The following is a 72,089-nucleotide window of genomic DNA, read 5'->3' on the forward strand; positions in this document are numbered from 1 at the left end:
GAACACTCTTAACTCTTAGGTATGAGTGTGAGTGTGAATAGTTGTCCGTCTCCTTGTGCCCTTGTCCCCTTGGCTGACCACTAATTCAGGGTGTCACCCGCCTCTGACCCGAAGTCAGCTGGGATAGGCTCCAACACTAACCGAGTGAGGATAAGCAGTTCAGAAAATGAATGAATCAATTATTATTTTACCTTTGCAGGTTTGGCCCATTGAGACAAAACGAGTAAAATCCATGCATTTTTAACCGAAAATGCAAATATTATTTATTTTTTTGGTTGGTGTTGGGCTCACTAAAGAGGCATTACTTAATACATAAAAACGATGATAATCATGAAGCTTTTCAAGAGAGCCTGCTGCTCTGGTCTCAACTGACAGTTAAACGCCCGACCCCCTCAAAAAATCCAATATGAACATAAATCATTCTTATTTTTAATTACTACATTCCCTTCTGAAGTTGTCCTTAAACTGATTCCGTTCTGAGTTCAGTAACAGTTCAGTGACCAAAAGGTCACAGAACAAGAGATAACACTTAATAAAACAGCTAATTATATTTAATGGACTGTGGCAAATACTCATTTAATAGGTGGTGACTAATTTGGAGGGGGAAAAAAAATTCTACTTCCAAATTATTCCAATAATTAATATACAGTGTTAATGAAACTTTTAACTTGGAAGGTTATTATCAGTAATTAGGTGAAGTCATTGCCTGGAGATGACCATAACGATTTGAAAACTGATTACATGGATGTCTAAATGGACAGACTAGCAAACGGATAAAAAGCTTGGATATTCAATTTAATTATTTGACTCCGAAGACACAATTTTCTAATTAGGGTTGCAGGTAAACACTATGGACTGTAAATATTTAAACTCAACTATCCTTTTGTGAGGAGGGTAGTAGAAGCACATGGAGTTTCATGTAATACTAATTCCTCAGCAATTTGTTTCAGGCAAATGACAAAACACTTGATAGATCTGACTTACATTCATATTTAAATCAAGGTTTGATGTCTAGTACAAGCTGACAGTCAAATGTGAAACGGTCCACTAGAGAGTAAGAAAATCCCTTTGTCTTGTCTCTCTGCCTAAGTTCATAAAAGAACAGAAAATGCTATTGATCTGTAGCGCTCTGGTGAAAAATCCTTTGTCACGTAGAGTACTTTTCTCCAACAAAGACGACATTTCCTTCAACCTGGAGACAATAAATTGTCTTTTTAGGTGCGGAAATGGACCTGAATTGCAAATCAAATTGCCTTTTGAGAATATTTGTAGCATATCTTTGACACAGGCTGTAAATAGAATACTAATGCTTTGGTACCTTGCACCATTCAACGTAGTGTTTCTGTGAATGCAAATTGGGGACTCCTAAAATAAATACCTGGGGTTGTCTCAGCTGCACAATGATTAATATGTTGCTTTAAATAATGCACCTGCATTTCCATCCCAGGGCAATTTAATATTAATAGCAAAAGACAGGAAAGAAGTATAGTGAAAAACATGAAGTCTTAATTAGGACTCTGTTGCATTGTAGAGAATGAGTGAGACAATGCAGACTAAACAATAAAAAACAAGCCTTCCGCAAACAATCAGCAAGCTCCCCTTAAATAGTGAGCATGCAATGATTGTGTTTACAGATAGTAAAGCATTGTTTGCAAAAGAAAAACAAAAGTGGTGTATACACAGGCTGCAATGGAAAACATGAAAGACAAGAAGAAAAGACAATGGGCACTATATTAGATTAAACTAGGAGTGCAAGTCTTGGGCAATCTAAGATTAGCTTTTTAACCATTGTTATAATGAGCATCATATCACTCAGTTGTGCACAGACCTCCGACCAGACATGGCTGACATGAATACTATGGTTTGACTGTTATGGAAAACATCATTAACTAATAAAAGCTAGAGTGACTTTTGTGCAGTACATAAGTTGACAGTCATGTGTTGGCCCAACGCGCAGAAAGTGATATTGTTTTTCCGTGATATAAACTAAATCCCATTGCTGAAAATGTGTTTATCAAATATGATTCATTGGCCAAATTGGGCTAAAGCTACCAGTGATGTTAAAGAAAAACATTGTATTCAGAGACCGGGAACAAAAAGACGAGCAAAATGGAAAGTGCAAAGGTTACCTAAATAATCTCTTCGAGCTGCACAACCAATTAGTTAACAACATTAGTTTAGGTCAGCTATATTATCCTTCCAATTTAGAGAAAAGAAAATGCCTGTTAGCGCTTGATTTTACCAATGACTGCTTCATTGGACAAGTTTAAAGAATTTCCCCTCTCTCTCTCTCATTTTTGAACCGCTTTAATCCTCATTAGGGTCGCGAGGGGTGCTGGGGCCAATCCCAGCTGTCTCCAGGCCAGAGGCGGAGGACACCCTGAACCGGTGGCCAGCCGATCGCAGGGCACAAGGAGACGGACAACCATGCACACTCGCGCTCATACCTAGGCTCAATTTAGGATGTCCAATCTGCCTACCATGCATGTTTTTGGAATGTGGGAGGAAACCAGAGTACCCGGAGGAAACCCACGCAGGCCCGGAGAGAACATGCAAACTCCACACAGGTGGATGAGACCTGGATTTGAACCCAGGACCCCAGACCACAATGTGATTTATAGCAAATACTTTGCTACCTCTAAATTTTACCATTTTAGTTGAATTGTATAGAGACATTTAATGTCTTATAGGGGGAAAAAGGAGTGTGTTTGGCATTACTACATTTCATGCTAAGATAACTTAATTTGAATTCAATGTAGAAGAATTTGAAGGAACCCCCAAATGAGCCCTGTTCCTGTGAACTGATTAGAAAGCTACAAATGACCTGTCTGTTGGAAATTATGTTCACAGTAAATGCGAAAAGTACTTTTACTGTTTTCTATATAATCACAAACGCTCATTTCAGCATCACATCTATTACGGTTTATTACAAACTACGGTGGTGCCAAATTAAATGTTGCCAACTTAAATGAAACAGCACAGTGCAATAAAAAGTACATAGACTATTTAATGATCTTTTTTTTAAGCGCCCTCCTTTTTGACATACATATAAAACATAGGTTTCCGACCAAGCTCTTTTTGTGCTTCTTCTCCATAAGGCAAATTACAAATCATTCTTTCTACCACCACTCGAGCATTTTAATCTACTCACAGAAGACAAGATGAACCCATAAGCCTTTCATTCCTAGTGTGTTGAATATCTGAAAATTTCACCTTCACAATATCAGACAACAACTAAGGATATGTAGAACGTGACTGCCCTGCAAATTAATTTATTGAATTGTTTGCATGTTCTCCCAGGGCCTGTGTGGCTCTCCTCCAGGTACTCTTGTTTCTTCCCACATTCCAAAAACATGCATGGTAGGCTGATTGGACACTCTAAATTGCCCCTTGTGAGTGTCCATGGTTATCCGTCTCCGTGTCCCCCACTTCTGGCCCGAAGACAGCTGGGAATGGCAGGACCCGTCGTGACCCTAATAAGGAAAAAGCGTTTCAGAATATGAGATCATGTAAAATAGGTTACCAGTGGGTGTAGTACATTCTCAAAAAAACTGACAAGATCCAGCATTCATGCTCTAACACTCTTAATTGGCCAATTTGCTCAACGGGGTGTGTAAAAAAAAGTGGGTGTGACATTCAATCAGTGAGTTCAGCAATTTTGTAAAAAACAGGTGTCACTCAGGTGCCCCTTATTAAAGGCTGAATCCATGCATTTGTTCTAGAAAGCCTGAGGAAAAAGGGTTGTTCAACACATTTTTCAGAAGAATGTGACTCTTTGATTAAAAGGTTGATGGGAGAAGGGGGAAGCTTATAAAGAGGTGAAAAAATTAAAGGCTGTTCAAGTAAAATGCCTTAAAATAACTTGCAAAACAAGAGACACCTGGCAGAAAACCCCTTCAAAATGGATTGCAAGGTTACCAGAATGGCAAAGGGGAAGTCAATGATCAGCTATTTGTAAGTTAATTTTGAAATGTTGTTAATGAATCTTAGAGATAAATAATAGTTCAAAAATGCCACAAGTCAGTTGACTCGATGTAATACTGATGCGAAGCAGTTGTTGTTTGGACATCAATAATTTTGATTTTGTAGAGAGAGAGACAACAGCACACTGTTATTTCTTTGAACCCACCCATTTCCAAAGAGCTTATACAATGAAGAATGGTATTTTTGGTTTTCTGAGACTCCACTGCAAAGCAATAAAAGCAAACAACAAATGTTTTTGATATATAGCAAGAAATATACTGAAAACATGATTTCATTTGTTTAGTCACAATAGATGATACACAATAGTTTTGAACACCACTGTACATGCTGGTGTTTTTTTTATGTAAGCACTCTAGCTGTAAGAGCTGCAATCCTTGGCTTTCACACTAGTGGTTAGAGTGCTCTAATATTGTAAATTGTGTGTATTTAATGGCCCAATACAGTACTGTAGTCAGTTATACTCTAACGATAACATTATTTAGATGACACTTATGAGAAAATGATATCAAGCAAAGCATGTTAAACATTTTTTAATGGTTCATTCATTATCTGTTACGTTCATCCTCAAGTCGCAGGGTTACTGTAGACTATCCCACCCAACTTTGAACAGTATAAATGTTCTCCTTATTTTTTATATTTTCTCTATTGAATAAAAAAATAGAGCACTGTTCAGCCGAGTTGCTATGTAGTCTAAAAACTTTTTCAACCATAATTAAAAATCCCTGTTGGTGTAACATTTGACTTTCTCGCAGAGGAATACTTTTACCACTCCTCAATCTAGCAATGCTCAATGGGAACCATATTAAAAGGTCATGAGAGACGTGCGTGACCGTTTTAGACCTGGCTTTGATTACAACCTGCACAATAAAATAGAAGGCAGCTGAGGGCCGAGCTGGAGCTGCTTAGGGGCTGTCGACAAATTAAGAAAGACTGGAAAGATCTTTATCAAGTGCACATGGGCTTTTAGGTGGGGCACAATATAAAGAACAAAAGACATAAGGGGAAAATGTGTTGGAAGGAAGAATTCAAGAAGGTAGAGTATGCTGAAGGCCAGCTAGGTTTGGCAAAATCCAAAGATGAAGCTATAAAACTGCAGTAAAACTCACCGCAATCAGCAACATCTGCCATCGTAGTGTTTAGCCAGTAGTAATATGTCACAGCTTCATTGGGACCCTAATCGGATAACTCTTTCTGGTCGCGTTTGCTATTAGTGTCATCTATTGTCATTTGAGGTGGCGTGATGGCAGCCTGTGGCACTGACCTCAACCGAAGACGCCCGATTGAGTTAGGCACCCCCGCCTCGTTCTGTCATCACAATCTATCTGAGAGGACGCAGGAAGTGCGGAGGGAAGCAGAATTTAGATGAAATTGATGTCTTCCACTTAAATCATTTTGAGAAGCATCACTGACAGAAATTGGTTTTAAGGAATGGCGCCTCTATTAGATTGTTTTGATGGTTTTTGTTGGCACAAAAAAATTTAATGCTCTTGGAATTCTTTTCAGAATGTGGCCTAACTGTAAGTGTAAATCCTTTACGAGAAAAAAAATGCCTCCATTTTAAAAATAATCCAAATTCTCAGTCACTGTGCCTTGCGGTTATCTAAGCTAAATGTAGTTGTTGTTTTTTTTTTACACACAATTTGTCTTAAAACAATGTTCAGCTTGTACAAGGCTGTGGGAGAGGATGATATGAAGTCATGCTTGTGTCTCCCCCGTGAGGTAGAAGGGATCTATTTTCTTAGTTGTTTCAGTGAGCCTTTCTCTCTCCTGCTTCAATACAAGTCAAAGCAACAAGCATCCAACTTTGTCTCCTCAGAGTTTTTCCCCTTCAGTTCAGCATTATTGATGTCCTAAATAAAACATTAGATTTTCTACGCAAGTTTGACATAGCTTGTGTGAAAATCTGCTGAAATCTGCTTTGATTGACATCTACAGTAAAGTTATGAAATTTCTGAATTGCCATATCCCCGTGGTCAATAAAGAATTGTGAAATGGAAAAATGAATGATAACATCTCACGAGCTGTGATGAGATGCTCGTTTCCTGTATTTCCACGGGAAAATGAAGATGATTGTTATTCTCTTGCAGTATTTATTTGATCTGGTTTCTTCTCTAAATGTCTGGTCCTCTGAACTCAAAACTCTCACGACCACTTTTTCAACCTTTATTTTCACCTTCCTGGCTTGATTTAACTGGAAACATGCTTCCACGCTGTGATAAGTATCAAAGAGGATGGGCTGCAAGATTACTCTGCACTTCAAAAATGCCTCAATTTTTTTAGCATTATTTTTAATCTTGGCTAAAAAGATAAGAATGGTTTGAACAAACACGCCATGCAAGTAGCAGCTGGAAGATGACATGTATTTTCAGTACCCCACTAAGAAAAGTAAAATGTTCCAATTAATTTAATAGTTTTGTACATCAGTTAATTGAGTCAAAAACTACAGTTTGTTTTTGACAGTTTTTTTTTTTTAAAAACAACCCCACCCTGCGACTCTGGTGAGGATAAGCAGTTCAGAAAATGAATGAATGAGTCACAAAGGAATTTGGTTTTTCTTCAGTAGCATAAATGCAAGGTAGCAAGCATCTCTATACCGAGTGGAGGGACATAACCCCACAGATCTGCTATTGCTGCACCACTATGGGAGTGTTCACTGCTGTCTTAAATCACCTCCAATTATGGTAGCTCCACTGACTTTTAAATGTGGCGTACTCCGTCTCACAAGGAGACATTTGCTGTGGCTGTAATGATGTGCCTGATTGCAACAATCTGTGGGTGACTGGAACATTTTCATTGCCCTAGCCTTGGTGTAGCGGCAGACAATTTTAGTTGGTATACGCCGGTCATAACCGCTGGGGATTCACATTTTTCTGGGGAGCTCAGGATGTGTCCTTCACTGTTGATTAAAAAAAAAAGATTAAAATCTGTGTTGAGTTCAGTTAAGATATCTAATAATAATTAGTATTATTATTTAATAAGAGAAATAAGTGCAGTTCACAGTTAATTCATTAATTCCCTGTACTGCTTGTTCTCACAGGATTTACAGATGTACAAGAGCTCAGCCAACCCGACTGGTGGGGCAAATTGAATTGGTTGCTAACCATGTGCAGTTTTTGGGGATGTGGGAGGAAACAGGAGTACCTAGAGAAAACCCGTGCAGGCAAGGTAAGAACGTGCAAACTCCACGCAAGAATGTTAAAAAACACAAGGGATTGAACCCTCCATTAATCTCAGAACTGTGAGGCCAGCAAATAGTTCAACTAACTATATTAACTATATTGTCGAATTACAAATAGCACGGTATATCATCTAAGGGATGGAATTGTCTTGTCTTTTTTTTTCTATCATGGTGGTCTTGCAGGTAAGGGAGCAGTTATGTCTCGCGCATAAAGAGGTTCCCCTCAAGTGACTGCCCGTCACTTTAGGTCTAAACATGATCAATGGCCCCCCCATTCTCCTCTCTGACCCTTAACCGATGGTCAGTCTCTGCATCTGGAATAGACATTAGATCATTTTCAGTCAGTTATGGTTGGGAACGTGACCAGACTCCGATTGGCATGTTACTTTCAAGACATCAGATTTGTTCACTTCCTCTGCGAGTTTTTCTATCCTGGAAAAAGTCAGCCTCCCAGGTCTGACAGGTCATGGTTATGTGATGTATGAGGCAAGAGAGGAGGACCAAATAAGAATGTCATGTATGATTTTTTTTTTCTTTCCTATGGAATGTTTATTGGAACCATTTGCTTGCACTAAAGTCTTATGATTTTTATGCCTTTGCTAGATTGTGAATGGCTTTACTGGTAGTTTGCATTTATGACTGTTAAGTCATTATGTAGTATATAGCTATCAGATTAAATTTTGGTGGAAAATCATGTTCAAAATATTTATCTTCATTTCTAATTTGTTACAGATCTTATAGAAGTATTATGCTATATGGTTTTACTCGAGACTAAGAAGTTGTAGGCTTGGAATGGTAGCTATATTGCAAACATACTGACAGTGAGAGCTAACCCGAAAATGATCTCTTACCTTTACAACGATTGATTCATATCCCACACCTTTGATTTCCCCCTCGACAGTACACATGCACACTCTCCTTCAGCCATTTAAGTGTCACACTCCTCTCCATTGTTGATGGCTAAGCTTCCAACTGGCAAACTTTGTCGATACAGTTTTAGGATTAGTACCATGATATTGTAATTCGACAATAAAACCACTCTGTGCATTACAAGAAATGAACAGAAAACGACTTGTACACCTTGAAAGGATGTCTTAAAAATAAAATAAGGTGCTTGCTCAGAAAAAAAACTGGATAAGTTTTCTGTCAAATTAATCCCAATGATTTGAGGGTTGTAATAAACACTAATAGCTGCACTTTTCAGAGTATTCACTTCCCAAAGGCCGTCAGGCTAAATGAATCAATGCATTTTCCAAAGTTCTTTAATAAGTGTTCTGGTAATAAAAACGTATTGTTTGTTGTCTTGGCCTATAGCGAGCCTAATAAACAAACGTTTTCTTGGTGAAATAAAGGTGTTTGCTGTCTAGGGTTAATATATTGTTACTTGTATTCTAAAGCAGTGCAAGTGATTAAGGGGTTTAATATAAATGGCATTTTGAGAATGCTGTTAAGGCACTAATTCTGATTGTGTGCCATTTTATGTGATCTTGCAAATACTGATAAAAATAGAACTATTCTTTTATTGCTGTAAGAAAAAAAATCTCACATTAACAGCACCACAGAATAGAGTATACTATATACCAACAGTGGAAGTGAAACTTCACCATTTCAATTAGAATTTAGTTTTAAGTGACTTTTGCTGGAAATTTAATTGAATATGGTGTAAGGTGGGGGACATGGGGGATATACAAAAGGAGAGCTACCCACATGATTAAAGTTACTGCAGTGATTACGTCTCCACCCTAATGGTTTTTAAGTGTGTTTGCCAATTTAGTAATTATTATTTAACCAACGCCTCCAAAATTCACTAAGCATTCTTACAGCTGTAGATTAAACCCTGGCACAGAGGTTTAGTATTTCACGTCTACTGGGTTGAAAAAGTTAAACAAGAATGGTAAAGTCTGAGGATCAACCATGTTGTCACATATGCAATCAGGATTAGTCTTCATTCCAGCCCACACATACTCTTTAAAGTTGCTAATTCGGTCTTCGTGTATTAGGGTTAGGGTGTTATATTCAGTGTGGAAAAAATGTGAAAAAATGTGTTACCGAACAGAAAATAATCAACCTTCAATCTTGTTTGAATTTGAATTCTACTCCGCAATTGTGCCTTGTTCTCTCTTAAAACTGCATAGTTATGGGATTGCATAGAGTCCTCTATATTTCTTGAAGAAAAAGGTTGCTTTAAAAGTAGCCCAAATTCCAAAACGATCGTCAATTGAGGAAAATGTTTTTGATTCAGAAAAATGCTGTGAACAAAGAGGGCCCTTGGGTCTTAGGATGGTTTTATCTGTGACATCAGCAGGTAATACAGGTAATGTGTGGAGACCTCATTAAGCCTTATTAGAAGTTAGACTTCTTTGAATGCCAGAAAGCTTGCTTGTTTGTAGGTGACTAAATACTTATTTTCCACTCTTATTTGGAAATAAATTCTTTAAAAATCAATGTGATTTTCAGTTTTTTTCCCACATTCTATCTCTCATGGTTGAGGTTTACTCATGTTAACAATTACAGGCCTCTGTAATATTTCCAAGTAGGAAACCTTGCACAATTGGTGGTTGACGAAATACTCATTTGCCCCACTGTATATTGCAACGTTGCTAAATTGACTGCAGGAAAGGAGAGAATGACGGTTTCAGCACTGCTGACTACATACTTTCTCTGCAAGCCACATTTTGAGGAGAAACTTTTAACCATTCCATAAAACAATTGCTCAAATCTTTTGAGGAGGAAAATAAATTGCAAAAAATTTTAGTTGCATAAAGGAATGTTGAGACATAACATGTTAAATTTGGGAAAGCGGTTCTATCAAACTCAATGAATCATCTTGATCTTTTATTGCGGAAACCCAAGGGAGTCCCCATCGCGTCTCCGTGTGAAAATCATAAACACTGCTCGGAAACCGCAACAAAATCAGTTCCATGCGTCTCACTCTTGCATTCATTGTTTCCTTGGTTATGGCTACATGGATGCTTTATTCCCAATTAAGCCCACATTGAGAGGTGGTGTTTAATATTTATAGCCACTGCGAATGACAGGGAAGGGATGATGATCATCATCGTGTGAGGGAGGAAAAGCAATTACAGTCACCGCTACCGGAAAGAGTAATTGCAGAAATCCCAACCACAGTCACTCTATTCTGGGTTTGTGACTACAACAAAGGGTGTGTCAGATGCGGGTGGGTGGTGCAGATGCTCCCTTTTTTGTTATTAATGAAAGTACTTTTTTGGCCAGGTTTTTCAAGCTGTTCAATAAGCACTTCAACTAAGTGGGTGTGCATGTTATTGATTCTGATCAGTGATCATTCCATTGGCAGTTTCTCTGAAATTGACTGCTGCTTTCCAGTTTCCAGTCTGAAAAGTTAACAGGAAAACAGAGTCAATTACAAAAGTCGCTACATGTTAATGACTTTGCTCTGACGTTAATTAAACGAAGGCAACACAGAAAATGTGTGACCATTGAGGCGTTTAAGCTCACCCTCCAACATCTTGTGGGATTTTCTATTTAAGTATAACAGTTCCCTGCATATTCACTGTTAAATAGTCACAAAATATTCATGTCTTTTTTCATGTAGAACTAAAAGTGCTCCCAATGATACTTTGTTTTGGAGTGATATAGTTAAACAAAGAAAAAGCCTACCAAACAAGGCACCGCAATAACTAACATTTATATATAAACATTCATTAATGTTGAATGAAAATGCCTATTTAGAATCCACCATCCGATTTGTGTGATGTGTCAACAATACAAGGAAAATAAGAGAATTTAATGAGCAGTATAGTTGCTTTTACATAATTGCAATTAATTACTTGATAAATAAGGTACATTTTAATAGATAAACACCATTATAAGATAGTTTACTGATTAACAAACATCGAAACCCTGACCAAAAATGTTATCTGACAAAAAATAAATAAAATATGTGGTTAGCAAGTCTGGACTTCCATGGTGCGGTTGGTATGTAAAATGCAATAAAAGATACAAAAGTAAGCCTAATCTCACAAAACAATTGGCAAATGGATTATGTTTTAATACAAGATAATATTTTATCATCACCTGGTTTGTTTGTGAATTGAGCCTCAGTAGTTTTTGGAGTTGAGAAGACATGTTATTGTTATAATTCAGCAGTTGGATCGTAATAGCGCTTAACTTTAAATTCCCTTGAGAACATGTTTCTCTGTGTGTGTGTCCGCTTGAATGGAAGAGGAGTGGACTTTAGGGGCCATGATTTATAGCATTCTGCAGGTTATTACTCATTTCAAACTGAATTTCCTGCTTCTGTGATTGCACCCTTCTGAAATGCCCTTGACAGAATGGAAAGCACAATCGATGTTCCATGTCTCAAGACAGACTTTTTTTTCCCAGTAGAGACCACGTTGGATTTTGTGGCAATGAATTATCCCCCTTATGAGGCAAGTTAATTGGAACGTGAAATGATAACCATTCCAATTCTTACATTAGAAAAAAAACTTCTGCAAATGATTTGAGGCCATCTCCGATGCCTCACAATTTTTTTTAAAATAAAATTTAAGGGTCAAAATTTAGATAACTGATGGTCCAGTGATTTAGCGTGTTGTGACAGCCAGTAGTTTGGACCTGACAACCTTTCCATTACTGATCATATTTCATGGGGGAAAGTTGAAAGAACGAGTAATGAATATGGTAATTAGGCTACTTATGGACCAAGTAAAGTCATGTATGCCATATATATATATAGATAAAGATATAGATCTTTATATAGATATAGATATATATATATAAAGGTATAGATATAGATATCAATATAGATATAAAAGCCTCTGCACACATGTTTGGGACAAGTCAAAATATCAAACATATCAAAACACAAGGCTTGTATGTCACCCACCTGTTTATAGTGAAGGAATGTCATTTCATTATCAGCCGTCCATCTAATTTCTCAACACATTACAGATAGAATGGCCTTGTCTGACCCCAAGTAAGAGCCTAATGTCCAATATTGATTTTCCCTCCTTCAAATTATGCTTCAATACTAGATACATGTCTCTGAAAACAGAAGGAACAAGTAGCAAAAAGTCCATGTGGGGAAGAAAACAACGGAGAGAAAGGGGGAAAAACATGATGCGATATGTTCCCTTTTTGACATTCATCGAAAAGCTTGTTGAACAAATAAGTCTAAAGGCCTTAGACAGCAGCATGTGCAATTCTTGCAAGATAATAAAAGTATGGTATATCAAATATCTTGAAGTAATAAGACTGTGATTATGGTGTTTTCTTCAGGCGTTATTGAAGAGAAAATATCAGTGGCTCTTCATCAGCATCTGTACCAAAGGGTGCTCTATCACCAGTATCTTCCTTTTATTGAAGCAGTCTGCTTTTATCAGGTCCACAGAAAGCAGCCTCAGCATGCATGGTCTTTTGAAGCCTCACCTTACATCATTAAGCCTCATATACTTGTGCAATTGTATTCATCTCACATTGGGAAATGTGCCACGGCAACAGACTGAAAGCCAGTAGCATCTCCTTTGCTGCAATAGGACTCTAAGCGAACATATGGAAAAGGTAGCTAATGTGTGTGTTGGATTTCGGAAGACACATTTTCACACAAGCACACACAGGGTAGGCTGGTTGAACACTCTAAATTGCCCATAGGTATAGTGTGAGCATGAATGGTTGTCCATCTCCTTTGGTGCCCTGCGATTGTCTGGCCACCAATTTGGTTGTCCGCTACATGCTGCCCATAGTTGGCTGGTATAGGCTCCAGCAACCCCTGTGATCTTTGTGAGGATAGGCGGTACTGAAAGAGTGAACAAATTAAATATACTTGGATATTGTGGCTGTTCTATTCTGGTTGGTGCGTGCTAAACAGCAAGACTTGATTGAGCTGGATGTTGACGAAGCATAAACTATACCCGTTGTGTCGTAGATAATAAAAATAAACCTCTAGGCAATGCACTCTCAAGGTCACTGTTATTTCTAGCTATGCTGGCCTATGGAAGTTGAGTTCGAATACTTTTTATTAGGTGAACTTAATTTCGGGCTTCAATGGCAAAAATTTTGCACGTTGAGGAGGGCTGGAGAACGCTAACCCAGTTGGCTGTACTGTGTGACCATTTATGGTAGTTTTTGAGCAAAGTTGGATGAATTACATCTTTAGATAGCCAGGTACTCGGCGCCATTTTCATGGCCACCTGAGACTATCTTCAGCCCCAAGCGTGCAGATGATCAGTGAGAAATCTCCATTTTTACAGCACGCTTTGTCGTTTCTTGTTTTATTACAGGTGGAATTTGTCTGTTCAATTCTGCAGAGAACCATTTAACATTTCTCATTATTAAGTAGTTCTATGTTCCCAGAGTCTGGTTCAAATAAATTCACAATAATATTCTTAAAGCTATAATCTTTAAGGTATATAAAATAAAATGCAAGGTTCTGAGGATAATGTGAAATGATTGTGTCAAATTGCACAAACTGGGCAAGTTTTCCTAAGATTAAGTCTTAATATCCAAACAGATTCTATTTCTCTGTTTAGTTGACAATATTAAACATTGTAGGCTAAGCTGACTCGGGCAAAATGTAATTTTGTGTTCCTGATAGAGTTTTTGATAGCCAGCATGGCTGACCTTTGCCTTCAGATGGCATCAGAAATATGAAAGTGGAGCTTGGCTGAATAGAATTTTACTGTGGCTCAAGAGGGATACAGCGCTGTAAAAAACAAACAAGATGTGGTGCCACACCACATCTTGTTTGTTTTTTCTGGGACACTAACTAGGCTGCAATGTGTACAAGTGCACCCAGTAAATGTTGTCTGTTTGTATGAACTTCTCCAATTGAGGAGGGGTATGAAGTGCAAAGCTGCCAATAATAAGATTTAGCAGAAGTCCCAATGACCCCTAAAAGCTTGTTTAAGGTCGTAATATTTGGACAGCCAAGTCCAATTTAAGCACTCGTATCTCCATCTGTTTGGCCGGTGTATTTACCTCATGCTGGAATTGAAAATTGAGACAAGCCAGCTGAATGCATTTAGAAGAACTCTAGCTTCCTCGGCATCGCTGGCTTGCCAGTTTGATTGTTTTATGCACCAAATATTGTGCCTCCATTGCTGTAAATATGTGCAAAACTGTGCGGGTCAACACATTACCTAATGCTAAACCCTTTTCTACAAGCTCTGTAGAATGCTTGCAAAGTGACATTTGATTGTGATCGGTTTTAAAATGATATCTAAAGCAAAACAGATTAGTATAATATCGGGTCATGAATTTGTTTACATTTTAGGGGCCAATCAATGCATTCCATGGTTACTATTAAGATATTTGAATATAAAAAAGGTGAATTGAAAAATCCAATCAAAATTAAAATTGTTACATTTAGTTTCAACTAAAATTGAATATATTTTTTAAACAAATTCAGTACATTTATTTAAAAAAACAACACAATTTGCATCAGCTACAGTTTTTGTTACACCTTTTCAAGCAAATATTTCCAATTTAAGTATAGCAATTGATGGCACAAATATCAGCTCATACACTTCTCTCTAAACTGCCAATTTTACACTTTTCACACAGTAAAAGAAGATTATTATGTCTAACTGGCAAAAAAAGTAATTACATCTGCACAAGAACCACTAACTCACCAGTCCATCGCACCAATGCTCTCATAAGGCTGCTACACACTAGTTTATGTCAGGGATGAGAGGCTGAAAGTAGTACTTCAAGATCTCTCTTCTCTCACTATACGGTCTAAAAATGGCACTGTAGTAGCAAGAAGTCATGTGAAACATTCGAACAATAAAAATGTGGTATTCAATCTTTGTATTTGTGTGTGGACATGAATACTATTTGGCTGATGAACAAACTTGTGATGAGTGATGTATAACTTTGGCTACAAAGTCAGTTCTTTAAATTAAAACTATGTGGCATAATAAAAGTAAGTTGAATCTGCTGCTGTTGCATTTTGTCACGAGCAGCAATTACATAGTCGTACCTGTCATTGGTACAACCAATAAAACCCACATAATCGCACCACTCGGGTGGAAAGAAACATAACTGTTTTTTTTTTTTTGTTTTTTTTAGGGGTGGAGAATGGGGTTTTGGCAGGTAAGCTAACAATTGAATGTTTTTATGCTTCTCTCAGCTTTCTTCTTACGACACTCCAAGTCACAGCTCTAGTATTTTTCTCGGCATAATTGCTTGTTATTGGTGCATCATACAGCAGATAACATCCTTTTAGAGTTAATTATTTGGTGGAGCAATGTTGTGATTGCATCCTATTTTGTGCACACTGTATGTTTTACTTTGTTTTGAATTTTCGGGGGGGTTTTACTCCATTGGGAGCCCAGAAGGTCAACCCCTCAAAATGATTACAGAACAGAGCTGGCAGAGGTGGCGTCAAATCCCTTAGAAAGGTGTGCTTACACAGTCCTGAAATATGTGACATATTTCGAGCTGCTATGAGCACACAAGTGTCACACACAATATAAAGCGTGTTAGGAGTCACAACAACACCCTGTAAGCCTGTTGACGCCAATGTTGCCAACACAAGTATTTTACCCCAAAGCATAACTATGTGCCTCAGCTGATGTCAGTGTCTCCGCATTTGTGTGTGATCGAAAGAAAAGAAATAGAGTACATGATGGAAAATATGTGGAAAAAAATTCAAAGTGACTGCTGTGCCATTTTCCCAGGGCCATATGACATTTCTGCTGAGTGCTGGTCACAAATGGCGTTCGCCAGCGATGCACGTATGAAAGCCCCATTGACCCTGTCCGTCAATCTATCCGCCATCTGTGCTGACGCCTCAGTTCATAAGCAGTTTACCTTGCAAATTCAAGGCAAACGTCAAAAAATACATCATCCCGCCCACCATGTTTCATCAGGCTGAAAACATAAGGCATAAAGCAATGTTGCTTCTCTTGGCTATGATTTGAATTATAATGCAAATACAGTAATAACATGACATATGAGTGCCCTGAAATACGAGGAATGAGATATAGGTAAAATTCAGAGAAAATATTTGCCTTGAGACACAAGACAAATTTTCAGATATGAGACACCCAAGTGGCTGAGATGCAAGAGAATGCTTATGATTTCAGTATTTTTCGCCGCTTCTCCCTCATATATGGATCTCTACGAGTACTGTAGGCACTTTTTTGGCAGATGAGAACAAATTGATTTGTATTTAATTCCTTTCTATGAGAAACATTGATTTGAGATACGGGTAAATGGACATTTTGGAAATAGCATCGTTTTTAGACCAGAGAAAAACATTTACACAAATTGTGGACATCAAGGCACTTGAAGGTTTTATTCACAAAGTCAACTAAAGGGGGAAATGTGAAATCCTGTATAGCTTCCACCCACTGCTGAATATTAATCAGTTGATGTCCTCAGTAACAAGCTGGCATCGAAGCTAAACAGATGATGGATGAAGGACCAACTGGCTATTGCTCTCTCCTCATCCCTCCTTTTCAACGACGTACACTATTCTATTTATTAACGTTTTGGGTTATACTTCACTCCCACTATTTCTTACACTGTGGTTTGTATTAAATATGTCTAATATCGCTTTAGAAATATTATCTCTCTTTTCTGTGCTGCATTTTTCTTCTCCTGACTCTATCAAATTTGTGCTTAATTAGAAATGGCATTCTAATTGAAGAGGAAAGATCCACAAGTTAAGCCAATAATATAAAGTTGGCATTACGTTCCAATATTTACAGGAATACTTGTCGCCCACATCACGATTTGACCTCTACAGCCAATCGAAAGGCTTGACAGCATTTCACGTAGAAGAATTGAAGGCAACATTAAAAAAAATATCTGCCTTAAAATTCCCAACGACAGCAGTATATTACTTTAAAGACGTTTCCATCATGTTTTAGTTGCCTCACCCAGGGCCACAGATGACTCCCTGTGCCAAAGACAGAATTAAATCCCTTAAATCTATTCCCCCCTTGAGTACTTCTGCTCGAAATAACACTTTTTTGCTGTAATCCAATTCTAGCAAAGTAATATCTCATATTTCTTACTCACACAGACAATCAAGAAGTAGGCAGATGCCTTTGGGGCAAACTTGACGTAAAGAAATTAAAGTGAAGAGATTTTTTAAAAAAATGCTTAAGATGGACTTCACTGAGTTGACTGCATACCTGGAAAAAAATATTTGAATACTAAGGGGGTGCAGTCAGTTTTCTAAGAAAGCTTTTCTGCCTTAGCAAAATATATTTTTTGTAGAGAAACAAAATATACATGTTTTCAATATTGAATTAAAAACGATAGTTTAGTTATCACTGTTAATAGTTTTCTTCCATGCACTGCTCCCGTAAACATGGTGACCACAAGTGACCCCTTGGCTTATAGAATGGAAGAAACCAAAGAATAAAAAGGGCAAAATGATACTCATTGGAGCCGTTAAGGGTCTGACCTTTCATTGCAAAGACTGCCTATTTTATTATTCCTTTTTGCGAGTGATGACTCATTAGAGATGAGAGTTTACTGTGGCATGTGGAATTCTTGAGAGTGATCCCTGACGCATATTTCAATCTTTGTGGGCGCTATCTGTTCGGATACTGGGAGCGAGATAGAACATGAGTCAGAGCAGTAAACAATCTTGATTGGAGGACAGTTGAGACCAAGTTTGTGCAAACATGCAAAGCCTAACAGCATAATTAAGAAAAAGCACAGTACTTGTTTTGTCACACTGAAAGGCAAATTTCCAAGTGACCACTTTTGTCGACAGCTTACAAACATGTAAAATAACTTGATGGACCTTGTCCTAAGGCCCAAGCAGCTGCCTGTGTGCATTGCTGTGTTATGCTTGCATTTACATAGGCGTGTAATTGTTGAATTTAGCAGTGTGTTCATTCATTACTGATTGCTTACCTCCATGGTCCCTCTCCTCATCTCTCTACATTAGCTCTGACAGTAATGACTTGCCAGGCCTAACCTCTTAACTGGCCTGATACATGCCTGTGGCAAACTCACTCAGGCCACGCCGCTAAAATGGAAACATGCTTTCTTTCCCCCTTTGGCACCCTTGCGACCTTCTCTCTCAGACATTTCTGGCAGACTAACAAGAAATTCAACAGAATATTGAAGTGTAATTTGCATAACGTAAAATTTACCCATCAGGCACAACCTTTTATAACCTTTAATAACATGGGAAGTAAAATAATAACCCGTTCATATTTTCAAGACGGTCAAATCTGTTTTGGGCCTCAAGAGGTTCTTAAGAGTGTTGCAATGATCTTCTTTAGTATGTTATGTACTCTTTTGTCTTTACATAAACATAGCCGTTGACCTAAACAAAAAAAGAGAACATTCACCCATTTATTTTCCGAACCGCTTATCCATCATGGGATATAGAAAACAGTCCAAATTTAAACCGCTGTGCTCAAACAGAAGTTATATTCCCAATGAACAAATCAGTTTAAACAGAAAAATGTTGTCTTTTTGTCTGAAGCACAGTAGATTATATTTTTACGTTATCAGACATATGCTGCAGATTTGTGTGACATATTCACAAAGGACTGTTTTAGCCTCGCGAGCCCCTTTACCCTCAGTTTGTCCAGAGGGTGGAAAATATACACAAGTACAGCTATGTGATTCCTGACTGGACGGCAGAGATAAGCAAGCCCAAATAAATCTGCGCTCTTCCAAATGGGTTCCAGTGACAGTCCAAATAAAGAGGTTTTGGTTGGCCAACTAGATGACTGACATCTTGGTGCAGTTCCCGCCTCAATGAGCAGCAGATAAACCCCGGCTTAGACGACGCAATAATAGAGTCTAGCATGTACACATGGAGGCTGCGTGCTCAGAGTAAATTCGCATAAGAAGGCCACACTAGAAGATTTGAAACAGTAGCTATACAAATACAGCACTCTACAAAAACACCCTGGACATTTACTGATGAAATAAAAAACGTCAAGTTAATAATTCAAATATTTGACATATAATGATTGTATCTTCAGAAATATTAAAAGATTCTGTGCCTTCAGACTTAGATTACTTTATTCATTCTGTAAATACATGAATAAGTGTATATGTAATATGTTTTACTTTGGAAACCGCACACAAACTGAGGCTGGCACTGTCTACCTTTAATTGAACCTCATTCTCTGTAGTAGCTGGCGACCATACGGTCTCCTTGACCGTCTCTTTAACACCAACATAATTATTCATTACAATCTGCTAATTTGGAAAAGGTTGGTGTAAAGGGAATGAAAGGAATCCAAGATGGAAAGATGAAGGTATTTTATACAGGTTTAGACTGGAGAGATGTTATCTAATATCTAAGACTTCATCTGAGCTTGCAGACCCCAGTGCCTTATAAAACCTGGCACGGCAACTTGAAATCATTCCAATCCATTACTGGCTTCAAAGAAAAGTAATCCAAAAGAGGCCAAAGTCTTTCATTGACTCCTACTAGCACAACAATTCTACTCCCAATGCAAATATAAATTATCTTAAGACCTCATCATTTTCCTTGGCCAACTAGTATATGAATGAATGGAGTGCCTCTGCAAGATTAGCAGAATACAGTATTATTATTTCTTCAAGACACAATTAGTTTTAAACAATCGATCTTAATGATCAGTTAATCAATTAAAATATCCATCCTTTGCAATGTAAATCTTTCCATTTAAACAAAAGTAGAACATTTTGTGGGTCAAAATGTACTTTTTCTTAGGAATGGCATCAGGGATTGAATGAGCAAAGTCAATCAATGACAGGACTTTTAAACTACTACTTGCAATGTTCTTCTAAATGCCATCATTTGAGCAGAATCGGCCATCGAACCAGACTTAAGTGAAGGCATGCCATTACAGCTGCAGACATAAAACATTGAAACTGCTCCCATTTCCTGTTGAAGGACCTAAAGAAACGGCTGTGCACACAAATTACATGTGTAACGTAAACACATGCACCCCGAGCAATGCGTTATTCATTAATGAGGTTATTCTAATCAAACTAGCCATGCCTAACTGCTGAGCTAGCACCTCCTCGGGTCATTCCCCTCGTTACTTTTCACATTTTTATGCACGACTATGACTAATTACCTTTGCAGTTAGGCACAACGTACAGAAGATGAGATTATGTATTTGGTTCTATATATGTGTAATTCTGGAGGATGGTGGACATCTGCACTAGTCTTTGAACATTTTTTTCAGACACTGTACCTATGTAATACAAAAGTTGTTCAACAAAATAATTAGATAAGATATAACCAGAGATTGATGCTATATGATTGGAAATGGTGCCTTGGATGAGATAATGACATGGTATAAATTTGACATGAATCGATGCTAACACATACATGTGATTGGAAAATTTGAATAGTATACATTGGAGGAAATGCAAATATTATGTATTACTGAACTGTATTTCAAATCAATATACTTTGTATAATCACATTTGCTCAAGTGTGTTGTTACGAAAGTCCATGATAATTTAAAGATTCATCTTAATATGACACAAAAAATGTACACATTGGGTTTTGTAATACTAATATAAATAGGTTTGTGTCCTCAGATAGTTATATTGTTCTTAACCAGCCAAAAAATAATAATTTAACCCTTTAGTTAAATAAAAACAGTTTAGTAGTGTGATTCAGGGCTTGTAAGAGGCACAATAAGCTCTGCCTATTGGGGATGGTGACATATAATGATTTTACTGTCTGGAGTTTTGCTCTCCTAGTAATTCTAAGGCTTTTTTCTCTCCGTTGTTCAAGTCTTGTTCCAAATTTCAAAAGCATGCGTGATATGTTTGTTCTATTGATTTTCCATGACAGTGAATTCACATTCTTGTTCCTCTTTCTGGGACCTGTAATTGACTGCCAATCAGTCAAAGGTGTACCTTGCCTTGTTCCCAAAAGTCCAATGAGAAAAAATCCTTTGGCCAACTTTTCATGTATATATTTTTTTAAAAGCAAGAGACAGTTTCACAATTATGTCAACAAGACAATAGAAAGCTGTTTTTATTCCTGCCTACATTTTAAAATTCTAAAAAAAAACTGTTATTTACTTCATAAGAATAATTTGGTCTGCACCCAAAAATTTAACCTCATCTTCCCAGGCTGTGCTAAAATCTTAATTTGTTAATAAGTCTCCAGGGTAGCTCTAAACAGTATTTGTTTTTGTTTAGGTTCTGCTTTGGGGGAGATCGTAACATGTGGCACATTTTCCAGAACTCTGAGAAGTAGCCCTGGTGTACAAAAGCAATACAGGTAGGTTTCATTTGTTTTCCTTGTACAAACGGGTTCGGCGGCCGGTTATGAGCATGACAAAAATGTTTAAAATTTAATGAGTTAGCTTATGTTTTGCGGTGTGTTTGCCTTAAAATACATAATTAATGAAAGGATATAGGGCCTAAAGAGCTATAACTAAAGATCAATTGAAACTCTGTTGATTAAATATGTCAATACTAATTAAGTGTACTAATTCAAAAAACGGTTGTAATTTTTTTCTAATTTGAAAATAATTATATGCATGTTTTATATCTTAGATGCATGTATTATATCTTACATTATAGCATAATAACTGTTGGTTTTACTGCACTATACAGTGTGTATTATACCCAAGTACATAAGCATAGTGTATAATAAATAAAAATTAACTTGCATCACAGGCACATGGCTCAGTTTTCAAACTGAGTTTGCGAAACCATTCATTCTTGAGCGCCATTGCACTGACATGTATTATTCTAGACTGGCCGTCTAATCGCAGAATGTGTGTCCTTAAACATTAAGCAATCCGGGGGAAGGAAGCCCAGTTTTGATGGATGACATTGTGGCTTTGTGGCTGGTGTAAGAGGCCACCTCTTCATTTTCTACCTGCTTTTGTGAAGGATTGTCCATCTGGTCGATTTGAAGGCACTGATCCATCCTTGTCCTCAGCTGTGTTCCACATCAAACCCAAATGTCACTTTAACTTTGGCCCAGCACATGTCACTTAAGGGTGAGCATTTGCAAGCTTCATGCGGAGCGACCTCCATTGCACATTAAGACCCTGTTCTCCTGTTACCACTTATTCCCGTGGCCCTTTATGTCGGTGTATGTCCTTAAGAAATGCTAACAATGAATCACTAGGCTGGTCAGGTACACACACAAACACAGTGATAACAGAGTGTGCCACTCAGTGTGGCTGGAGATACAATTCTCCCCAGTTGGAGACTTTTCTAAAAACTCAACCCCTCTAGAGCTCAACCTCTTTTCTCTCCCATTGTATTCAGGGTCCTGTCTGTCTAATGGCCAAAAAGTCTCACAATTAACTTGTGATGCACCGTTATCATTTTTGAGCTCCCAATTCCAAGGGTAGGAGAATTCCCCACGACTCCTTGTTATAATAAGTGGTAGGGAAAATGAATGACTTGCAGAATGAACGGTGGGATAATGCCTCAACTGTGTGTATCAAGGAGAGGTGGATTCAAAATAAATAGAAAAAGATAGACAATTCAAAATCAGGTTTGTAAGATTTCTTATAAGAAACCACCATCACTGGTGAATTACTGTATAAAATAAATTTAAATGCTGACTTCCCAACCTGATGTTCACCTATTACATTACACTGTCCCAGCTCATAACCTTAGATTTTGAATATTGGTCAAAAGTCTCGTTTCACTCTAACTAAAATATTTAAAAGAGCAAACTATATTAATACCTCTCAGTCATTAAAACCAAATATTTAAAAAAGAATGTCTTTGAAGAGGTGCAATTCAAACTATATGATATGGCAATTTTCCAAATCCTAATAATCAGTAAACGTAGATTGAGTAATGGGAAGTTTCTCCTTTATGCTAAAAACGGCTTTGGCAGCTTTGTGAGCATCCTGATTTGTGGATAAAATAAAGTGGTGAAAATATGATACAGACATATTGCCCAGACCTTTAATGGATGCTCCCACTCACTAGTGAGTGGCCTTAAATACACACTTTGAGCCTGGCGGTCCCCACCTCAATCTGTGCAACATATTGTAACATATGGCCACTTTTTACGATGACTGTCCAGTTGCTTCCACCAGCCAATATCGGCTACTTTAGGAGTGAGGATACACCATCTGTCAAAAAATGAATCGCTGCTGTAGTTTAATATGATTTGGGGACATTTCAGAGGAAAACATTGCTCATAAAAAATGGTTAGAGATGGAAAATCAAGGTTTGGATAAGTATTTAGTATCAAACTGGGAAATTGTCATTGAGGTAATGTGTTTGGATAATTTGTTGCTGGCTAAGAAAGAGGTATATCTATCCATCTATATCTCAGCTGCAGTATTTTTAATGATTTACAAATAAAATTGATTTGAGGTACTGAAGATACTGAAGGTCTAATGAGAAGGCTTGGCAGGCATAGAGCTCTGCAGTGAAACCGTTTAACAAGTATCTCGAGGGTTTCTGAACACTTGCAAAACTTTTAGTGGCTGAGTTTTATAGGTGATGCTTGAAAGTCTTGAAATGAAAGACATTTAAAATTTCAATGCGTGTTTGCTTGTTGATAGAATTAGATGAATGATATGGCCAAGGATTTTCTATAACCATTGGAGATGAGCTCCAACTCAGTTGCTTATCTGGAAAGGGTGTTTGGATGGATGGATGAATGGATGCTTATTTCATCCATTTACTGTAAAATGATTTAAGGTTGTTGGTAAATATCAAACATTCAACAAATAGGTCCTTTATTTGGTTTTGTCATTTCTCCATGGGAATAATGTTGAGGAGATTATTTTAGGAAGTCATCAATTTGTGAATAACTTCTGTTACTTAGTAAGTTTTCTTTTCCAACAATGCCAATGATGTTGTGACCTGACCTACATGAGTTAAGGCTATTCTTGGAGTTCTATTTGTATGCGTGACGCCGCACCTACAGGGAGGCGAGGTAGTGTTCTCATCAGAAGACAGGACCACACGTACAGAAAAAATCCTAATTACCGTGAACAGAGTCGGGTCATCTGTGCCCTACCGGTGAGAATAGTTTGTCTCGCAGTTCGCATTACGCAGCATGTCTGTCAGCGCCTCATTATGCACACATCATTCATCGTCGAAACGAGGAAGTCAGTGTATAGGCACAGCTAATCTTGCATGAACTTTATATGCTCTTTGTATTCACATGACCAGGTCCAAGGAGGCCTCAACTGGCCCTGGTGCAAAATCTGCAGTCTTGTGGTCATTACTCATACACATTTGTACATTTCAATGGTTTACTTTTGGTGTTTAAGAAGTGTGGTGAACTGAATGTGCTTCATAGCAAATAGGACATTTGATATTTATTGTGATAACTATTGCTTTGCACAAATGACTGTGTAGCAATCAGATTTTTTTACCCTGTTAGACTGTGTTAAACCTCAAGTTGAACCCCAAACTTGAATCATTCCATTGGAAAGAAAAATATCTAGATATCACAAAACCTTTTTCTCTAAGGAAAAATAACTGGGGGGGAAACACACACAGACGAAATGAAGACACAGAAACTGATGCATTCTCTAAGTACAAATTGCCCGACCACACAAAAAAGATCCATAAATTGAAGCAAAACAATGAAGATTTGTCATTTTCACTGGCTATGTAAGCATTTCCTTATTCCAAGTATGATCGAAACCTATTAATAAAAGGTACAATTTAACAAAACATTTAATTATTTTCCAGAAAGTAGAAACAGTGTGTCCCGGACTAGTTTTAGCTGAAGCGCACACTGTATATTTTCATGAGTTAACTCTCACACTATAAATCAATTAGATGTATTGTTTTTGAAGTGGTCACATAGAATGATTCTGTTATTATTGACTTTTTATATAAGTCAGACCATCTGAAATGAATTCATACAAATTAATTGGTTGCATATGTAGTGAAATCCTTTGCAACGCTGTGCTCTCTTACTTTATGAGATTTTGAAATAATCCACTGCGATCAAACAAGTGATTACAAAGTTAAATAAATAATCCATTGTGTTTGATTGCAATTACTAAATCACCGTATGCTTTGGTGTGCCAGCGTGTTTTCATTTATTGCCTTTGTACATAATTGATTAGTAAATTTGAGGAGTAGTGCTGTTAATAATTCATGGGGAATTTTACATGCTGGGGAGTGAGTTATTGTGCTTTAGTAGACTTATTCATCTCAATATTGAATAATGAGCCCTGTGGCATAATGGCACGGAGAGTTTGTGGAGTTTTTTCGGGTATATTATCCTCAGATTCAAATTCACTTAGGTCTTGCAACTGATCCTTTCAAGTTGTCAACTTCTCTCCAATTTAAAACCCCAAAAAGCAACCTAATAAACATTAGCGAACAACACAGGTGCAATGGTTAAACTCCCCCGACACCACTATTTATCTGCTGTAAGTAAGCTATCTATACAGTAAGCTGTTATTTATGATGATGCCCGTGAGACTTATGGGATCTAAATAGCTTCTTGCTTATTATTGCCATAATGCGCATTAAAGCGATAAAGCCAGCTGTGCATAGGCCCACGGTGGGTTGGCTTATACATATTCACGAGGTTGAGAGAGTCAGAATTGCCTAGCTGTCAGTACATTAATACCTGATATATCTCACTCTGTCTCTTGTGAGAGATTAGAGCACTCATATGTGAGATGAGCTACTAAAATTTGCTCTGTACTCTAAAGTGCTATATGTCCACTTTCTCTACAAACAATTACACCAGACTAGACATTGACTTATTTGATCAAGTAAAAGTATTATGTGCATGAGGCAATGTAAACCTTGAACTAGTGGCCAGCCAATCTGCATGACACCTAAAGATCACCTTTAAAGGTCATAATCACAGAGACAGAAAATTTGGAGTGTTAAATCTCTCTTGCACACATTTTTTGGGATGTGGAAACATTACCAAAATACTGTTATAGTTAAAATCAGTTCAGGCGGGAGGGATTATTGGATATCTCCAAGAAATGATGTGGCAAGAAAGAGTAATTAGGTCACGGGTTTGGCTAGTTAAAAATATCTTAAATTCTATTATAGGCTAAATCATTCCTGGTGTCATAATGTTTATCAGTTAAGATACAGACTTTTTAATCCTAGATCAAAATCGGTTCCTATTAAAGAAAATAATACTAATCTAAAAAATATGTATATTTAATTAACCGTATATTGGTGCTCAATTTACAACAAAGCCTTTGTAAAGTAGAATTGACAAAATGTGCATAGATAAAGCAAATGGCTTTAATGCAAAAGTGTATCAACGAGGACTGTAATAGTTTGTTGCGGATCAATGAAGCACACTGTTATGAGCAACAACTACACCATAATTGGACAATGACAAACAAAGCATCGACTCCCATCATTAACAGTGTTTGTTACTGAATTAAATCTGAAAGTAAAATGGGGGCATCTTTAATTAAATGTAGGCTTAAATGAATAAATGAAAACTTTAAAATTACTGGGTCTTTTGTGGTTAGGCAATTTAACACAAAGATGAAACCGTCAAATATATTGAGCTATATATTGATTAATGTGTACTGTGTCTATACATAGGATTTAAAGGGTGATGGAAAAGCAACTCCCTATGATAATATACTTGACATTTATTCTTGTTTTAATGTCTTACTGCATTTTTGTGCATATTAATTTTTCTTTTCTAATTCTAACTAACAGGGTTGGACATTCTACCCTACAAGAACATGCCCACTTTGCGCCCAAGTGCAGAGATGTTAGAGAACGATGACAGATGAAGTGATATCTCCCCTGCCACTTCTAACTTTCTTCTTCTGCCCCATCTACCATCCAACTGAGGTGAAAACAATAAAGTGCAACTTCTCCACATTTCAATCTTACAGGAAAAGTTCTTCCCTCAGCAGCTGCTGTCGAAATACTTTATTGTATTATCGAACAGCGACTATTTATGGGGAGGGGAGTCATCAGTCTATAGGCTTCACACTTCATCAAGGTAGGATAACACAGAGCCAAACATAGTTTTTTTTACACTAGAAATTCAGTGCATAAATCCATTTGCAGTGCCTTTTGAGAACAGTTACTTGCTTTTTATAACTTCAAGTGTTCATCAACTAACGGTAGTTGTTGTATAGAAAATAATGCTTTTTTTCCCTAGATTTACAGTTAGATCTCAATCTAATAGAGTGACCACATCTTCCATAGCCATTTAGTGCCTCAGCTTCCCTGGAGGTAACATGTCAGCACTATTCAAGTGGGCCCACTTCTTGTCAAATGTCAAATAACTTCATGGGCGATACATTCAAGTCTCTTCACCTGTCACATTTCCCAATTTCATTTACACAAAATGGATTTACAGTAGGCTGGAAAACCATTCTGACGTTCACGATGGACAAATCACAGCACGCAAGATGAGACTTTGTGAGCGACGGTGAATCTTTTGACACACCTGGGAGTTTTGCGTTCTTGTCTTTATTGCAGTATATCCGATGAAGAGGCTACTGTAGGGAACTCTATGGCACTTTTATTCACAGTCATACTTTTTTCTGAACAATGTAAAGCATATTTCAATGTGCAACAGAGCCTCAAACTATGCATATATGCTCCGACTTTCTGTCAAAGGAAGTCAGAAGGAGATCTAACTGCACAAATCTTTTGAATGGACTTTTGGCAGTTGTTCCTTTTTCAAAAACAAGAAATCTAGATGACAAGACAGTGTGTAATCCTCTGTTTTTTTTCCACACAAAAATGGTAGTTGTTGGGATGCAGGACATTATTGTTTGACACTTCCACATTGACAAAAAGTAACAACATGAGTTTAGTCCATATACTTAACATTTGTGCTTCTGTGATTGGTTTCTCCAGATTACGTCAGTGCTTCAGCCCGACCACTAGCATTGGATCAACATTCACGCACACACTCATACCTAGGGGCAATTTAGAGTGTTCAACCAGCCTACCAAAACATGTTTTTGGGTTGTGGCAGGAAACTGAAATGCCTAAAGAAAACGTACGCTGAACTGAATTGTTCACATTGCAGGCCTTTTCCATTGTCCAGCTGTACATCCGGCATGGCAGACATATAAAAGATTTTATTTAACGTTTAAGCAACATTCTTTTTAGTAACATTTGGTTTAATGTAAATTTGCCCCACTTCCAGTGCAATTCCCATATAGTGAGAAAGAGCACTGTACTGCACCTTTTATAATACCCAAGAGCTTTTATGTCATATTTTTGTTTTAAAAAAATATCCCTTACTTATCTATCTGTGTTGTTCTGTGTTGTTCAGTGAAGTCGCAAGCGCTGAACCTTGTAGTCCCAAAGTGCCTCATTAGCTGTTGCCATTTCAGCTCTTCTCTCTGTGTTAATCACCTTAGTCGATCACTTCTGTCCAATCAGTACCATGTTGGTGATTAAAAGCGAAAAGGCCTATCTTGTGAGCACTTGCACGTGCAGGCATTTAGTTGGGGTGTCGATTAGAGGGGCAGCAGGTGGGACAAATAAATGTTATCGAGGAAAAAAATATATATAGTGTATATATATATATATGTTTATAATTTTTTTAAAGCTTAATTTCAATCTTAAAGGAAGACCCTTTCTGTTCCCATATCTAAATTGAGAATGTGAGCTCTTAATCAAACATGTACTTTTTTTTTTTTTATCTCTAAACACTCAACTTTGTAGGAGCACCACACGGTTATCTCCTACAGAAGCACACGCGCCGTGCTGGTCAAGGGCAGTTCTCTGACTTTATCCATGATCACAGAGCTTTCCTCAGCAAACGCAGCTGACCCTCAGTGTAAATGTAGATGAGCGAACAGCTCATGCCAAGTCCATCACATGACCTTTGCTCTCACTGGCTCAACAGCATAAATTATTGTTTTAGATATTGTTTTTCCCTGTGCTATTTCAATGATATTTATTTGTTTTGCTTCTTGCATCTCATTCTCTCAATATAGCTATACAATGTAGAGGAAGCCTTTTCTTAAAAATAATGACCATGTATAGTAATGCTTTTATTTCTTAAAAATGAACATGTATAGAAAGGTTATACATGTTATACATGGGCATATTTTCAAGAAAACTAAGTCTTAGTATACATGGTCTTTTTTTAAGAATAAGAATCCTTACTATTCATGGTCATTTATTTAAATAAATAAATTTTAAAAAAGCCTCCTAGGCAGCCCAGCGGCTCGGTGACCCATGTGGTTAGTGTGTCGCCCTCACAGATCTGGGGTCCTGGATTCAAATCCAGGTCACATCCACCTGTTTGGAGTTTGCATGTTCTCCCCGGACCTGCATAGGTTTTCTTCAGGCACTCCGTTTTCCTCCCACATTCCAAAAACATGCATGGTAGTTCTGATCAGACACTCTATAAGTATAATATACATGGTCATTTCTGTAAAGAAAGGGGAATTTTTTTCCCTAACTTCCATTCACTTGCCTCCCATTCACCTACATTTCTTCTGAAGTGATACGCACGTTCTCCCATAATTTGTCAGAGTACACTAACCTTTCACAGTGCAATGTGATAATGATGAGTTTAATGTCATGGTGTGACACCATAGGGCAATTGCTGGCAATTGGAGACATGATTAAATGAAATAACTTTTCCTTGTCCAATTATGAGTGCCAGCACAATGACAAAATCCATCATATTTGACAGTGCCAGGCGTTGATGTTTGATTAAAGGACTCGGCCTACTACGCATGACGTTGGGATGTACCCAAAGAAAATTCATACAGGGAGGCAGAGGACATGCAAACTCCACGTAGGAAGAACAAAGCCTGTAATTGAACCCTTGATTTCAGATCTGCAGGGCGAACATGCTGATCACTATTCCATTGTGCTGCCCTTTTCATGCACATACCGCGTATCCTCGAAAGGGTTGCAGGGGTTGCTGGAGCCTAACCCAGCTCACTTCAGGCGAAAAGAAGACAACAACCTAGACTGGTCACCAGTTAGCCGTAGGACAGACAGACAGAGTCAAACGGCCCTCCTAAACCACTCACTAACGAACCATTTCACCTCATTCTCATTCACCCCTGTAGATATTTGTCTAAATACAGCATAATAATGAACTAAACGTGCATATACCTGCAGAATACCAATGCAAGCACAGGGTAAACAACAAAAAACTCAGAAAGGAAGACCTAATTGTTGTTTGGGGGGGGAAAATCTGACATGCAATAGGATTTTTTTCCCACGCATTACCGGTCTTCATTTAGGAAACAGTTAGTTTGGGAAACAAAGACCTGCAGAAAGTCCCAATCATAATTTCCATTGGGCCCATGTAGGCTCTCCAGTTCTGAATTTAATCTATTAATCAATTTCTGTAACTGTACTTGTGCAAGCAGTGGTCTGTTGTCTGAAAGTAGCTCAAGTACCATGAGTGTGATCTTGATTTTTTTTTCTATATATGTTTTCATTGCAAGCTCTTAAGAATAGATCGAAAAGAGGGCTGAATAACTTAAGCCTGGTAAGCTATACACAAAAAGAACGGTTGAATGAAGAGAAGGTGTGTGGAAAATGTGTCTGCCAGAGCGTAAAATTAGCAATTACATTGGGTGTCATCAGTAATGACAATTTCAGCCCAGATAGAGCGGGTTAATGTCCAATGCTCAGACTGTAATTCGACCGTTCCACCTGTGTTCAGTCACTGAGCCTGTGTGCAGCGCAACTCGACTGGAAAAACAACACCCCACACAGATAAGCCAAGATGGTCGCCATCTGCTGGGAAAACTTACAAGGGCAATATATATTTTTAGGACCCATGTTGACCTTGATTATGACACAGCACATTTGTAGTCTTGTGACCATGCCTGTGTACATCCGAGGGATATTGTTTTTGTAGGGTTCTCAACTTGAATAAAAATGAAAATGGTTGCGAATGAGCTTGAGTGGGTGTGGGGGTGTGGGAGTGTGTGCATGGGTATGCATTTGTTTGTGTGAATGTTTATTTGTGTTAACTGATTTAGGGTATCCGCCACCTACTGCCCTTAATTAGCTCGGATATCACCTACAACCATCCACAAATACTATTAATATTTTTTATTCTATACGTACATACGTATATGTTTTTTTATATACTTGTGTACTACACATGGAGACACCCAAATCCCCCCAAAAGATCTACGATATCAAATGATAGAACTCACCAAAATGACAGTTTCCCAAAGCACATTCTTTCCAAAAGTTCAGTCAAAGTTGATCATTGCATTCAGTCAAGCTTCATTAAATTATGGTTAAAGGTTTGTTTTCTAAGAGTTGAAAATATGCTGACATTCTAGAAACTTTCTACAATTTACACAAGTACCTTGTTATCAGTCAATACGGTTCTGTTGATTTGGTTTAATTATCTTGCATTTTCCATGAAGAAAAGAAAGAACCATCTGTCCTTTTCAAAAGAACCTCTTATCAAAATCCCTACACCTTCATTTATCAACACAGCGTCACATGCATCCCAATGATGACAAGAATGCAAATTAGTAGGATAGACACTCAATGGCCCTTTGTAAATAATTTACTGTGTTGTTTTGTTGGAAATTGAGACAACATTATTCCCCCCTTGGCCATGTTCGACAGAAACATTCATCCTGGAAGCACCCAGCAAATGCATCACTTTTATTCCAAGCTCCTACTCAACAAGATGGTGTTGTTTGTGTTGTAACATGATACATTGCAATGCTTGAATTCCATATGGTAAAGACTGTAAATATGATGTATTAGCTATGATCTACTGACCAAATTTAGAATTATTCAGATCTTTTTTTATTGAGCATTGATGAGTTAAATGTTATCCAGAAGTCACAGAAACATTGGAAAAAGAAAGTCCACGCCCCACAAACCAAAAAAAAAAAAAGATTTACAATTCTAAATATGTGTTTAACATCTATCGGGATGTACATATGAATTATATGGGTAAATGTCTGTTTTTTTTTTAAAAAAAGGGCAGACTACATCAATAAACTTTAGTGTATTTGTGTCTTCTTGTGGATTTATCGCTTACCCTTTATTTTCCTTGCAAGGAGCTGTCCAAGGTAGCTCAAGCCAGGGTGCTGAAAAAAGCATGGGATCAATAAAAGTTTTAGATCATCTGCAATGTTTGATAATTTGTAGACTTGCATTTTGAATCTCATGTTGGAGATTTATTTTTTTACTTTAAAAAAGATCAATATATAAGATTTGTAGCCAAGTAAACGCTATATATCGGTGTGTATTTTTTGTTGTTATCATTTGTCTTCATTGATCGAACGCATTTCAATTGCATAACTTTGGCTTATTTCAGATTTTCTGACTGTTTGTAAAAGTTAGAGGAGAGTTTGGTTGCTAATTGTTCTTCATTTTTCAACAAATGATATTTAATTTAATTTTTTGAGCTAATATTAGTGTTTGGCGTGTTTTATTTATCACTGCTAACAGCAGCGATCAGGACATTATTCGTTTTATATGACGGATATTTCGATAGTAAGGGGCAAATGTAATTTCGATTTATGTGGAAATTTGGGTTACATCAGTGATGATAAAACAAAACCATCGAGTTTATTGTCATAATTATACAGCAGATGGGTCATTTTTGAGGGACACATTTAAAATGGGAATAGATGACATTTACTGTTGATTCTCTCTCAGTGACATTCGGCCTAATGGCTTAGTACATAAAAGTGATCGTGACAGTGATTATGACGATTTTCATTTCTGTTATGATGAGCCTAATTTGAACTCTTTAAATGATTCCATTTTATTACATTGAATTGATTAGAAATCAGATTTTTACGACACTCATAACAATTTAGAAATGACAAGGGCAAGTATTGTGAGTAATATATGACTTCTTGCTATAGCAATTTTAGAACTAAATTACTGTAGAATCATAGAATCCATAGAAGCCTTTATAGGGTTAGCTGTACACCTCATTGTTACACCGCACATTATGATGAATCAGAAGATTGTTAATAATCCCGATCTGGGGGAAAAAAGTCACATTCACTGGGATAATGATGATAATGTGTCTGTGGGCGCCCAGTATTATTACTTACTCACATGTGGAGGATGAAGGATCTCTGCTGGATGTGTCTCTCTGAAGCCTCTTTATGATAGACGACATCCATTGTTTTAATGATCATGTAGATTCTAACGGGGAAAGTGCAATTGGAATTCTCACAAGGACGTTTTGGTTCAACTTGAATGTACTCAGGCCTTTGTGCAGTTGTTTGTACGTGTGTGTATGTGTGTGTTTGTGCAGAGGGGGGGCTTAAGTGTTTGCGGTGGTGTGAGTGTGCTTAGAATTTGTGGAGGCAGGCTTTGTTACTAATGCCATTTTCCTGCAATAAAACATTGATAATAATTATAGAGATGTCAACGATATCAACTGTCTAGAGATGATGGGTCGAATTAGTGTCGTCGCCTCGTGTGGGTGCAGATAATTCAGCCAAGGCATGTAGAATCAGAGCTTTGAAAACTCCGATAATATCCGATTTGACAAATAGACCGTGGCAGGCACAATGTGACATTGGCATCAGCACAGTTAAGATGCCGTCTCACAGCTTAAGCTGTGCTCTAAATATGAAGTCTTAACTAAATCTCTCAGTTTATCTGATACCAGACAAAGTGCATGTCATCACAATGTTCATAATGTGCAATACTACTGTATTTTAAAGGATTAAAGCCCAACCAAAAAGTATATACACCTTCCCCCACAGACGTTATGATGAATACAATGTATTTTTTTTAAGTATGAAAGCCCATTCAACACGTATTTACAGCCCCGCCCTCGCCCCACTCATTGACCAATGCATGTTATTATGAAAACAATAATTTTTCTTTTAAATATTAAAGTCCAACCAAAAAGCATTTACAGCCCATCCACACAAACATATACTGACTAATGCACGTAATTATTATTTTTTTTATGTGTCCTTTTTTAATAGGCGTGGCCGAAGCCAGAGTTCAAATAGCCGACTTCAAACGCCAGACAGGTGATGATCCCGGAAGGAAGACGGGTGTGCGTGCGTGCACTGCAGAGCAGCTCAAAAGTGACGATTTGCCGACGAAATCCTGCCAAACTTCTCACAGGACGATGCTGCACATTTGGTACATTGTCGTTTGGGGATTTCGAAGCCCCAGTTCTCGTCTCAAGAGTGATTCGTTGACGCGATGTAGCCCCATGTGTGTGCAGACAGCAAAATGTTTGCAAACAAATTGGCTGCATTGCGTTTCCGATCGCTCTCTGTTTAAAACGTAATTATTCCTTTTTGTGTTTCAGTCCCTCAACGAGCACAGACTGCTGGGAAACAACAAGAATTTGGCCAAAACGACCAGAAAGGAGCAGCTTGTCGACGCCATAACAAAGTGAGTCATTTTTTAATAGTTCCGATCTTCTCTATCCGTATAATCTTTAAACGCCTGCGTTCAGTGTTCAGGGCTTTGCGCAATTGGCTCGATTTCCATTATGATACATTCAAATTGTTTTTAAAAACAAAAACTGTGGGTAATTCACCCACACAAATGCCATTAGTGGATGTGTAAGGAATAAACAGTAATCCCTCGATTATCGCGGTTAATGTAGACCAGACCTGTCTGTGATAAATGATAAACTGTAAAGTAGGCTCATCCCTATTGAAGTAAATCTAAAAAAAAATACTGTAGTGGCAAGTGAAGGAGTAACTCCCGCTTGAGTTTCTGTGACTTTTCACATCTTTCTGAACTTACAAAAAAATCTGCCATGTAGTGGAACTGAACATAAATAAATTATAAACTTTCAGCCCCTTAACTTTTTTAAAGACCTCAGGGCTTGGACCTTTTTTTCCATATTAGTTTTAAATGTAGTTTTGACAAAATAGATTTATTTAACAATAGTGCTGGTGTCATTTTTGACTCGTTTAAACATAATGAGAAAACAAACTCTTTGTGTATTTTTTTTAAGAATGAATGGATTTGAAATAATCAACTGAAAACTTGAGGCAGAAGTGGGATTTATTTTAATGTTGTAGTGTCCAGTGTTTTCAAATTTCCCACCATGTGATCAAGATCCTGATATAGTTTCGTGGAGGAAAACGGACTGATCGTTTTTTAGTCTTTACTGCAGACTGTCTAATTTGCCTTTTGATGTTTCATAGAAAAAAGCTAAATGTAGGAGGTAGTTTAGTCAAATTTTGATGTTCGGCGCTAGTCTTTACTTTAATCTATTGTGCCTTCACTCCTTTTTTGGTCTCCTGCCTATGTTGAGATTGGTTCTGCCAGAGCCTATCTTGACATAGGCAGGAAACCTGCTCCCCTTGGCTGGAATTCTGAAAAACAAAAAATCATTTTCAAGGTCTTACCTTTTATATTGAAAAAAACTCATAGATTTGTTCTGCCTGAGCATATGAGTTTTTTCAAAATAAAAGGTAAGACCTTGTGAATGTTTTATTTTTCATAATTCCACTCATGGGGGACCAGGTTTCATGCCTGAGCCTATCTCCACATAGGTGGGAAACCTGAAAAACAAAAATAAAACATTTCCAAGGTCTTGCCTTTATTTTGAAAAAAACTCATAGATGTGTTCTGCCTGAGCATATCTATGAGTTTATTTCAAAATAAAAGGTAAGACCTTGTGAATGTTTTATTTGTCAGAATTCCACCCATGGGGGACTTGGTTTCATGCCTTTCAAAATAAAAGATAAGCTTTTCTCAGTTTTTTTCAGAATCCACCAGAGGGGACCTGGTTTCTGCATATGAACAGATAGCCTCAGGAGCCCCCAATCTATGAAGTTTTTCAAAATAAAAGGTGAGCCTTTCTCAATGTTTTTTTATTTAACTGTGTACTGACTCCTTTTTTTTGTTTTTCAGAATCTTCCAGAGGGGACCTGGTTTCTGCATATGAACAGATAGCCTCAGGAGCTCTCAATCTATGAAGTTTTTCAAAATAAAAGGTGAGCCCTTCTCATTGTTTTTTTTAACTAACTGTACTAACCCCCCCCCTTTTTTTCTGTTTTCCAGAATTCCACCAGGGGGTGGAGAAGATTCAATTTTTTACGATGCTGGAGCACCAACGGGAACCAGTCTATGAAGTTTTTCAAAATAAAAGGTGAGCCCTTCTCATTGTTTTTTTAACTAACTGTACTAACCCCCCCCTTTTTTCAGTTTGCCAGAATTCCACCAGGGGGTGGAGAAGATTCGATTTTTTACGATGCTGGAGCACCAACGGGAACCAATCTACAAACTTTTTCAAAATAAAAGCTGATTTCCTGTTTTTCCAGATTTCCTGCTGGTGACTAGAGGAATTACTTCATTTTATTCAAGTTTTTCAAAATAAAAGCTTTGAAATGTAAACATGTGTTGGTCTTTATCTAACAAAAAAATGCAAGTTACAATCAAAGTTTAAATTTTTTTATTTACAAGTAAACATTTTAACTTCAGCATACATAAGAAAACATTTGTATATTAATGCAAACATTTAGAAAAAGGGGGATAAACACTTAGAAAAAAAATTTAAAAAAAGGGGGGGATAAACACTTAGAAAAAAAATTAAAAAAAAGGGGGGATAAACACTTAGAAAAAAAATTAAAAAAAAGGGGGGATAAACACTTAGAAAAAAAATAAAAAAAAGGGGGGATAAACACTTAGAAAAAAAATGTAAAAAAGGGGGGGATAAACAGTTAGAAAACAAAAATGACCGAAAAGCAGGGGGGGAAAGTTATTCTGGAATATACATGAGAAATTCTTATAATATATTAGGGGGGAAATGATGGGAATAAACACATGGATAAAAATGCTGGAGATAATATCCATGGGACATATATAATAGAGTGGTATATACACAGGAAATATGTAATCTTAGGCAAAAAAGCTAGATGAATAAACACTTAGAAAATAAAATCTGGGGGGTTGTACACTTGGATAAAAATGGGAAAATACTGGAGGAACAAACACTTAGGTAAATATACGTAGAACTTCTGCTCCAGCATTAATTGAGATCCTCTTTACCTTAAAGATTTGGTCAAAAAGCAGTGGGAATGAATGGCCAGTGAAACATGACGATTTAGGCTTTTATTTGATTTGGATTTTCAGAAGTACAGAGACACCATATGATTCAAGTGGGCAACTTGTGAGGAAGATCTCTCAGGCCTGTTGCATGCAAAAAAAATAGCAAAAGTTAGAATATATAAACTGGAGATTCAACTTTTTAGAAGGGGTGGAGTTTTACCTTGATCTGGCCCAGTAATCTCAAGAGTGCTCCTGGCATGCTAGAAGAGCTGCATCTTGGTGCTAAACGGAAAATTATCACACAAAAAAAGCACAAGTTAGGATAAATGGAGATTCAACAGATAGGCTTAGTTGTTTCTTGGGGAAAGTAGTTTTATCTTGATGCTAAACAGGGAACACTTGATTCAACCAACATATTTGGGGGTTGCCAAACAATTATGGGATAGAGCAATATTACAAGAAATGTAATAAACGATCAAGATAAAGAATGAAAATAAGTTAGCGAGTGCTATTTCCCCTTTTCCAGACAAGGCAATTAAATATACAGACTGAGGTTAACAGCTTGGACAAGGGTGTCAAACTCGGGTTGGTTCGCTGGCTGCAATAAGGTCAACTTGATTTTACATGAGCTGTACTATTTTTGAAATATTTAGATATTTTTTTTCTATTTAAATTGGATTGAAAAACTGCATCGAAAGCCCTAAATATTCAGTTTTATTATAGATCTAAAACAAATGTTAGAGCTTTTTTTTCTTCATGGGAGAAAATATCTTGTAATAATTTGTTTTTCATTTCAAAAGGAAACAAAATATTTTGGGGAAAATGTTCAATATTAGCGTGGAATACAATTTTTAAAATACATTTATTTTTAGATTTTACAATATGCTTTTTTAACTTAAAAACACAAAAAGTAAAAAATGGGTTAAAAAATACAATTACTGATTTAAAAAAGGGGAAGATGGTCATATAATATACATGTACAATCTTCATTGAAATTTGATCCTAACAGAAAGTCAGCACTCATGATTTACTTTCTCAGGCCGCACAAAATGACAGTGGGCCAGATTTGGCCCCCGGGCCGCAACTTTGACACCAGTGAGCTAGGCGGAAGTGGTCTTAAATTTTGTATACGTGTTTTTTTTGTAAAAACAGAACAATTACAAATCGGGAACGGGTGTTTCGCACTCAGAATGAAAACGATTACATACAAAACAACAGGAACTAAGTCATGCCCCTGGATGTCATTCTAGAGTGAAAACTTAGCCAGGAAACTGTCGGTTGATACCTGGCATTGTTTGATTAAATTGAAAGTCTTGCTACACGACCCAACAATGGAAAGAAAACGGAGTACGTGCTTTTTAAGTCAAATCGTGACGCTGACACTAATGCTGACTGGTAACATGATGTGGCACAAAGCCGGTCGAGAAAAGAAGCCCATACTTAAATTGTCGACGGTGTGTTAAACCTGGCATTAAACTAAAAGATTTGTTGGCGTTTTGGGCTCAACTAATTGCTGAAAAAATCTCCCGATCGCGTGATAAAAACGTATTTAGGCCAGTGAATTGCTTGACTTCTTACCTGTCGGCGTGCGCGTCCAGCGTTCCAAAAGGAAGTGTTACTGCGCATGCACTTCATTAAATCCGCTCCGTCGACAATGGGCGTAACCACGCCCATATTGTCCCGTCACATTGAAACCCGTCTATGTTTAGAAGATGACGAAGAATAGTCGCGAGTTTAGGGAAAGTGCTAGGACTATGACTTTTTCCATTCTCACTGTCACTGATTCGTTAGGGCCACCTTCTCTCAACTTATGATTCCTGCCATCTGCAGATTCTCTCCATCCTTATTACTATGCTTTGCCCCCACTGGCCCATTCCTCCTCGCATCTCCCCTGGGGATTAGTTGGCTAAACGCAGGGAGGCGCTCAGTAGCATATGAGAGACGACTCCTCCGTGGATCATAAATTCGCTGGTGATTGAGGGGAGCAACGCCAGGCTCCTACTGAGCAAGCAGACAATCTGAGGCACTGCTGCGAACAGAGTGACCTCAAAGTGACATTAAAGCAACCTTGAAAGTGGACTTAGTGTGACAGAGCTCTTGCTGTAACAAGATGATAAGGCTCCAGATTAACCGATGCGACAGCCGAGGATAACACCATCTCATCGGAGATACGGGAAATAATCGAAGGCACAAGCTCTCATTCAGATTCATGTTGAGAGTCAAAATGTTTGTTTAGCTGAGGCATCAAGCCATTTACTTCAGGTTGAAATACACTCCAGAGGCAGGGGTGTCAAACATACGGCCCGCGGGCCGGATCCGGCCCGTCTGGTGGTTTGGTACGGCCCGGGGAAGAAAGCTGCATTGTATAAAAAAAATGAATTGTATTATCTTCTAGGGGGCGCAGTGTTTTAGTAAGAGCAGAAAACATGAATTGACATTTATTTATATTCTTATGTTATTCTCTTGTTCATATTATATTGTTCATAATGTAAAAGGAGAATTCTTTTAATAAACATTTTGATAATTTACTCATTCTTTGCACTAATTATTAGTATTAGTGACTAATACAAAGGAAAAAGGTGGGCTTATTGTTAGTTCTATGTAATTTTGCAATGGGTTTCAAACAATCTTTTGTCAACTATCAAAGTTATTGAAGTTAGAATTGAGCGTTGCTCCCTTTTATTGAGGGTTAGGACTACTACTAGTTTTGATGTTTCTTTTTTTGCTGATCAAAATACCAATTATTGGAATCTTCTGAGTAAGCCTGCAAGCCTGCCTTCACAGATGTGATGCCCTTGCCTCCCTTCTGTCACACTACTCAGATGCCAATGACATATACTGAGCCAAAAATACATGTCTGCTGTGTAAAACCTATTCATCAAGTGTGTCAAACCCAGAGTGCAGGCTGTAAAGTTCCCAATTTAAACTCATGTGGGACATACTAGAATATATGTGTGTCTTAATCGGATGTAATTAATTTAGCAAACTGTCAATTACGATTGACTGAAACAAGAATTCGGTGATCAGACAACATGAACTTGGAGAAAAGGGAAAAGGTACCGGCAAAGAACTGATGAAGACAAACCTGCGACATGGTCAATCTCTGGGTGGTTTAAGTAGGTCATTGATGGTGATGAGCCACACCAAGTTCTGGATCTGTGATTGGGAGACAGATGCATCCACCACCTGTTTAGCCCTGGGCCTGACACTGGCCAGCAAGTATACTGCTAAACTTTGTCAACAGGCGATCCTACGTGTGAGTGCTAGAACTGCTTAACTAAACTGCCTTTCTCCCAGCCAGAGACCGGCCAAAACGAAGGTGTGGTAACACGCTGGTAGCCGGGGATGGTCCAGCATGGTGTACCGAAGTCCCGGGGAATCCAAAAGACCACTTTGCTGTCTAACAGCAGTGCCTACATGTGGTAGATGTTACTTTTCCTTTCTAATCCTTGTTTAGTAATACTCTGTCTCAATGCTATGGTGTATTAGAATATATAATGAGTAATAAATTACTTTTTATATACTGGCATAGATGTGTACAGTATGTTCATTAAGTATATTGCACAAATAAGTCTTGTGACCTAGTTAAAGTTGAACACTACTTTAGAAGAAACACAAAAGCTATCATCACAACCAGTTAAAGTGTGTTAACCAGTAAAATACTGCAATGATTAGCAAGCAAACAAAGAGAAGTATTCCTTGCAAAGAATGTATAGGACTTGAGCAAATGTTATTTTTGTGTGCACATAATGAAATTGGGTTATAGGAATGGAAAAGGCAGGAATATTAAGTGATTTGTGAAGCATTACCAACACTGTCAATCCATAAAGTACAGCACTGGGAAACTAAGAACAAAGTCCCTGGACAAATCTATAAGCAAATGTATAATTATGTATTCAAAACCCACTTGTATTTTTGAAACGTAGAAAGAATACTACATTTAGGTCGAGACGTGTTTTCTCGCATACAATGAGAGCAATTTGTTTTAGTTTGTTTTAGTTCGCTGCTGGGCAAAATGCATACCAAGTCCTCAACAAAGATTTTTCCATCTGCATTGGCCTTTTTTTTTGTCAAAGCCAAGCAAAAAGAGTTGCCCTAAGTGAGATCTTATCACTATTCTCCAGTTACTGGCACCAATGGTGAGTAGCAGCTCCTTCAAGGGTACTTGACAAGAAAATATTCTTCGTCCAAATTTTCTTTACATGCACCTCCTCACCAGTCACAGTGAATACACGTTCCAGTGTTTTCAAATGAATCCTAACTGGTGGTCCGACTTTCCCACATAATGCTCTGGGAAGTCTTAAGAAGATGGACAAAAGATCCCTACAAATCCCACATGGATTACCTCATGCCTTTAGTCTCTGAAGTGGCAGTTAGCCTCTCTTCAAAACAAGTAGGAAATAAAGGAAGAAGAAGAGGAAAACATATGGGAAAAAAGAAGGGCTAAGTGCAGAGTGAATGTTACCACAAAAGGTATGCTCCACTTGCTCAATCCAAACAAGTAAAAGACCATTCTTTAAAAGAAGGAATGACTTTTGAAATTATAGGAAAATAGGAATAATGCAATTTCTAAGAAACTTATTAGGGACTATAATTAGATTTTACAAAAGACTATTGAAAGGCAACCTTCCTATTTAACAGACATTTGAATCTTTAAATTATATATACATTTTATTATGCTTTGATGAGCTGGTTTTTCTGTTTTAAATGTTGTTGCACTAAGAGATCTGTCTCCATTATGAATTAACTTACCAAAAAATTAATAGTATTGTAGTATTTATCATTGAAGTCTAAAAACCAAAACTCTGATAACATTGGTGGAGTACAGTCTGACACTAAAAAAAAAAAAACAGTTCAATAGATTCCGAAAGCCCTGGACAGATGACCTTTACAAGCCAAATAATGGAATTTGAAATGTGACTGGTTAGAATCTACACACACTCCATTCAAGCAGTTGCTGCTTCTTTATGTTCTGGCCAGGAGAGAACAATTTAAAGGCCTCGATTCACTGCCCGCCACCACAATATTGAAATCATGGTCATGGAGGTGGTTACTAGATGAGCAAAGTATTTTTTTAGGGGGGAATTGGTGTGTTGAAAACCACAGCTATATTATATATCAACTCCAACCCATTGATCACTGTCAACTTCAAGTATGTGTGGACGTTACTCATCAGTTCAGTAAGGGTAGGTCCATCCTTGGTGACATCTGCCATCAGCAGAGCATAACTGTGGAGAAAAATGGCTCACCATGTGGAACATTGTGTTAAAAGCACCCCAAGCCCCAACTATGATACCCTCCACCTCCCTCCCCCATTGATCCCCACTGTAACTGGCAGAGCCAATCAGGCTATCATAGCCACTGCAGATGGACAGACGCTCACTTACAGGTGCGCTATGGGAAAGCGGATGGATTTGATGGATTGACAGGCTGTCATCGAGTCACTGGGGCATTACAAAACCATCCCCTTGCATTACTCTCGGCCAGCAACATCCTGTTTGTGAGCGTGTATGAGTGTTTGCAAAGGAGTGTGTGTGCACTGTGGTCAGACCCGTGCAGATTACACATCCGGTGGGTGACAGCTCAACAATCAGACTGTCAGGTGGGCCTGCCCCCCTCCAAGTTGAAAGGCAGACAGAATTAAAAAGCCCATCAAGTGATATCTGACAGGCCTGAAATACATACTCCATGGATGCTACTGATGAACATAGTGTTCTTTGGTCATTTGTAATTTGAATTGCATTCCATACCTTTATATTACTTGTAAATCCCACTTTTTTGAGTCATTTTACATTAGAAGCATAGTTTTAGCAACCTATTTAGAGAGAAAATAAGTCTCATTAAGCCGGCTGATGGTGTAGTGATTCACTCGCCTGACAGGCTTGATTCCCGCTGACGGTGGGATGATTGTGAGTATTAATGTTCATTTGTTTCTCTGTGTGCCCTGCAGCTGACTAGCGACCAGTCTAGGGTGTCGTCTCCCTATTGCCTGAAGTCATCTGGGACAGGCAATCCCCACAGCCCTTAAGAGGATGCATGGTACGGAAGATGAATCATTAAGTCTCATTATGTACAAAAAGAACATGGTGATTCATGATATCAGTATAAGCATTTCACAACAATTAAACAGCTTGCTTCTCTCATGAAATTTGACTTGCTCTTTCCTTTTTTTGTCTCTCTATGAGACATGTTCCTTGATATCTACTGCCCTCATGTGGTGTAAACTAGAACAGCAATAGTTTAAATCATACTTCAAATCCTTAGTCTGTATTCTCTAAAGCAGCACCCTCATTACCTTCTACAATGCATATATTTTCCCCCAATTCACTTCAACTAAATGCTTTTAGCACTTTGTAATTAGGAAGTAAAATAAAATAATAAGTGCAAATGGAGTTTCGTGAGTAATTTCACAGGGAATGACTCAAATCATGCTGTGATGATGAAAAACCCTATCAATCCATTTTCTATAGAGGACCAATGGTGAGACCAACCCAGTCAAAGGTTAGAACTATAAAGCAAACGACACTCAACTAAAGGACTCATCTAAGATCATGCTTACAAGATTGATTCAACTCAAATTTGACATAAATGACCTTTTAGAGTGCGAAAAATAAAAATGGACGAGCATTTGCAGTTGCATGTTGAAGCTAAGTGAATTCGGACTGGGTGGTCTGGTTTGAGTTGCATAAGGGTAGAGGAAACATGCTATGACAGCTTTCTGTGTGCGTACCTGACAATGAGGCAACTGAGTGCGACTGTTACTGATGTGCTGTTAACATGTTTCCACGAAGGCAGTCACAGGCCAGTGCAACTTTCCTCTTAACACCTGTTGCTTCATGTCAAATAAATACACCGTGCAAAATAAGAGGTGTTAAAGACTGTATGCTATTACAATGTTCCTTTATAGGGTTCGAGTATTGCTGACCAGAAGCTCCATGTCAAGCGGGGACACAATTGATTAGTTGTGAAAAGCAGAGGCCGGGCCAAAAGCTACACAGTGCAGAACGTTGAGCCGCCATGTCTGCTGGCACACGCCGCCAGCGCATATGTTTTCGCTCTTCTATTATTTATCATGTCTGAACCTCTTGCAGGCAAATCTCACTTGGATTATTTTGGAAGGCAAGCTGTTTTATCAAGTGCGCAACTCCACAAATGAGTTTCCCATCTTGGCTTTGGCAGGCAGTATGTTACCCCCTGAGTTGCAAATGACCCCACTGCCAGCACTTTGCCCTTTCAGCAAATAAATACTCTGTCAGACATGTGGGAAGAAACTAATACATTTCAACCTAAATCCTTTGACATCTATATAAATTGTAAAGAACATGAAAAAGTTATAGAGGCAAGTAACAAGTATTTTATCCAGGAGAGGGTAGTGATGCGACTCTGCACAGGATGACTTGGTGCTCAACTAACTCATTTCTTTCACTTCCAACATTGCTTATCCCAGTCAAAGTGATGGGATGCGGGGTTTCAGCTCACTTTGGGCAAAAAAAGTGTACACCTGAGACTGGTAGCCAGTCAGTTGTAGGTTAACACACAGAGACAGACAACCATTACACAAATTGACCACTATCCAGGGGTGCTCAATACGTTCATTGCAATCTACGTCTATGATTCCTTCAAGTTTTTTTTTTTTTTTTTGCAAGGGATGTACTCTTTTGATTGTGCATCACCCAAAATGGCAAGAAACAGGCGAAGTAAAAGTGAATTGCATATGGAAACTGTTGACCGCTAGAGAGAGCCAGAGTCTATATTTATGCTGGTAAATGCAGCAAGAAACATTGATATGTGTACTCGTGGGTACCATTTTATCACAGCCCTACTTGTAGAGGTAGAAGAAGTACTAGTAGTAATAGTTGGAGCAGCGAGGACCTAACTGGGATCAAACCCTTGAGCCCACAACTGTGAGGCCAACACATTAAGCACTTCTCCACCAGGCCACCAGAGTAATTTGAATGACGATGAAATATGTAGTGGTTATGTTGGTGGTAGAAAAAATGTTAGTGTTAGTCAAAGTAGTTGGAGGTAGTATTGTGATATAAATACAAAGTATTTGACCGCTCGGCATTCCCTGTAATCGGCTCGTTCCAATAATTCTGGGAATGCTACTGTTATTGTTGGTGACATAAATCATTGTCCTTCACTATAAAACATCCAGTCAACATGTGCTGTACACAGGCCTTATGAACCAAAGGTTGTGGATACACTGCATCATCCAATGTAAAATAAATGTGTTATATTATTTATTCAATGAGCTTTTTATGTTATTTCAAATATCATGAGGTCGCAGTATGCATCTAAAAGGCATGCATGTGATTATTTTTTTTCCCTGTCTGATGTATGATACATATTACTTTTGTGCAAATATGAGACTGGCTCTGAAAATTCATTTTAACTGTACAAAAGGGGATTTGTGTTTGCAAAATTGTGTTGCATATACATACATTTTATCTTGGGCTCCTAGCAGTATATCCAAATGTTGTTCTCCCTAGTGTAGCAGCTTGGTGGTTGAGTATTTAGTTCATCTGCCTCACAGTTCAGACTTCAAGGGTTCAATCCCAGGCCTTCCTATGTGTGGTTTGCATGTTGTCTCCAGTCACTCTGATTTATATTGCAGAGAAGGAGAAAAAGAATGATAAACATGAATATTAATGTCAAAATAATACTTTTTATTATTATTTAGAGTTCAAGAGATAATACTAGTTGGTCCTAATTACATATATACAGAGAGCATAAAAGCTTTTACAATGTATCTAGGGAGATTTTTTAAGTTTTGCAAACCAAAAACTTTCAAACTTGCATCCTTCACTCAAAAGTTTAGCAGAATTCAGCTTTTTTAAAGAATCACAAAATAAAAATTGGGGATGTTTGACTTTAAATATTTGCATTCTTTCTTTTGCAGATTTTTCTGCTGGCCTTGCTTCCTATTCAATGCAAATACTGCATGTAATATCTTAAAATTACTAATTGGAGAGTGTGCATTGTATATTGATAAATGACCCTCATACATTGCCTCTCTTACAGAGAAAAATGAGGCCACTTTTTGGAATAGTTTTACAGGGAATTCACAGCAGTTCAATGCAGAATATTGACACCAATATCTCTAACTCAAAGTATTATTTGATTTTAAGCAGAAATTTTGGATAGATTTCTTGCATCATATCCTATCAGATAACATTTAGTGCATGCACGCGTAAATGAGAGTGCTTATGAATTTCTCTGCAGCTTTACGAGCTACTTCTCAGCAAAGACTTGCCCCCTGATTAAATCTGCACTTCTCTGCAATATTGCAAGTTGAGGAGAGCAGGAATCTGTCAGCTGATGCACAGGAAGACCCTGGCCTCGCCCACATCTTGGCAACCAGCCATACATCGACACTAAGGAGGGGGTGAGTTTTCTCGGAAATTGTGTGACAAAGGCAAACCATCTTAGCTCGCTGGTGCTGCTGTTGTTTGTGTGGATATCTTTACTAGAACTGGCTGGCCTGGTCTGATGTTTCTGGACCAATCACAGCAAGGTACATAATCGTGATTCCTGGAAGAGCATAGAGTATGTGGAGGGATGCTCTGCGATCACTTTCAGATTATATTATTCCCAACATCACTCTGCTATCCTTCTGGGTTGAGAAGACTCTAATATTTCAAATACCCACAGTTGTATAAAAGACTCATTTTTCTAGAGATTCTATTTCTAATGTGCGTTTGGCTGTGGGTACTCTGTAGGTAACCTGTTTTTTTTATTATTATTATTTTTTTAATCATGATTATTATTATTTTCACAAGGCTATTTAGGAACCACTTGTCTTTACTGGAAATAGGATTTGCTGATGACTCATACAGAGGGAAAGTGTCACTTCCTTTACTATGACCAACAGAGGGTAGCAAAAGATCATTTAAAATCACAAGTCAAGCTTTCTGGATAATGACTCAACATTACATTAGTTAAATGGCACTCTAGGACAATGTGAGTGACGTCAACATTATGTCCATATATGTCCATATATGTATACAGTGGGGCAAATAATTACGTATTCAACCAGTTATCTTACTTGAAAAGATTAGAGACACCTGTAATTGTCAACATGGGTAAACCTCAACAATGAGAGACAGAACGTGGGGGAAAAAACAAAGTCAAATTGACTTTTAAAGAACGTATTTGCAAATCAATGTGGAAAATATGTATTGGCTCAATACCAAAAGTTAATCTCAATACTTTGTTATGTACCCTTTGTTGGCAATAACAGAGGCCAAACGTTTTCTGTAACTCTTCACAAGCTTTTCACACACTGTTGCTGGTATTTGGGCCCATTCCTCCATGCAGATCTCCTTTAGAGCTGTCATTGGGCAACACGGACCTTCAACTCTCTCCACAGATTTTCTATGGGGTTGAGATCTGGAGACTGGCTAGGCCACTCCAGGACCTTGAAATGCTTCTTACTTTGTTGCCCTGGCTGGGTGTTTGAGATCATTGTAATGCTGAAAGACCCAGCTTCATCTCATCTTCAATGTCCTTGCTGATGGAAGGAGAGTTACATAAAATGCCAAAAAGATTGTGGCATTTAATTTGCCGGCTACTACAATCTATCTAAACGTTTGTATTATCTGGTGCCAACACCATGCTGTCTTATTATAATACTAGGACACAGTGCCATACAGACTAGTGATTGGTGGTGGAGGTTTGTGTGTATAATGTAAAGTGCTGTTGGTCATCTCACATTATAAGAGCATAAAATGCACTTTATTTCTGGTCGTCTCACATTTTAAGATGTGGAACATTGGCACGTCTGCTGTAGATGGGAAAACTGATGTAACAAGATGCAATGCAATGCCTGTAGAATTGATTGTGTGTTTAAAAATATAACAAATCTCTCTTTTGATTGACACTAAGGATGCACCATGAAGTTTGTATGTTATGTAGCATATTAGCTGACTGTTCGCTTTGACTGATAGAGTTGTTGTGTACCTTAGTGTAATTTTGAATGAGTTAAATGGGACAAAGCTGATGCTATGTTAAGCAAACCTGCATGTTGCTACATACATATTTAAGACAAAAAAATGAAAAAGGACCACTCATTGCAAATCCAGGTCAGAGGGGAACTAAAAACCAGACATGTTCAGTTTGCTAGATGCAACCCATGCAAAAGAAGAACACAGTCTATTGATAAACTCTGTGGCTGCATACTTGAGAGCAGGAGGGAACCTTATGATGAATGTCATGAGGTGTTGGCATGCAGTGGAACGCCAGTGCCTTCTAACTTGCGAGGGAAGGCATGCGGTCAAAGCGACGTCACCAGTGTGGTCTTGTGGACGTGGAAGTACAAAACTGATCAGTTTAGCTGGCAATAAATAATAAGACACAAATGTAATTTCTCTCCAGGACAAGTGAACTATTGGATTTTCTGTATGATTTTTTTACATGCATCATCAAACCCAACCTGAAGGGAGGGGGGCTGTTATGTAACAGTTCGTATCCAGTGACACAGTACAGTATGTGAAGAGCAGCCTCGTACACAGACCTCTGCAAGCCTTCTTCTTGGTTTTGTGCAAAACAAAACATTCTCCTCCCGCAGGTACTACTAGGGAGTGAGAACGCCTAATTTGTTTTATGTAATACGAGGATCTCACTAAAGAGCTGTGACTTCATTTGTGGTTTTGAACATTTGAGAATAACACTGGCTATCAGAACAAAACAATCCTGCTCAAAGAGAAGAAAAAGATTTACTGTGCATTGTAATAAATTATGCTCAGAACAGCAGGCTTCAGGTCAAAAAGACCCTTTCAGCTCTCGTGCAAACATTGAACATGTGGAAGTGGAGAGTGTGAGGTCATGCATTTTAAGACTTTAACTCTAGTACAAATGTGATTCTATTCCTCTATTGATATTTGAATGTTAAATTGGATTTGATTTGAAGTAATAATAGTTAATCACAACTACTACTGTTCTGCAGTTTGTTTGTGTTTTATGGAATCATGAGTTATGCAGTGTGATCCAATTTCGATCGATTTTTCTGAAAATTACCAGAATACATCATATCCAATACTACACGCATTTTTTCCCTCAAGTCACCCATATCAATAAAATTACTACTTTGAAGCATGACATTGCTACTGCATTAGTGTTGGGGAGTGAGTGATTAGAGTGCATTCCGACTTACTCTATGTACAAACAGAGCACTGTCATAAACTGAAGACTCATGCATACTTTACAGTATGTTCTAAATGGTTCCCCTAGGGAACAGTAGGAGTTGTTCTTACTGCAAAATAATTAGTAGTTGCCAAGCAATACATGATTTTCCAAAAGTGCCATCACACCCCAATGTCCCCTTCCCCGAAGACCACCCAAGCAGTATAACTGTAACTCAATTTTCAAACCCTATCCAAGGTCCTTCTCCTCACAGACAGTGGTTGGAATTGACTTTTAAAAAAAATACTGGGCTTTATCCTCACAATATAATACAGGCATATGTATATTTACACACTATATATCTACATTATTACGTTTATAGATTTGATATTTTGTATCACCAAGTCAGTCCTTCACTTAATCTCTGATACTTGTCATAGGTGCTCTATTTGTCCACTATTAAAGAATACAGAGCTGGGGGAAGTTTTCAGGAGAAGGCAGGGGAGCAGGTAAATAAATGGAACAAAGAAAATGGTGCAGGACATTCTGACCTACTGTGCAGAGAATGGAACAAACACTAAATGAGTGAGGCTGTCCAAACCTTTTGGACAACGTCATCCCCCAATGAACTGTCAATGGTTCACCGGGACAAAGGTGGTTGCACAGTACTTGGAGGCATACGTACTGTACAGTCAAGACACTTGCATACACATGATATAAGGAGAAGAGATCAATAGCTATTAGAATCTGCTACGGGATTATGTTACTCCACTCTAATGTGCACAAGCAACCATTTGTTTCAATAAATGCTCACAGAGGAGTCTTCACATATATGTAACTGTAAAAAGTATTACCAGCAGCTTAAAGTGAACGATAAACTCAGAAAACGTCACTTTTTTATATGTAGTTTGCCTTTAATATTAGTAGTGATTAAATTATTTTTCCAATCAAATTTTACTTGAAAGCAACAAAAGTTAGAGCCACAGTTTGACCCTTAAAATGGATTCATTACATTTCAACTTGACCCATGGGAAATTTGTCTTGCATTGTCTGTCATTAGATTGTGCAAGTGGTAATAAAGCTGTGGCCAGAGAATAGAGTAGTATTTTATAAATAGAGGACCACTGTGCTCTCTTGGTGAAAGACGCTGTGGAAAAGTGTGACTTTGCTTATAACTGATTTACATGGTAGGGGAACATTTAAAATAGGCCCCTCTCAGAACAGGACGTCTTAGTTAGAGCATACTCTTGCTAATAAACGTAAATGGTAGACTGAGAAAAAAATGTGATCTTAGAACAATGTTGGCAGACTGGTTGGTAGCTGATGACCTTGACTGCCCTACTTGGCACTGTTATATGGAAATGGTGGAGTTTGTCCCATTCTTGCTTAACACACTTGGAACAACAGTGAACAGAATGTGCAGAAAGCCCTAGGCTCACCCTTCCTCCCAACAACCTCCCTCCTGTTGTAAAGACACACGCTTGACTGTCAATAAGAGGTGAAAGGTTAACCAGTAGCCAGCTGAAAAGTCAAAAGGTCAGAATTTGGAGTTTGTGTTGTAATAATGCCATCCCCTGGGTTGTGTAAATAGGGGGTAACCAGCTGCCCCACACCCTAAAGTTACATTAACCCTGGCTAAGTGCAAACAGGACCCGTCTGTGACTCCTGGTGGCTATATATATGTATACATATACATGTACATACACATCTTCATACACGCACATATATATGCACATATACATGCACATATTCATATACACACACATATACATGCACATATTCATATACATACACATATACATGCACATATTCATATACATACACATATACATGCACATATTCATATACATGCACATATACATGCACATATACATGCACATATACATGCACATATACATGCACATATACATGCACATATACATGCACATATACATGCACATATACATGCACATATACATGCACATATACATGCACATATACATGCACATATACATGCACATATACATATATACATACATATATACATACATATATACATACATATATACATACATATATACATACATATATACATGCATATATAGATGCATATATACAAACATATATACATACAAATATACACACATATATACATACATATATACATAATTAATGTCATGCTTTGAGTATGTGCTGTCTTCTTAGCTGGTGCAGCTGTTGTAGTCCCCCAAGAGCAGCAGAAAGGCTATCTGAATCTTGCTGCCCCCACTCTCCCTCTTGTCTTTCATAGCCCACAAGCCTGAATCACAACAAATGACACCCCCCCCCCCACCCCCCCACCCCCACCCCCAAAAAGCATGCACGCTGTGATGATTCATCTTTAACCCCTCGTTTGTACCCAGGGAGTATGAGTGACTCAGGGTGAGAGGAGGAGAAGGAGCGGGACAGAACATAATTGTGGCAAGTACACGATGCACCAGCAGTGCAGTCAAGTGGTAAGGCGATGAGCAGTTTGGCCTTCATTGCTCAGTGGAGGCCGTGCAAAGCAGGCAACTCGAATGTGGTGCCTTAGTCACCACGACAACTGTTGTGGGGCACTTCACTGAGACACATTGTGTCAGCATCAGTGCTCAATGATAAGGTCTTTTTACGGCATGTACTCCACCTGTGTTGATGACATTTTAAATGTAGTACTCAGCAGTAAGCATGGAATCACCGAGGCATTTATAGATAGTGCAAAGAAATATCAGAAGATCAAATAAAATAAATATGTCGTTTTATTCATTCCCAGCTGCAGCAAATCATATGTATTTATGTGGCACACTTGCATATGAGCAGGTTAATGTTGTTTTCTGTATAGTAATTTAATTCTTCGCCAATTGCACTGTGATGGTGATCTTATTAATGATCCTGGAAGGTCATTGTGACATTGAAGTCAGTTTTAAAATAAGTGAGGAAATAATGGGTGCAAGCCTAGAACAAGTGAGTTCTGAGCAGAAAATCTATTGGTATGATATTTTAAGTTTTTATGTGCATTTAAAATGTCAGTTGTTATCGTCATTAGCCAAAACCAAGTGTTGCCACTCGTTTTCGGCCTCTACCATTTTAGCCAATATCACAACGCCTTTAATATTCACATTTCCTGGATCCTACAATGCACTAAACAACATGGCGACATTATTTAAACTAGCAAAAAATATGTCGATGAAATGATTTTAATTTGACCTTTCAGGATCTTTCAGAGTAAGTCCTGCAAGTCTCGGATCCAGCTTCAATGTAGAAAATGTGCTGCCTGCCTCTCGTAGTTCTGCACCATGAATCATAAAGTGAATGGAAAAAGGCGCGAGAGTGGCCCATTTTGCTAGATCAGTGATTCTAATTTGTGCACTTACAAGCTGCCACCCTGACCTTTTTATAATAGAAACGCAATGAGTCAGAGCACCTTAAAACATAGCCTGACTGCATGCTGGGAGAACACTGGAGGGAGAGTGCGCTACAGTAATGATAATGAGTCATGACTCTCTTTCTCCCTTTCAACTCTCGAAGGCGAGATATTGGTATGTGTGTGTATGGATGGGCCCAATGGGTGTGTGGCAGCGTGTGGTGAACCTTCAGTGTTAAGATCATCACTGCACTGTCTAATGTCATTCGAATAAACTTGATCACGTCTGATGAGAAATGGACGGCAGTGATAAAGGACGTTACCTTAATGCGTATTAAAACAACCCTGACTGGGACACCCATGCTCTCTTATTAGCAAAGCGGAGTTTCCCCACAGTAGAGGAATCCCACAGCCCATGTTAAGAAATCTAACACAAGAATTGTATCAGGTACATCTATTTTCTACTGTTTGTGTAATTAGGATTGTGATTAGGGATGGGATTGTTTCGTTCAGTTTTTTCCGAACCAGTTATCAGTCAATTAATGTCAAAGATTCATTTGTTTGATTTCACACCATACCAATAGAAGAAACAAGTAATAAAGTAGACTCAACTCATATCTGAACATTCCAGTTAGAACTTTTCAAATCACCAAATACCTATTGCAGTTGACAGAGTTAAAGTCTCAATACAAATCTTGAGCTGTAATTCAGTGTTTTTGCCAATTAACCAAAGAGGATGCTTTTAAATTTTGAAGCAAATCAGTTCAACTGCAGGTTGTTGTGTTGTTTAACTGTGTTAAATGGCTCAACTAACATCCTCTTCCTTTGTCTCCAAACAGTGTCCACGTGGTAGTAGAGGGCCATAATGACGAGAGGTCATTATCGGATTGACCTCTTTAATGGAGTACGATGACCTCTGACCTAGACTGGGCCAGAGTCTGTATTGAGTGAGACTCAGCACCCTGAGTGAAGAAGAGAAAGCTCAGCCCAGATCGTGTCCGTGTCACGACTGCTGTGGGAGTGGCTTCACCAGCCAGACGAAGTGAGTGTGGTGCATGATTGTTATCTGGCTGGCAGGAAGCTCTTTTGTCTGTGGGGTTATCTGGCTGCCTGCAGATGAGATGACGTGAGTACTCAAAGATCCCTTTGCACCAAAAAATGAAGACCTGAAACCTGTTGTTACATACAACCAGATGATTCAGGGGTTCTATCATCATGTAACCTAATGGTCTTCAAGTCAAATCAAGAAAACCATCTATATATCCACCAATTTTCGATACTGTTTGATCATTTTGCTAGCTGATGTTTAATATGAGAATAGGTACACTCTGGACTGGTTGCCAGTCAATCACAGGCTTTAATTGGCCAGACAATTATTCATACTCCAAATAATAATACTGGAAAATGTTATCGCTTTGTTTTTTATCAGTTTAGGGTAGGTATTTGACACGGGAGAACATAAATGATAGACCAATATTAAATTTAAAGCATTCAAACTCTGCAGAGGAATTACTATACTATTATACTAACCACTAGCAAAACTCCAACCTATCATTTTTTTATATAACATTTGTCCTCATTTGTCCAATCTGACAAGCAGACTACACCACAGACAAATACTCAGCCAATTGCAGGGCAAATAGAGACATAAAGTTTACATCGCTGTGAATGAAACTAGTATGGTTATTTAAGTCTTGGGCTGCAATTGGGTGGAGACGAGTAAAGTGTGCTCCACCTCTCCCATTTAGTGTCATCTAGCATAAACTCCAGCACAACCCACGACCCTAGTGAGGGTAAGTAGTATGAAAATGAATGGATAGATGTTTAGGTGTGGCCTTTTTTTTACGATGTGGGACAAAGACTGAGTACACAGTGAAAAAGCCAAGCATGAATGTGGAAAATTCGAGGACAGAATGCCAGAGCTGCGATCAAAACCTAAAACTCAGAACTGCGAGGGAGACATGCTCAACTGGAGCCCACAAATCTGCCTTGAACTATTTTATATGTCAAAAATAGTCATTATATAAACACATATCACATTTAAAATGATTACTATATACATGCACGTCATTGTACGTACAACATGCAATTCAGAAGACATTAAGAAACTGGGGACTTAAGTGCAGTTCTTCACTTGTAATGTTGTCTTTCTCACACCGCTTTTAGTGCTCAATGTGCCTAATTTTTCAATATGTACAGTTTTTTTTGTGTGTAAATGTGACTGTCCATGGTTGCTTGCCTATATATGTTCTGTGGTTATCTGGTGGCCAACCCAGTCAACACATAGAACACAGATCATCAAGGATGCATTAAATGCAGGGATTATACATAGAGTAGTCACATATTTGAACAATTAAAAGTCTCCAGTAAAACTTGCATGCATGTTCTTAGTAGGCTGGATGAGAAAACCCATGAGTTCCAAGAAAACAAGCAAAGTCCCCATAGAACCGTAAGATATGAGCCAAGATTTCATTTCAGGACCTTCCACAGTCACTGACTAAGGCAGACACACAAAACACAAGACTCACATACAGCCCTGCACCCCAGGCTGATGTTTACCATACCAATCTGAAATGTGGTGAGCTACACTGAAGCATGCATCTTGGTTGGAATTTAATTGTAATTTTGTAAGTCTGATTACAACATAGCCGAGTGTTACGTTCCATTAACTAACAATGCTGTGCCTCGTGAGATAACATTCTCTTCATTCCTTGCCTTAAACCCAATGCATTTCTTTTTTCTTTTTTTTTTGTGGGTCTTCATCTGGTCCCTGTCAGTCCACATTGTACTATCAGAGTCTACGAGGTATTTTTGTGGTGCTTTAAATTTCACAAGAATCATGAGCTATGGGGACCCCACAATGTGAGCAGGCATCTTCATGGTGGTCTCACAATTTCTGTTTACGCTTCACATGAGGCCCTGTCCGCGACACGTGACACGCACGCAGACTCAATAAATACTTCATTAAGTATACTACTTGTGTCTTGTGATTCACTGGCAGCAAATTAAGGATGTAGCCCTGCTCACATTCAAAGTCAGGTGAGGTCAAATCAGTTCAGGAATCTCCCTGACTATTTTGAAGTAATGTTTCAAAAAAAGTGAGTGCTTAAATACTTGATACTAAAAATGCAATACTTAAAAAGGAAGTGCACAATACACATGAATACAAGTTTCAAAAGATTATAAAAGGTTTTTTCCCTTAGAAATGGGAAACATTAAATATTTTCTCTCTATACTTTAATCATTTGTATAAAGGGAAAACAGTAAATATTTGTTAGATATTTTAAATTTACATTTAAAAAAGTGGAAAATGGGAAATATTCAGTTATATTTTACTTTTTATTTTTCCTTTTATATTTTTAAAGAGAATTCTTTATTTTAAAAAATTAATGAAAACACTTAATATTAAACTTTTGGCATTGAAAAAAGGTTATTTCATGCATGAATCTTTTCTATTAAAAAGGGCAAGAGACAAACAGTAAATATTTTCTTATAAATCAATAGTCTTCATTTGACCTTTATCTTAAAGCATGAAGTCAACATGATTTGCCTTTGCGGGCCGCACAAAATGAAATGGCAGGTCTGATCTGGCCCCTGAACCGCCAGTTTGACACCTGTTAGGGATATATGATGGTCCCTTGCACCCATCATTTGACTCGTTTCAAGTGGTGGCTCTGCTTCATGTGTGTGCAAGCATACACGACAATGCATCACACCAAGCTAACCTAAATGTATGCATTTGAGGCAGAAGTGGAGGGAGAGGCACTTTGGATCTGTATGTCGGGTAAACTTGGGATTATAGCCTTCTCCTGGCATTGGTTTTTACAAGGCTGTCTCTTGCCATACTGGTTTGCAGCCTTGATGTTAACCACACACGTAACATAAACAGGAGGTTCTTGGTCACGCAGCCTTTTTAGCAGCAAGATGCCGTGGTGTTCACTCTGATCGCACTTTGATGAAGGGCTTTCCTATTTTGTATCCGTGTGTTTTTGGAGAACGTAGTGCAACCTATAGCATTCTTCTAAAGTCCTTACAGTGTGCGGGTTATCCTACATTCTTCATATTTTTTGGGTGGGTTGTTTAAGTGTATTCAAATTGCTCATGGGAGAGAGGAGACATGTCTGGCACACAAAGTCCCACCCTTTTAACCCACGATTGATTCTTCACACACACCCGCCAACAGTCTGTTCACAAATACAGATAGGAGGACTCAGACACAAGCAAACACCCCATCAACCAGATGGTTCACACACAAACTCATTTACATTCACATGCACCAAGTAGCTACATTTCAGCCAAACAGCATGTTGAATGGTTAATTTCTCTAATGTCGTCACCTCCAAGTCACATGAGAGACGTGTACTGAAGACTTTCCATTCCCTCCCAAATTTAACTACTATAATGTAAACTGGGCGGCGGCCCGGCAGATGAGTGGTTAGTGCGTGGGCCTCACAGCTCTGGGGTCCTGGGTTCGATCCTAGGTCAGTCCCCCAGTTTCTCTAGGTACTCCGGTTTCTTCCCCCGTTCCAAAAACATGCACGGTAGGCTGGTTGAATACTCTAAATTTCCTCTAAGTATGCATGTGAGCGTGAATGGCCATCTCTCGCCTCGTGCCCTGGCTGGCCACCAATTTAGGGTGTCGCCTGTCCCGTGCCCAAAGTCAGCTAAAATTGGCTCCAGCACCCCCAGTGTCCCTTGTGAGGATAAGAATGTATTATGTTAATGTAAACTGAGTTCCTTTTTTTTCAATAAAAGTGGTCTCCTCCCTGAAGGGATTATCTAGTTGTGATTTAAAGACAGGGGCGGGGAGTCATTAAATGACACATTGGTATGAGGAGAGTCTTGCTAAACAAAACTGAAGACGGAAATAGGAAAAGTTTCAGACACACACTCATTCAGTCAAGTGGATGATAGCAGCCTGAGGGGAAACCTATTATTTGACATACTGCATTGGGGGTGCTTACCCAACAATTAATACAGTGAGTAAGAGTCTGGTGCCATGACAGACAGTTTCTATGATTGTCTGCAAAGCAAGGAGATCTGTCGGAGGGTGCATGTTATCCAAAGTTTGTCAGTGTTTATGGCACTGTGTCACCCGTGCCTCGTTGCAGGACTCACGCTACTTAACACCAACGCATGACCTTATTCCAGACAGGAGTTGTTTTTGGCTTGACAAGCTTATATGCTCAATTTGGAAATTTTGACAGCCAAAGATGGAAACCACGGCATGCCGTCTGCTAGAAATAGAAGGAAAGCTTTCTTTTTAAAGTAACCACAAGACCCAAAATAGACATTTCAAGCCTTAAGCCTACGTGGAGAGGTGCACGAGGTGCACGAGGGCAATAGAGGACCATTTTAAGACGTGTATTTACTGTTCTCATCCACTTAAAGATTCACTGATTCCCTTTTGGAATTCCCTGCATTCAGGTTAACTGTCTCAGGGCAACTTTGTAGTGCAGACAGATTAGACACCATATCCAGGTTAGGGGTGGACCAAAGAGTATCTGGTTGTCTGTAGTTGGTCTAAGATTAGCACTTGTTGTCTTCTTATGCAAATGCATGCAACTGTTTTGTAGTTTGATTATGACCAAGATAAGAATGTGGATGCATTGTGGTGTGTAAATAGCTACACTCATTTTATTAAACCTTCTGTCTACACATGGTAATTACATAAGTGTTGACTACTCAACTGGCATTTGTGCCATGCCTACTTTAAGGAAGATAAATGGTTTCCTAACTCCATTCTGTGTAACATTGCTGTTGTATTGAGATCACGCAAATGTTTCACAGATGAGAAAATGAATTTGTTATGGGAGGGAAGCGCACTTCCTTCCTCTGTTTCTTTTTCTCCATCAGCCTCTCAGTGCCTAGCTTGTGTGTTGTTGGGCCTCGGTCAGGCGTGTTTGGAGGGTCTCTGTCACATCCTGTTGCTAAATCCACTTCCCCCTGAAATGCCTCCTTCTTCCCTCATCTCTGTGCATCCATACGTGTGCGCACAAGCTAAAGTGCTGTGAGTGCAAATGCAGTAGCAAGGCTCAGACTGTTTTTCCTCACATTTACTCCTACCTTGTCAGCAAATGCAAAATACATGATGAGTAATAACATAAGCGCTAGTATAAATACCATCTTGCAATAAGCACCTTCAGTGGTTTCAATGCTCGCAAACTGCGGATGTAAACAAACTCCATCTTTCAAGATAATCATTCTCATCCATCGAGTTGTTTTTCATTGACACACATGCACACCTTTGTATGGGCGGATGTGGGTCAAATCATGTGCATGTATCAAATGTAGCCCCGAAAGCAGGTCAGATGAACAGTTATGCACTGGCCTAGATTTCTTAACCTATATTTGCTCCATTGTATGACGGTTGGGTAAAATGGAGAAAAGTGTCAAGGCGATAAAAAATGGAATGTCACAAAAGCTTTTGTCCCACTCCCACCCAAAGGTGTCACAGCCAAAATGGGCTAAGAAGAAATATTGAATATCAGGACAAATGGAAGACTGACTTTCCATTTTCATTCTGTGGTAACATTATTTCCACAGCCTTCTTCTCATTTTCCACTTTAGGATTGATGCAAGGACATGGTATGTATTTGTAAATATATAAAAGGGCAAGGTATGCAAGTACTTCATAAAAAGGTATGCTTACTTGATGATATACCTAGTTTTTTATTACTTTTATCATCTTATATTCATGGCTAACACATGTTCTCAATATGATTATAGTTCAATTGATGATGATACAGGCAGAGTGATGTAGAGGTCAGAACTTTAATTTGGTTGCTGCCTTTATTGCAGAATTGTTCATGCTGTTGACACAAATGTATGTGTACCCATGTTTCAGCATCCCTCCTTCAGTTTAGACTTTAGATAATCATGCTTTTAAAGTCACAATATGGAGCATGAATCAGATATTTTGATATTTTCATTTAAAATGATTATATTATAAGTTTGCAATATTGTGTATTCATTCTTAAAACAAAAGAGCAGTACAAGAGATATTTTTATGTCTTCCAGATCAGTCTTGCCTTGAAGTCTGTAGTATGTAATAGCTCAATTCTCATTTAGGTACCGTAAAAGAGTGCAGGATGGCTGCTTTGGGGGGGAACCTCATGTAGCAGGCCGTCTTTGATGCTTACATTTTACAAAGCCCTGGCAGAGTAGAACAGTAGGAGTCCAATGACTGCCCTATAATATACAGACTCTGTAATTAGAGAGAATAAGAAAACTTTGAGATGTGGAATTGTATCTTGAATAAGTTTAAAGACAAGCGGCTGCAGACACACTGAGAATTTGAGGTAACATTTGGCAAAGTGGTGAATTACATTGCACCCAGCTGGGCAGCATTTGGACAATGTAATAAGAGTCCAAAAGAAACTGATAAAATATAGAATACGACATGAAAACATGCATCACTGCATTTCGGTAGATCCACGCTTGGCTGAGTATCATTGCTTCCTGTTAAGGCCTGTAATACTCAAGAAATAATGTTGACTGTAGCAACTGCAGTTTTACATGAATCCCTTGTGTTGTAAGACTCTGACTCAATGATACCCTTTCATCAAGCTTTCCTTTCAGACTAACTTCAACATCGCTTAGAATTCTGATGAAGGTAACCAATATAGCATTTGCCTAGTGACAAATAAAGAGGAGCACATGAAAACTGCATAATGATCCATAAAAAGTCTCCCTGCGTTAGAAAGAAACTTAGTGACACATCGAAAAAAAAATGTGTAATTTTACAACATTGTACATGTGCCAAACAAACCAACAGTTGATTAGTGTACATATGCAAGGAAAATAGACCACAGCAGGCAGGAAAAAGTGAAATGTATCATTGTGGAACCTGTGAGCTTCTCTAAATGAGTCAAGTTACTCTCGGTGGTGTGGTTAAAGTTAACAAGGTCACAATGAGAGAAGGAACTGAGACGGCATACTCTACGCTTGATTGAAAATGATGAGTGAGCTGGAGTACACATTTGATTGGTTGCAAATGAGGTACACTAAAAAAAAGACTATTTACTCTCACATTCATTCAGAAAGTTCAAAGTTCTCTCTCACTCTGAGTCTTTGACGGGAATCTGCCCATTCTGACGACACTACTTTCACCCCAAGAGATAGGAAGTGACACAAATTTCCAACGCAACCGGGAGCACTATACTTCCAGTAATGATAAATAATAAAGGATGTCTTCAATTCCTGCTCAGTGGCGTTGTGGTTGTGGGTGTGAATGGTTGTATGTCTCTATGTTTGCCCTAGGACTAAATAGTCTCGGGTGGAGTCCACCTTAAGCATTAAAGTTAAGTTTTAAAGTTTGTTTTTTATGTATGAATGACCATTATGTGCCTCAAATGCCTGCTGCAATGAGGTAGTGACAATCCCTCCTGCACATAAACTGTGGAAAGGAGATAAACAAACGGCAGCAAAGCAGTTTGCAGACTAGAGTGAATCAGGTTGCATGAAGGTGACATGCGGCTGCGCCTTTAGTGATGACTCACATACAGCAAGGGGATTGCCCACTACAGTGGGAAATATGTTCAAGTGGGAAATTATGTTCAAAGATAGTGTACATTTTTCTACGTTGCACTTGGCAAAATGTTTATTGGTTGTAGTTTACAGAGTTCTACAAATTCTTTCTCCAAAAAATACATCTCTAATCTTGGGTATGTCATCCAACATAAACAGTTTGACCAATGAGCTTTCTTTGAAACAAGAAGACTGACTGCAATCCACTGATTACACTTCTAAGTTACCAGATTGGTGGAAAGGTTTCCTCTTATAGGTTGGAACGAAAACCCGCACCCACTGCGGCCCTTTCTGAAATAGTTTGCCCACCCCTGCTTTGAGCAGTACTTGACCAACCACATAATTTTCCAATTCGGGGGCACTAGAATCTATCCAAGCTTGATACACTTGAACTGGTTATTTGTCCCTCCCAGACACATATAGACAAAAAGACTATTCCCACTGTAATCGAAGGTCAGGCTAACTCAACACGGAAAGACCCCAGACGGGATTCCGGAACCTCTGACTGTGATGCAGACATGTTGGCCACATGTTCCACCGCACCTGGAACAGAGTGTGTTGCATTATACCGTATGTTCCTTTTGAAATGCTCCACTCATAACTTATAACCCTTTAAACTTTCCAGGAGCAGTACATGGGAAGTGGAAAGCCGTGGGTGGGTTGCTAAAAAAAAAGTGGCTTGTGAGTAAAAGGGCCCCACGTTTGATGATTCTTCTAACTCTCTTAAGTTTCCTCTTTTACTTGGAATACTACTTACTGTGTGTCATTACTGGCAAGCACTTTAAAGTTCAGATATGCCTCAATGCATTGTGAAAGACTTAAAATGAGTGTAAGAAACACTGATTTTAAATGGTAACCTAGTCAGACTTTCACTGAAGTGATCTTATTCTGTTCTTGTTTCTACAGCATGCAAGTTAATTTCCTTCATTACTGATCTGACACACTGTCATCTGCAACAGGTTTCCAGTAAAAGTTCGAAGCACACATCTCACACTATGTTTTGTTCCTTTGTCCCGCTTTCAACAAAACCCCTCTTAGAGCTGCAAGTTCAAAAACACCAGATGACTGGATTCAGCCCACTGTTGGCCACTAAACAGTTCTACACTCTTGCTCATAGCCACGTTACCGCATTGATGACATCACGGGCCTTGCCTGTATAAAAATACAATACAGACTTTGTGATTTGCTCACAGTATGTCACGGCAGTCCAAAAAAAGACCTACAGCTCTAAAAATAGATCCCAAACAATAGGTTAAGACTGGCATCATTAAGGAGCTGAGGCCTTGCTGAGGCTACGGGTCACCAGGGGAGACACAGGCGTTGTTGTTGTTGCTGACGTGCAACTTGTGGCAACAATGACTGTGCAGAAAATAATCCTGAGCTTGTTTGCTTGCGCAGGGAACTCCAGAAATAGTATAAATAACACACGCCCACTTTAATCAATCCCATAACTGTTCTTAGTTGTTAAAGACTGCAAAAGGTGAAAACCCCCATCTGCCATAAGCTTTTATGCTTTGAGTTATAGATTAGAGAAGAATTTCCCCTTTCTTCTTTTCAAAAGTGTAGGATCTGTTCCAGACTCTCCTTCCGCTTGAATTCTGTATCGTACTCCCAAACCTTTGTTTCCTGCTCAGTGTGATCCTGCACCTCCCACCCCCGACCTCTGCACAAACAGGAAGAGGTGCTAAATGAATATGTTTTAACAAACCCCCCTTGCATAATCCTGTTCAATCCTACATTTTTCTAACCATCCCTACTCAACAATCCAATCCTTGATTAATGCCCTAAAAGGCGCCAACATATGGGTAGGCTACCAGATAAGGTTGCACGCACACACAAACTAGGATTAGAGGTGGAACTGTGGTAGCTTTATTACTCATTAAATATAAATCTGATGATGGGGTAGATGCCATTTGCAGATGTGACATACAAATAGGGATTAGCGTACCCCAGATGTTCGTTCTAAAGGGTTTTCCGCAACAAAACAATAGCTCATTAAACAGTTGAATGTTTTTGCATGGAAATGAAGCATGTTGAACTTTAACAGCATTTTAATTCAACACAAATTGATGGTATTATTGACACTAATTTAAACAGTTTTAGTTCATGACTGCTGATTAGTGTAAAAATATATCTTGAACTCAATAACATAAGCTTTCTTTACAGTGAGATGGCAAGCAAGAAGGTGTGATAAACAATGTGGGGGTAAATTTTCACTTATAACTCGTGCGATATAACTGCGCATTACTGAGGCCAAGAGCATGTTTGCATTGCCAGCACAGAACAACAAGAAGAGATAAATGTGCAATAATAAACACATTAAGGCAAAGCAAAGTTCTGAACTCTAGATTGCCAACTGAGGAATTTAAATCCTTTCAACCTTAGTCAACCCCACCGATTCCCTGCTGTATTTGTGATTATTTACAAAACCACTGTTGGTTATTGATAGATTGAGAAAATTTGACGTGCCATTGGAACTGAAATGTCAGGTTTCAATGGTGACAAAATAAATATACATGCTAATATTCTAGTTTTTGTCTTTCCAAAGAAATGACTACTCCTAATAATACGTAATAATACGACTACAACTACTAATATGAAAACCAAGTCCATGACAAATTGAAATTTGGAGATTGCAATAAATGCTGGGTTTTAAATTATATCCAGAACATCATTGAGGTGTGCACCAAAGTTCCCTTTCCCACGCATGCTCAGAACCAACAGAAATCGCCATTGAAGCTCTCCTTCAAAGGCCAAGAGACTTTGTATTCTTCCAAGTGAATACATAACCTAATATACTACATTGCATAAATTATGTCAACGTGTCAGTCGTCGCCTTTTTCATGTATCACTTGCTTCATCCACCAGATGATTGTGGTCTCGTTTTGAAAGGGATCCTTTCAGCTAGTGGGGCTGGTGACATCTCACATCTCATTAACTTCTAGTCAACAGGTGAGAGTGCAGCTGCGAGAATATGCATACATCTGTTCGGGGAGGACTATGGCAACTGGCTTTATTATAAGAGATCCTTAACATTTTTTAGAAGGTCTCAGATATTCTATTTATATATACCACCAGTGGCAAACATGTGGCTCCCGAGCCGCATCCGGCTCCTAAATAAATGCAGCTCTTTGCTTCTCATCATATTTTGTTTATACTGTGGCTCTGCAGCAGTTTCAATTGTAATCCAGTTGAGTAAAGAGGATGTTGCTGTAGAATTTGCAATTTCACTCTAGTACATATCGCTGTGGTTCTTTTGTTTACAAAAAACTTGGTGATAGTATGAAATAGCGCTGGTCACAAATTATAACATGTATTTTCTTGTCCTGACTTTGTGCCCTTTTAAATTCTGGTACCTTAGACACCTGACGGTGCTTCTCTTTTCTCCCATCTAACCGTTTCCTCTTGTGCTCACCATGGCCCAGCAGATAAAAGAACTTTAACTGTACCACTTCCTCCTTTAGCTTGACTAATGGCATTCTATTCAGGCCTCAGTACCGAGACAGCTAGGCGTGTAGGTCAAGGGGTCAGAATGAGTGAGATAACCACCTGCTAGTCAGTTAGGAGGCCCCACATGAATCTTATGTTTTCGAAGTCGAGGGTTACAACTCATTTATGGCTCCTCTCACTCACACGTGAGGTTGTTGGCATTTGGGAGTTAGTTTCATAGAAATTCTGTGAAGGTCACCTTTGTCCTGGAGCTGTAGGACAAGGCAGCAGATGTTTGACTTCAGCATGATTATCAGTAGGAGCCTGAAATCTATCATGAAAAAGACCATTGACAAATGACAATGTGAACTATGTCAACTACAACCGAAATTGTAAGAACACAGACTTACAGTTGTTCTCTCTTAACAATCCTCAAGTCTAGTGGTTTTGGTGTATCAGGACAAATAAACCAGAAGCATTTTTTTTGTAGTTTTACTTTAGTATCCAAATGTTTAGTTGGTTAAAAAATATAAAAAGTCTTATATTATTTTTTTTTTTCATTCTTTCTGAAAAGTCCACTAAACGGTTGCTTTATGTGGCAAACAAGAGTAAAACATTTGTACCATTTTGGGAACTGGAAAGTGGGACTTAATTGTTCAGTATATGAAACCTCATCCATTGAGAAAAACAACTGTTGAAGAATTAGAAGGGCAGACGGCAAGAGATCGTTTTGTGGATTGTGTTCCCTTTTGTTATTGATTTGTGCCGCAAGTGTATTTACATACCGATTAAAGAGTTTTGTGATTGGATGAGTAAACAAAAGGTGCCAGTCCGAGGCAAATAATTAAGGGTTGCGCCAAAGATAACACATGCAGTAATTAGCCCTGTCTTTACCATGTTGGTCAATTGATTAGCCAATTTTATGTTGTCAATGTAGTATGATATTTAAAGTGTGACAGGTAGCATGACTATGTTTATTATCTGCACAAATATCTGCCTTAATCCTTATCAGCCCCACCCATACCTGTGCAGGCAGCAATGCCTTTTGAACATCAATTTTAAAATATCCACCCAGTTTAATTCACAAAGTAAGAAAAGAGAAGAAAAAGGATGAACGGTTTGAGTCATTTCAATGGGAGCCCAGGGTGATGTGAAAAAGAGGAATGTACTGATATTTGTTTATTCAAATTGCTTCAATGCAAAACAGCTCATTTGCTTTCTTGGAGCTGTTGTGACTTGTTTAAGAATGAGCCTATAAGGGTCTAATGTTATACCATAAAGGTGACCAGTGTTCTTTTTTTTTTTTTTTTTTTTGCTGTAATGAATACTGAACCGTTTTGTCAATTGTTGCCCCAAGCTGAGATAAATAGCACGGAGGTCATTTGGTCTGGAGGTTGTTTTCACACAGCCGGCGTGCGTTATCTGTGTCAGCGTATTCCAATTAGAAACACTTCAGGGAAGACCTTTTTCTGGGAACCACATCAAACAACCCTCGGCCTTTTTCAAACAGCCTATTTGGCAAATTAGCTCGCCAGAAGCATAACATCAGATTCAGCATTTATTCACCTGTGTCTTTCAGAAACAACATGTCCAAACATGACATTGCTGCATCTGAATTGCACACCTACACAGTTGTTGCACATTCAATTGAACAGATGCATGGGTTACACCTGTGCAAATGCTGAGTAAAGGAGGAGGACACATTTGACCCATGTTTGGCTGATGTGCCGAAAAATCTACTTACTGTTGCTTAGGGGTTGAGCTACATAATTATTCCTCTTAAGATGTCACATTGACAATAACACTTAAAGTTAGACAATTACCAAATTATTAAAAACTTTGTTTTGGGACAATTTGCCTTCCAATCGGCTTCATTTGTGGGGATGCAGTAATAGAAAAGCATATTCGTGGTGGAAGGGATTATGGGTAGGCCTCTCTAGTTTATGCTGTGCCATTCAGCGCTAGAGTCAAACCTTTAATACCAGCCGTTCTTAAACTTCACTGACACTTGATGTTCTAGCATTCACAGTTGAGAGGATTTACTGTAAAAGCCAATTCTTTGCAGAGTGTAAAATTGTACTTGAAGAAAAGGATTGACCGTAAATGTGACCCGCTGTGAGTAATAAGTGCAAGCCGTTCTCCCATGAATTATTAATCGCAACTCACTGTGTCCTTAAAATCTGCTTCCATGTGAGGTCATCTGCTATTATTACAAAGTATTAGGTTTGCTTTTTAAATCCGACACAATAGTAAGTAACTTGCCCCCTCTACTCCCATCATATCAGATACATAATGCTGTAACTGGTCTTCTATGTTGAAAATTCTAACCTGTATTTATCTTACTTAAACTCTAACTCATCACAAAAACTCAAAGAAAATACATAGGATGCTTACTCTGTATTACTTAGATTTTAGATGTTGCACTTTCATATTCTACTGCTATTAACTTAGTACTTAAAGAATTCCAATTATATTCACTCAGCATTGAAAATTAGTTTGTTTTCCAAGAAAAAATTTGCATGCTGCCTTTTCAGCCAAACAAGTTCAACCTCTTTACTTGGGAAAGGTTTCGCCATAGGAATGTTATGCTCGGCTACGTGTGCTGCAGACTCTGGGCTGAGAGTGCATACCACTAATTCCAGTCATTTTAGGCTGCACACATGCACAGTGGTGGTGAGGGAGACCTCCACAAGGTTTCATCTCTACTAAATGCACGCAGCATCAGCTGCTGCAGGCAAGTGTGAAGTTGGGAGAAACCTGCTACTGAACGTCAAGTTGAGCAAATAGAGACATTAGCTCAATGTTTAGCTAAGGTGGCACATGATGTACTTACATCTGCATTTTAAACTGGGGGTGAAGATTGTAGGTATGCAGAGGTGAAAGAAGAAAACAGTTAAACATACTGATAAAACTGCAAAATCATACAAAACATATAAGTCAAATGGAGTTAACTTACTTAAGAACAAACTTGAAATAAGGTTTTGCCTGTTTTTTTTTTTTAGGGAATGTGGAGGTAGTGAATGGTCAATCATCATTCGTTATCTCCTGTGATTGGTCCGTCATTCCCAAGCTTGGTTAAGCAATACTGCTATCTTTAATATCCAATATGTGAGGAAGTTTTTTTATGCCAATGTTTAATAACACAAAAATTCACAAATGTCAGTGATGTTTTTTAGCTCATGACAGCAAAGGTGGCTACTCATTCAAGAACTGAAAAAATTAATAGAGGGAGAACTTTCAAATGGGCAGGGTGCTTTAATCTTCTTGTTAATCTCCATACATTCATTATCTCCTTCTCTTTGCTTGAGCACGAGATTACAACTTGGAAAACAATGGGGTTATTTTTGATGACATTACAAGCAAACCTTGTTTGTAAACTGAGCGATTTGGGCAGACAAAGGGGAAAAATAACAGCGGTTACAAAACCTCTTCTGTAGAGCTGTTCCAGATGAAGTAATATGTTTTAAAGCTTTATTGTGAGGGAAAACATCAGCAATTCTATTAGCAAAAGTGTCTTTATCCTAAAATCATACAGTGGAAGATTTTTTTATATATATAAAAAATTGTCCTCCTATCCAACCAACCGATCCATTAGCTTTATAATGATTGTAATCGCTCAATATGACAATATTCATAAACAGACATGAAAGAAGCAACAGATACATTTATCTATTTGCAACACAGCTTATCCTTGGTCGTATATTAGAGTTTATCCCAGCTAACTTTGGACAATAAGCAGAATGCGCCATAAACTCTTCTAGGGCACACAAAAACAGGCAACCAATTCCACTATCAATCTACTGAGTGGGAACTAATCCCTCGCTACAACGAATGTAGGCAAATAAACTAGTCCCCAGGAACAGATACATATTTAAAAAAATAACAACAACAACAAAAACAAAGCAAAACACAAGATTTTCCAGACTATGAAAAGGGCCATCACTAAAAAATTACATGTTGACCCCCATTGCCATATTTAGCAATTCTGATACTATAAATGGCATTTATATTCCTTTTTTTTTGTTATGCTACTACAATACATAAACTCATAAACACATGCATAAATCCCCAGGGGGGCCTGTCAGCCGCTGTGACAAACACTCTAGGGGGCAGGTTTACAGAGCACTGATCCTGTGGGATTGCCCATGCGTCAATAAGTAAACATGTGGATAAATTGCCCTATTCTTTTTTGTTTGTTTGCTGCAATTTGAAGCTGGCGCTGTTGACGTTTTACTTTGTTACTAGCAAGGATGAGTTGATTAAGTTGACTGCTTGATGTTGCAACATTCCTTATTTACCTTATAAGTGTACACACGTCTGTGTACACATTGATATAAAATACATGCCAGGAGTAACCATCAAATGATTTATATTAATTTATGCGCCATTAGTATTTGCAGGGGACAAGCGAAAAGTAATGGGATTTTTGTTCGGACACTTCTATATAAAACTAATGGGAATTTTTTGTATCGGCATTGTTTGAGTTGGACATTGTTTTTAGTCAAGCTTTCATGGTCCTTTAAAATTTTGTTAATAGTATTGGACCCTTAGTGATACAAATAAGACCAAGTTTTGTGTAACTTTACCAAAATAAATCAAGAAATTATAAGTTCACAAAATAATTTGCAGGGTTATATATTGCAAAGCAACATTTTGGGGGGAAAAATAGATGAGCAAAGACTTAGTTTGTTTTCAGAACAATTATCTTCTCAAAATCTTCAGTTATAAACAGTGAACAGAAATAGTTCATGTCAAAATCAGAGAACACTTAACCAACATGTCCAACAGAAAGCCTTTTACTGACATTGCCCGTAGCAATAATGTCAAACCATACAAATCATAACATGTGACCCCATTAAAGAGGCCTATCTGAGGTCAAAGGTCAGAGACTCATCCACAAGTTCAGAGTTTACTACTCATTGTACTGAAGTGCAGATTGAAGCAGCGAGCACACAAAGACAGTCCTGTGCTGATGTAACACAAGGCAACAGAGAAGATAAAAGACATGTTAGAAAGAACCAGCCAGAGGCCATTCGCCTGCCCGTCTGTGCGCATGTTCACATGTATGCATTTGTGCACGGGAGCCAAAGCACACATCGCCCCGTGTGTGATTCTATCATGCCCGCAGCGTTGGATTCCGAACCCCCAATGCGAGTGCCACAGAAGGGTAGAATGTGTTACTAGGATAATCAACTACCATAAGCCTCAATCAGTTGGGGATAATGGTAAATATTATTCAGCTGTCCTGTCTTTACACATCATAGAAATAATACTTTGTCTGCCTCAAGGGAATCTGTTTTGGAGCAGGCCTTGTTCGTCACTTGTATGAAGGAGTGGGATAAAAAGGAACCTCATTGCTTGCTTGATGGAGAATTTGTATTCCACACAAGAAGAGTTTGTTTTCAAAGCGCTTACAATTCATTTCTTCCTCCTCCTACCCATCGCAATTCACTTCTACTCTTCTCCACGCTCAACAAAAGGCCGGTCAGAGGAGATGATAAAGTATGACATATCCGTAAATGCCAGGCTATCACAATCAGTACATTTTCTCTCAGACAGTGGACCTCCAGAAAAGTAGTCATGTGAGACCACAAGACTAATGACAACACATGCGAGTCATGTTATTCACACTGCCATCTATTGAAAGTCATAGGAGACTTAGCTGTTTTGCTGTATTGAGCGTGTGGTTGAGTGGCATGACTGAGAGATGAGCCAGCGTGAAGTGGGCAGTGGTCACAGTGAAGCCAAGTGGAGATGCAGTGGGTAGACAGTGGTAGTGGGAGTATAGTGGGAACTGGATCCCTACATTTGTGTGTTGGACAAAACAACAGGTTGCTGCCTGAAAGTATTGATCAAAATGAATTTTTGCATGGGTCATAACTGCTGCCACTCAGCCAAAGCAAAGCTGTTTTATAATTTAAAACAAGCATGAAAATTTGCATATTTTTTAAAATGACAACCTTCAGTCAACCCCGTGACATTGACTGTGACCAGAACTCTCATTTATGTTATGCACTGACCCATTGGGTCTCATCTGATCTTTGGCTAAACCTAGTGGGGTTAGCATAATAGGAGAACACGAGCCAGGAAAGAAGAAGAAAGCTCAAAGTGGGAGTAAATGCAAGACAAAGTAGACAAAAGGTCAGTGCAGTAGTGGAAAATAATTTATTTTAGCTATGACTATATAAAGATGTGCCAAAGAGGCCTACAGAGAGCAGTTCTTGCTGGCCGGGCTGCAAGAAGCGACACGGTCACGCATCTAATCATCTCATTGCAACTGTCAACTGCTGTGAGAGCACATACTGTGTGAGTACACAGCAACATCCTACTTGAGTGAGTTCTTTCCCACTTAATGATAAATGCTTGCACTACTGCTGTGCTTCTGATATGCCAATAAGATGGGAACACAGCGTGAAACAAAGGCCAACATTAAGGTCACAGGTATACCTTGAGAATTTACCTTTAATTGGGATGGTTTAAAAAATAAAAATTAAAAATAAAATAAAAAGATTACATTTCTGAAACACCCTGGGGTGGGAAAATATGATAGGAATGGTGAAAAAAGATGTGACTTTTTCAAGACAGAAATCCAATGTAATCAATATTTCTCTGGACGTAAATATCAGTATTTTCAAATGATTCTCCTTTGTCGCTATCTATGCAGTTTCAATAGTGCCTTTGGCAGTGTGGCAGTGTAAGTGTGTGAAACGTATTCGATGTGGTAGTATTACCATTTTCCCACAGTCAATAACCTGAATCACTAGTTCACGTACTATGCAAATGTTACCATAGCAACCCAAGTACACAATTCAGACCACTGACATGTTGAGAAAACAAAACAAAGCCAAATGGGATCGTTTACAAATGACAGTAGCACTTTAGGACGTGCAAGACTTTATAGGGCATTGAATTCCATACTGGAAAATTTGTCAGTCCTCATCTTTGCTCCTCTTTCACTGATATCTGATTCCAACTCGCAATCTGCCACTAATTCCAAAATAGCAGCAACTTCAGCCAACAACTCTCCACGGCGACAAAACATTGACAGAGCCTTAATGCTTTTTTTATGCGTCCCAACCCCACCATCTTCAATTCTAATACACAAACAGAAAACACACAAAGTAATAAGCATGGTATGTCTTAGACCTTTTTTTCCCCTATTTGCTGGGGAATCAGAAGGACTCTCCAGAAGTAACATAACACCTTTATTCATAAACACAAGAACATAAATAGCCAGAGTATATCAGGATTTGATGACTCACTGGAACTTCACATGTATCTGCCTGGTGCTATTTGGATTTCCATAGGAATACATCTATTCACAAAATGCTTTTCATTGTATCTTAGTGTACAAATGCTTTAATTCTACAAGGAAAGTTCCTATGTCTGCAACACAAGGAAAAACATTTGTAGTGAGTCAATATTATAGTCAATTGGGTTTAATGCTTTCCCTTGCTCCAGCACAACTAACTCTAGATGATTCACTCTATTACTGGCAAAGGAACTGCACATACAGTAAAGATTTCACAGACATCCTCCAAAAGAATTGGTCACATACAACCGACTATATATGGTTTGGCTGAAATGTTAGTGTATGAGAATTGAAATCACATGATCTGATGTCTTGTCCATGTCCTAAATTAA

At 38.4% G+C, this 72,089-nt stretch overlaps 1 protein-coding gene and 2 long non-coding RNA genes across 4 annotated transcripts in view; 2 read left to right on the forward strand and 1 right to left on the reverse strand.

Annotated features, from left to right (window-relative positions):
* Positions 1–3,712: 3,712 nt before the first annotated feature.
* On the forward strand, positions 3,713–36,349 carry LOC144215626 (uncharacterized). Of its 2 annotated transcripts, XM_077744679.1 has the most exons (10): positions 3,713–3,954; positions 7,022–7,149; positions 21,281–21,362; positions 26,741–26,878; positions 33,967–34,129; positions 34,302–34,387; positions 35,712–35,804; positions 35,867–35,949; positions 36,017–36,104; positions 36,161–36,349. In XM_077744679.1, the coding sequence occupies exons 1-4, from the start codon at positions 3,902–3,904 to the stop codon at positions 26,808–26,810; spliced, it is 333 nt and encodes a 110-aa protein (XP_077600805.1). In that variant the 5' UTR covers positions 3,713–3,901; the 3' UTR covers positions 26,811–26,878; positions 33,967–34,129; positions 34,302–34,387; positions 35,712–35,804; positions 35,867–35,949; positions 36,017–36,104; positions 36,161–36,349. The 2 variants fall into 2 exon arrangements, with proteins under 2 accessions (XP_077600805.1, XP_077600806.1); XM_077744680.1 differs by lacking the exons at positions 33,967–34,129; positions 34,302–34,387; positions 35,712–35,804; ... (1 more) ...; positions 36,017–36,104; positions 36,161–36,349 and adding an exon at positions 26,941–27,032.
* Positions 36,350–37,051: 702 nt separating this feature from the next.
* Positions 37,052–38,850, reverse strand: LOC144215734 (uncharacterized). The gene is made up of 3 exons (XR_013330487.1): positions 38,582–38,850; positions 37,224–37,285; positions 37,052–37,144 (listed from the first exon to the last, which is right to left on the reverse strand). It is a non-coding gene; the product is annotated as an uncharacterized LOC144215734 (long non-coding RNA).
* A 30,633-nt stretch (positions 38,851–69,483) lies between these two features.
* The window catches only part of LOC144215739 (uncharacterized), a 2,865-nt gene continuing 259 nt past the window's right edge, over positions 69,484–72,089 (forward strand). Inside the window, exons 1-2 of the long non-coding RNA XR_013330488.1 lie at positions 69,484–69,670; positions 69,734–72,089. The exon at positions 69,734–72,089 is cut by the window's right edge and continues 259 nt beyond it. This is a non-coding gene — a long non-coding RNA (uncharacterized LOC144215739). The remainder of the gene's footprint in view (positions 69,671–69,733) is intronic.

The sequence above is a fragment of the Stigmatopora nigra genome, chromosome 22 (genome assembly GCF_051989575.1).
Source record: "Stigmatopora nigra isolate UIUO_SnigA chromosome 22, RoL_Snig_1.1, whole genome shotgun sequence".
Lineage (NCBI taxonomy): Eukaryota > Metazoa > Chordata > Actinopteri > Syngnathiformes > Syngnathidae > Stigmatopora > Stigmatopora nigra.

Coding starts and splice junctions, on each gene's coding strand:
- LOC144215626 (XM_077744679.1), top strand. CDS start 3,902: ATGGATTGCAAGGTTACCAGAATGGCAAAGGGGAAGTCAATGATCAGC. Junction 7,150..21,280: donor AGAAAACCCGTGCAGGCAAG/GTAAGAACGTGC, acceptor GTTTTTGTTTAG/GTTCTGCTTTGGGGGAGATC. Junction 21,363..26,740: donor GGTGTACAAAAGCAATACAG/GTAGGTTTCATT, acceptor TCTAACTAACAG/GGTTGGACATTCTACCCTAC.